At 48.5% G+C, this 71,405-nt stretch overlaps 4 protein-coding genes across 5 annotated transcripts in view; 2 read left to right on the top strand and 2 right to left on the bottom strand.

The window, feature by feature from the left end:
- LOC122369711 overlaps positions 1-8,363 on the bottom strand; it is an 11,860-nt gene extending 3,497 nt beyond the window's left edge. The window contains exons 1-2 of the mRNA XM_043344627.1: positions 8,186-8,363; positions 7,532-7,685 (exon numbers count right to left, since the gene is read on the bottom strand). Of these exons, the coding sequence (XP_043200562.1) occupies positions 7,532-7,685; positions 8,186-8,282 (251 nt within the window). The 5' untranslated portion in view covers positions 8,283-8,363. The remainder of the gene's footprint in view (positions 1-7,531; positions 7,686-8,185) is intronic.
- An 8,487-nt stretch (positions 8,364-16,850) lies between these two features.
- On the top strand, positions 16,851-58,664 carry LOC122369714 (tryptophan 2,3-dioxygenase-like). Of its 2 annotated transcripts, none has more exons than XM_043344633.1 (10): positions 16,851-17,344; positions 22,820-22,968; positions 30,001-30,068; positions 35,456-35,518; positions 51,259-51,396; positions 51,830-52,051; positions 52,396-52,565; positions 56,910-56,989; positions 57,343-57,449; positions 57,794-58,664. In XM_043344633.1, exons 1-10 carry the CDS (start codon positions 17,295-17,297, stop codon positions 58,025-58,027), a joined length of 1,281 nt encoding a protein of 426 aa, XP_043200568.1. In that variant the 5' UTR covers positions 16,851-17,294; the 3' UTR covers positions 58,028-58,664. The 2 variants fall into 2 exon arrangements, with proteins under 2 accessions (XP_043200568.1, XP_043200567.1); XM_043344632.1 differs by having other exon boundaries at positions 17,050-17,344; positions 35,453-35,518.
- An 85-nt stretch (positions 58,665-58,749) lies between these two features.
- On the bottom strand, positions 58,750-60,419 carry LOC122369715. The gene has a single exon (XM_043344634.1). The coding sequence runs from the start codon at positions 60,298-60,300 to the stop codon at positions 59,140-59,142; it is 1,161 nt and encodes a 386-aa protein (XP_043200569.1). The 5' UTR covers positions 60,301-60,419; the 3' UTR covers positions 58,750-59,139.
- Positions 60,420-67,949: 7,530 nt separating this feature from the next.
- On the top strand, positions 67,950-69,678 carry LOC122369713. The gene has a single exon (XM_043344631.1). The coding sequence runs from the start codon at positions 68,025-68,027 to the stop codon at positions 69,258-69,260; it is 1,236 nt and encodes a 411-aa protein (XP_043200566.1). The 5' UTR covers positions 67,950-68,024; the 3' UTR covers positions 69,261-69,678.
- The last annotated feature ends 1,727 nt before the right edge of the window (positions 69,679-71,405 follow it).

Here is a 71,405-nt window from a genome sequence, read left to right as displayed (position 1 = left end):
AGCACCCCGGAAAACCACATAGCAGCCACACTTTACGACTTTCTAACAGGTCCCGATTTTCCCGGTTTTCGGGTCATTGACCTGACCTGGAAGGTCACCCGATGACCTAGGACCTTAAAGTTGGGTATCATCGGCTTCCTCTCGTGATGGGCAACACGCCCGTTTTTTCCGCGAAGCTCTAGCTCGATCAGGGGCCAAACGCGAGGGGGGGGGGGGGGTCGTACCAACCCCCCCTTGTGCCGTCGAAGGACTCAAAATGGCCTGTGCCGGCGAGGGTTAACCCGCGCCCCACTGGGGGGGGGGGCTATTTATAGCCCCCCACCCGTTATTCTGCAATAACTTATCAACCGCTTGACGTATCGACGCCAAACTTTCATTACCTTCGGCTGCATCAATTTGACACCTTGTATCAAAATTTGAACTTCGTAGCTACCATAGGTCGGCCGGAAATTACGTCAGAATGACGTCATGTTCGGCCGATTTCGACGCAAAACATTGAACCACGGCAATCACTCCCAAGGGCTCAGTTTTTAAGCTAGATCCAATTTCTTTGCATGAGAGGACTTAGAATAGACTGCGCTATCAAACTGCTACGTCGGATTTTCGAAATTTTGAAAATTTCAAAAATTTTGTGTAATAAAATTCAAAATTTATATTTTTACATTTTTTTTTCAAAAAGTTTTTGACTTTTCGAAAGAACCGGAATATATGTGATAGAACGCGTTATTATTACTAACTCTAGCAAGTTTTAGCTAAATGTCTTCAAAAATGGCCAAGTTATGCGCATTATTGCAAAAAATTCACAATTATTAATTTTTCAAATCAATTTTTCAGCACGTATTTGACATCGTACGCCAATATAAAGACCACCATCGTGTTCCTGAGCTCAAACTGCATCCATAGACACCTTTTCTGTTGGAAAATTATAACTTAAAAATTTGACCTTTTTTACCTGAAAGTGACCTGACCTAAGCTAAATTCGACTCAAAATGACCTCAAATGACGCAGACGACATCAAATTCGAAATCTTCGGCCTAAATGGACCATAAAACATGTGTCACGTGACCGACGCATGATATAGGGGAGAGAGGTCATATTCCGCCATGTTCTTAAATGCGCCACACCTTCCTCCTGCCCAAAATTCGATTCGAACGAATACTCGAATGTGTGCATTTACTACACCACCAATAACTCGCTCTTATTCCGGTCCACGGGGGCAGGTGAGGTGTCTCAGCCAGTGGCGCAGCCAGGATTTCGTTTCGGGGGGGTCATCGCCTCCAAAGCGGGCCCCCTAGTGTGCGGGCCCCCACCCATTTTTTTAGAATCTTTCCATATTTCATGCGCATTCTGCTGAGCGGGCCCCCTTTACCTACACGATAACCCTGAGCGAGTTTGAATCGGAAAATTTTGATAGAACAATAGCTCGGTAATCACCGGGTGTTCAATTTCTACGCGAATTGACCATGACAGAAATATGTTACTATGACGTATGAATTCGTATCTTTCGAGGACGAAATGTGCCCTTTCCGCAATATGGATAGCATACCTATATGCAAACGGAGCTGTAGCCTGCTTCTATCGGACAAGATTTATGTAGTTCCATATGCCTGTTCTAAGTCATCTATTGGCTGCTGTAGAAGATTGTGCCTTTATCCTTCTTCATTACGTAAATTCGATCACAAGAAGTTTTAAACCTCGCCGGCACAGGGGGGAGGGGATGATGCAACCCCTTAAGGGTTTTCACGAATAACTTGCGTAAAAAGCGGCTGATCGCGACAACACTTTCAGTACCCTCGCGTTGATCAGTTTTACACCTACCCTAGAAATTGCATGACCCTGACTCAAATGACCTTTCACCTGTGACCTAATTTCCGAGACCATGTTTGGCCAGAATCGCGTTTCGGCGTATGCCGACTCGCATTAGCCGCGCGTTTGCAGTCTTTTCGTGGTTTCAAGCGTTCAAACATGTGAGTTGATGCTGCTCCCATGCATTAGAGTGGGTGTACAGGTCACCTGAAGGTCAGGTCAAGTCATTGACCTATGACCTCGGTACTTTTTCAAATTATACATGTTTCTAGGCTAGTTTATGGAGCTGAATTCGAATTTAGCAACCATTTGAACATTCACGAAGTAGTTTTGGTGCCTTCGTAACATGTTACGAAGCTGCTAGAGGCGGCTGACACGTAGGTACTACAAATACCCGGCAGGACTCCTACTGGTTGACCTGACCTGACCTGACCCGACCTGACCTGCATTTAGCATAAAGACATCATCTGTGATCAAAACTAACATGATAACTATTCGTGATCAGCACCCCGAAAAACCCTATAGCAGCCACACTTTACGACGTTCTAACAGGTCCCGATTTCCCCGATTTTTGGGTCATTGACCTGACCTGGAAGGTCAACCAATGACCAAGAACCTTAAAATTGAGTATCAACGGCTTACCCTCGTCACGGGCAACACGTTCCTTTTTTTCCGCGAAGCTCAAGCTCGATCATGGGCCAAACGCGGGGGGGGGGTCGTACCGTACCACCCTCCCCCTTGTGCCGTCGAAGGACGCAAAATGGCTGGAATGGCTTGTGCCGGCGAGGGTTAACGCGCTCATATGGGACATGTATTGCCTTGGGCCGGGTTTGGTTTGTTGTGGTGTGGTGATGTGGTGACGTAGATTCTGTCTGCTATCGAGATCCCGGCATGGTGTTACTTAGCGCGGAGTACAGGCCAGACCGTTGCGCCTAGTGCGCTGAAATTTTCGCGATTCATAGATCAAGGATGGGTAACGTGCCTTTGAGGGTCTCAGCTCGATCGGATCGATAGCGAGCACATGGCGCGTGCTTAAAAAGTGCAAATTCGCGTCATAGACTTTACAATACATGTATAAATCGGCTTGCAAAATCGTGCGAAAATGGCTAAATTTGCCCGAACTGGTCCGGTCCCCGTGCAGTATCTCGGTAACCGTGGGCCCGATCGGGGAACACAGTATCGTGTAGAGAATCGAACGGGCTATCGAATGGTGTGCGGTGCAGGGATGGCACGAGCCCCTTGCACCCGTGAGGGCACTTATGCTGGAAAATTGACGTTTCGGACAGATTTGGGACTTTATGCTATTTTCGGGCGACTGTTTGACGGAGCGGGTTCTAACAACGCCTGTTGGCAAAAGAAATGCACAGCCTCGCATGGAAAAATTGTGAAAAGCTAATTGATCAAAAACAAGGTGGAACAAATCGCTGGAGAAAATGGTATTTGTTAATGGCTTATTTAATTACACGGGTTTTACTGCATAACCTGGTACGTTTGACAGTTGAAAATGGCAGTTGGAAAGAGCATTCAATTTTGTCCAAAATCCAACCATCGCTTTTGCATGACGTGCAGCAGTATTCTTAAAAATATAAATGTTTCAAACCTCTACATAGTAACTCATCGATGGCTTTCATTTTTCAATGACCTACGTCAACCTTTGTTATAAACTACACATGACATGTTCTATAGTAGAACGCATGCTCATCAGACACCAGCACCTCGATGCGATGGATATTTTTTCCCAAACCAAAATGCTTAGCCGTCAAAAAACAATCGACCGAAATGGATACATAACCCACGGACACAAGACCAACCAAACGCCCACCGATCGAAAATGCCCCTTATTCGCGTTGCGGAGCAAGCGGGTCACCCTAGCGGGCCCCATTCAACCGGGGACCCGGGCCCTATCCACACGGGGACGCGGGCCCTATCCACATGGGGGCCCGGGCCACGTTCACCTGGGGCACCGGGCCCCGTCCACCCGGGGCTCCGGGCCCCGTCCACCAGGGGACCCGGGTCCCATCAATCCAGGGGCCCGGGCCCCGTTCTCCCGGAGGCCACCCGGGGGTCCGGGCCCCGTCCACCCGGGACCCGGGGCCCGTTCTCCCGGGAGCCCAGGCCCGTTCTCCGGGAGGCCCGGGCCCGTTCTCCTGGGGGCCCGGACAAATTCACGGGGGCCCGGGCCCCATCCAACCGGGGTTCCGGGCCCCATCCACCAGGGGCCCGTTCTCCCGGGGCCCCGGACCCATCCACGAGGGGCCCGGGCCCGTTCTCCCAGGGGCCCGGGCCAGTTCTCCTGGGGGCGCGGAGCCCATCCAACCGGAGGTCCGGGCCCCGTCCACCCGGGGCCCGTTCTCCCGGGGGATCCACGGGGCCCGGGCCCCATCCACCCAGGGGCCCGAGCCAGTTCTCCAGGGGCCCGGGCCCCATCCAACGGGGGTCCGGGCCCCGTCCATCCGGGGCCCGTTCTCCCGGGGCCCCGGACCCATCCACGGGGGGCCCGGGCCCCATTCACACAGGGGGCCCGGGCCCGTTCTCCCAGGGGCCCGGGCCAGTTCTCCCGGGGGCCCGGGTCCGTTCTCCGGGAGGCCCGGGCCCGTTCTCCCGGGGGCCCGGACCCATCCACGGGGGGCCGGGCCCCATCCACCCAGGGCCCGGGGCCCGTTCTCCCGGGGGCCCGGACCCATCCACGGGGGGCCCGGGCCCCATCCACCCAGGGGACCCGGGCCCCATCCACCCAGGGGGCCCGGGCCACTTCTCTCGTCCGGTTAGATTAGGGCCTCTCTCCTCCCTCCCTCTCCCTCTCTCTCTCTCTCTCTCTCTCTCTCTCTCTCTTTCTCTCTCTCTCTCTCGAGCGGGCCCCTGACAGAAATTTCGGGGGGGTCAGCTGACCCTCTGACCCCCCCCTGGCTGCGCCACTGGTCTCAGCTTTCTCGCAGACCATTTTTTTTTTGTGATTTCCTCTATTTGCTTACGCGAAACAGTCTATTTCGACCTTTGCTAGTGTCATGGTCTATCTTAGAGATAGTGATTCAACTAATAATCATTGTTTATTGCTCGTTTAATGGTAGTTTTGAAAGTTTATCACCACCGTGGCTTCGCTGTCGTCGCCATATTTGAAGCTCATGAAAAATGTGTTCCATTCGTAATTGCGCCCACCCTATTTGCGCCCTATTCTTCAACCCAGAGAAACAGCATCTGGTGGTTAGGAGACATTTTATTGAACACTTTGATCATTAGAGCGCTCACCTTACCATTACCTTAGCCTTCACAGCATAAATGGCTAATGGGCTGACACGTTCAAAAAGACTACTTAGTTAGGTGGCAAGCCGTTGTTTTTAATAGGGCGCTTTTACATGAGAGGCATGGGCGCTTTTTGATGGGGGAGTCCGTAAATGCGCCCTTTGCAGGTGTGTCGGAAAACTTTTCTTTTGTTAATTTTTATGGGTGTAATACAAATTTGGAGTTGTTATATGATGCCAAAATAACTGAGGTATAATTTGAGATAGCGTCAAGCATGACAGCTGGTCAACTTTAGCCGCAATAGGCCGATATCCTTAAAGGGACCCTCTCACCTTCAAAAAAGTTAATGAATTGGCATGAAAGTGATGTCGCTCGGTTCAGAAAGAGCAAAAACGAATATCTACCAAATTTCATCGAAAAATATTCACCGGTTTTCAAGATATTGGACTTTTCCTTTTGTTTACTTTTTGGGATCTCCGCTGTTCCTAGCGACTTTATTTGAAAGTGCGGCATTTGTTGCGCGCAAAGCAGCATATACCACCGCGTGCTACAAAACGTTTTAGTCAAACATTTAAAAATCGTTAGATATCTGCGTTGACGTCACACATTCAGAGGGGTATTCCTATGCATTAGCCCCTCTGAATCAGAATGCTGCAATTTTGAAATTCAATATTTCCGATTTATGGCATTTCTCGATGTTGTGAGTGCCGAAACCGGTAATTGTGAGCCAGGGACCCCATTTTGGCTATCTCAACTCAAATCTAATGTTAAGGTGGGAGGGTCCCTTTAAGGTGGCGCAATATGACCTCTCTCCCCTAATATTTTCGTGACCTGTGATGACCTGACCTTGACCTGAAAATCAAAGTACAAGTTTGGTACCCTCAGGGTATCTAGAGCATCTGTTCACGAGTGTGTGAACCAAAAATGAGCCTGATCTGACTTGTAAGACGGCGGCCAGAGCCCAAAACGTGAACAAGCCAAAATGCTAATAATTTTTACTTTGACCTGACCTGTGACGTCATCGGTGACCTCGAGGTCAATGAAATTAGGTTTCGTTCGACAGTTTTTCCGGGGCTATCAGACGCCGTTTGAATTTTGACGATCGGCGCAGTATTTTCGGAGTTAGGAGGGGGGGGGGCTATTTATAGCCCCCCTCCAGTAGGGCGTGTTATACGCAGACCCCAGTGGGGCGCGGGTTAACGCTGTGTTGTGAGTGTGACTTGTTAACAATTTGTCTAAGCAACATAGGGTAAGGGCGGGTAAGAGTACGCGGGCGATAAGAGTACGCATCAGCTGTTTCGGTTGCTTAGCAACGCGGGTTTGTCGAGTTCATGAAGTGACATGAAGCCGCCAGTGCGTGCTTGTCACCAACGGAACGTGGGCGTTCAGCGGCGACGCTGTTGAGTTTAAGGCGATGAATATTATTTTCGAGCGTTATGATATTATTATGGTATGGTACAATAATTTTGATACTTGGCAGTTGAGAGAAGGTACATTTCCGTGATTGTTGTGGGAAGCTTGTGAGGTTATCTGGGGAAATACTGTGCAGTGCAATACCTGTTTGCGAAGTTATGCACAACGTTTCGGGGTTGTTTTGTGCGCGAATTGCATGTACGGTAAGAGGACGCACTGTTCAGGAGGGTAAGAGTACGCAGAATTATACATTAAATCGAATATACAGAAATATAAAATTATTAATCTATCGCTCAATGACGTTTGTTTTGTAGGTATATCATCAATGGAGCACTGTGATGCAGATGCGTACCCGAAATTCTTCCAAATACGAGTTATTCTCCCTTTTGATTGTGCATTTTTTTAAAGAAACACACGACATGATTATTTCCTGATTTATAGACTTGAAAGATTTATTTTATGTTTTCTTTTTGGATACTAGAATTAACTTAAATGCCTTCTGAGTTTGAAGTTAAGCATTTGGACAGTACAAGCTGCATAGGTGTGTGTTCATATGCTTGCGTACTCCACCCGCCTGGCGTGCGTACTCTTACACACCCCATATGGTAAGAGTACGCAACTGCAGCGGTTCAGAAAATGTCAGTTTTAGACCACTTCCATTTACGCTGAAGGATCGTTGCCCCATGGGTTGATGGCTAATTCAATGACCTTTAATATTCCCTATTTGCGATTTCTTTCTTTCAAATATTAAACAAATGAGAGCAAGAAATCCACTAAGTGCGTACTCTTATACGACTTCACCCTAACACGTTTCATATTGCATCACTCTTTCTTCACTGGTAAGTACATGAAGCGTCCGTTAAAAAGTGCCTTTTATTATCCACAAAAAATGCTTAGGAGCATTTTGTTGAGGCATTTAAAATGTATTGGATGAATATCTGCTCCGTCAGCTACTTGATTTTCATACAGCATATCTTACTCTTGAGGACTAGCTTGTTACCTACATCGAAAGAGTGCATAGACCATGAGACGTAGAAGTCGTATTTTGCCTTTTCGTTATATACTTACTTACGTGTTTATTGTTATTTGTAGTTTGCCGGTAGATACATTTCTAATGCATTGATATTCTTTGCACTTGTCAGCAATATTTAAACTTTGGTTTACTAAAAGCAGAATGCCAACTGGCTGGTCCTTGAGCAAGAGGTCTGGACAGGCTTCTGTGCTCTCTGAAATAAAAACAAATGACTCGATGACTTATCTTTTATTTGGATTACAGTGAAACATCCCGACGTGTCTGGTGCTACCTAAACCTCAAATCATTATTATTATTGCTTTCAATTTAGGTAGACAAGTTTCGAATGAACGGATTGACGTAGCAAAAGCCAGTACCTATCTACTGAGCGGAGTTTATTGCGCCGACACTGTATCCTGTTACCATGATCCGAAATTTCCTGATAGGATCGGGTACATTTGTTATAAAAAAATAATTAGCGTGCGCACGTAGCCAAACGGGCGCATGGTTATCTTACTCTTCCAACGATAAGATAAATAAACGGAATTAAAAGCAATCAACCACCCTAAGGTTTGGTGGTCAGAGTCACACCAGCCACTTCTGTCAGTCCTCCGGATGCATTCAGCTTACAACATTTTGCCATTTTGACAGACATTTTGATGAATCAATGTGTCAAAGTGCGGTTCCATGTGTATAGGTTACACACATCCTTACCCTGAGCTAGCAGCGGCAGTGGCAGTAGCAGCAGCAGCACCACCAGCAGCGGGAGCAGCGGCAGCAGCAGCGGCCCGTCTCCCCGGCGCGAGTCCATTGGGTGCCGTTCGGACAGCCGAAGCGCTCGGACTCCGTTGGACTGACGTGCACCGCACTCCCAGGGTCACCGAAATGTCACTGAGATCCGCCGCCCCCTCCGCCGCACCCACCCGAGCCGGCCCGAGGTAACGTCACTGTGTGACACAGCTGCGACCGAAATCGCAGACCGGCCTCACTCAGCATAACTGGTTTTATAATGTTCTGCTAAACGACAAGGGTCATGGTCATCATTCAATAGTTTCAGCTAGGCTGTCGATAGGTGCAAAATGCCTCAAGTCATCAAAAAAAAAAAGAAAAAATAAACAGTCGTTTAGTGACAATCCGGAAAATTTCAAGGAAATGTAATTTAGTCGTAACTGAACAGCATCAGTGGCCATTGACAACGTGAATTTGATCTCATTCTTGCACTAATGAGCTACGGACAGTGGCGTAGACAGGGGGGGGGGGCATGGGGGCCATGGCCCCCCCTTTCCGCCCAGCCGCCCAGGTGGCGCCCCAATTATCGCCGACTAGGCTGATGCCGTTTTACAGAGGGAACATGAATTAAAAAGTGATGTGCAGGCAGGGATCGAACTCAATATCTCTTTGGGGGTGCCTGGACACCCCAATGTTCTCCAGGGCACCCCCAAATAGGACCTGAGCCCTCCAATGTTCAAGGGCGCCCCTCCGGAAACCAGAATATTCCGAACCCCCAGGTTCGATGGCGCCCCTGAAAGCCGCTGACACCCACCTGAACGGAACAGTCGCCCCATTGAAGGTTGATTGCGCCCCTCTGAAGTTCACAGCTGCCCCATTCGGCCCATCCAAGATCGATGGCGCCCCCTGAAACCACTGGCGCCCCTCTAAAGCACCCACATTCTTCTCAAGATCACAGTCGCCCTATCCGAGATCAATAGCGCCCTCAAGAGAGCCACTAGCGACCCCCTTGAGACTGAAGTCGTCCCGCTTGAGATTAAAGTCGTCCCATTCAAGCCCAATGACGTCCCTCCAGAGCGTCCGGTGCGTTTCTGAAGATCACAGTCGTCCTCATCCGAGGTCGCTGGCGCCCCTCAAAAGTCACTGGCGCCCATCTAAACGGAGATCACAGCTGCCCCATCTTAAGATCGATGGCAACCCTCTGAAACCAATGGCGCTCTTCTAGAGTACCCGGCGCCCCTCTGAAAATCATATTCGCCCCATCCGAGACAACGCCCCTTGAGACTACAGTCACCCCATCCAAGCTCAAGGCGCCCCTCTAGAGCGTCCAGCGTCCTGCTGAAGGCAACAGCGGCCCCATCCATGCCCAATGGCGCCCCTCAACGCCCTTCTAAAGATCACAGTCGCCATCAATCCAAGGTCGCTGGCGCCTATCAAGAGCCACTGGCGCCCACCTGAACCGGGACTTCAGTCGCCCCATCCTAAATCAATGGCGCCCCTCTGAAACCACTGGTGCCCCTCTGAAAATAACAGTCGAATCATCCGAGATAAATGGCGCCCCTTCAGAGCGTCCGACGCCCTAATGATGGCAGCAGTGACCCCATCTAAGCATTACACCCCTCTAGATCACCCGGTGCCCTTCTGAAGATCACATTCGCCCTATCCGAGTTGGTTGGCGCCCTCCAGTAGTCACTGACGCCCATCTGAATGGAGATTTCAGTCGCCCCGCCCCATTCAAGATCGATAGCGCCCCCCCCCCCCCCGAAACCACTGACGCTAGGTAGGTAATTATTTGATAATGGGGCTGTCTCATCGACACCAAGGACCCTTTTCAAGATGCAGCAGCCAGGCGGCGCCGAGCTGGGCTAGGATGTGCCAAGCGTTTCTTATAAGGCAGCCTCGTTAGTGCCACCCCTCGTTGCGATACCACCCCTCAATGCGACGCCGCCCCTTCACCGTACAATGCCACCCCTCAACGCAAGTGGTGCCCCCCAGCGCATTGCCGCCTATTTTTGCGATGCCGCCCTCGCCTAGCAGTGCGGTGCCGCCCCAGCGTACGCTACACCGACGGAACGATCACTTTTGAAACTTTCTGAGATTGATAAGACTAACAATATGTATAAAATGTTTATCTCGGACTTTTGATATCCATGACCAGGTCAATTTTACGACTTCTATTGGAGAAAATTGAAATGCGCCTCTTTTGGACGAATGTGGTTCAAAACCCTCTCAAACTCGGTTCATAGGTAGACATAACACACTGAATCGACAAAATGCACCTGTGGGCTGTGACCCTTCTGTGTGCCCCTGAGTTCATCTCAGGTCATGAACGGTCACCAGCATTTCTTTCGCTATACCTTTTGATAGAGACGTGCTAGAGCGGTGAAAACACGTCAGCTGTGTTCAGCTCGACGAAACGGATCGAGTGATATGCAGCATGACCCTTTCCGTCAAGGTCATGACCTTAACCTGAGGTCAAATTTTCAAAATGACCTTTCAAGGTCAACATTTGACGCGTTTCGACGAGAGGAGCACGTTGCTGGCAAAATAAATGTCGTCACTGTCTTGAGTCAAAAGTTATTGCAGAAAAAGATTTCAATAAAAACTGCTATTTTTGGAGTTGTTGCCTTGTTGCCCTCTGGAGGCTAGTGGCAGTCAGTCACTGGAGGCAGTCATGCATGTCCACAAGTAGGGGCTGCACGCACTGGACATCGAATTGTAAAGGTGATGTGTGGAGAAAAAATCCAGAACGTATGTCAGTGTTCGGTCGCCTCTGACTGCAGTCGCTGCTGGTATGACAATGAGTTGAGATCTCATGGTGGATCTCATGGTCTTAAATGTTCAAGTCTTTCCTTGATTCCAATTTAGGCAATGAGTCGCAGCGTGAATCCTACATACGTGCGCTCTGAGATTCTAAACACGGCAACCCCGGTCGACCACAGGCTGCAGCCCACAGGTCACTTCGGATCAGTGAAAGAGCCCGTATATTTTTCTTTTTTTGCAAAGAATAAAGATTGTGCCTATCGATCAACGTATAGTCATTTCATCGTTTCGAATTCGCATGGATGCGTTTGAGAATAAAATGTCCGTAGCCTGAGCTCGTTTCCTATATCATGCTAAAAATTCATCTAGATCAAGGTTTTTGATAAAAAAAAACACCAGGCTGGAAATTGCATTAATTGGATTTTATGAAAATCAGCGAAAGCTGGTTGTTATGTATTTTGCAACACCTAGTAAATCATGCATGAACATGACGTTACATTTTAGACTGACGCCCCTGTCACTAGCTGACAATGGCTTAAAGGAAAAGGGCCACCTTTAACATGGGGATTGAAACTGAGATAGCCATCTTGTAGCCCGTGTCCGAAAACCTTTCTGTCTACCTCCTTACGGCCGATTTCGGCCTCCATTCGTAGTTATCGGCAATTTTAAAAGAAAATACGCCAGGAATGCGTCCTTATCCCAGGAATGCGTTCTTATCCGACAATACAGCCACCCGCGGCGAGGCTTTGGTTTTTTACCAATCAGCTCCAACCAGCTCAGCTTTAACCAATCAGCTTATCTGACACATTCCGACGAGTCTGTCTTCTGAACGCTGATTGGCTTGAGTGTGACGTCATCGCTATGCCATCATACAGTAGGTGCCGTAGAGAGTATCAACATAGTACCAATATGTTAAATAGTTTTAAATACTTTTTAGCGAATTGTGCACTTCTGGCACCAGCTTTAAAAAGAAAATGAAAAATAATAATGTCAAAATGAAAAACAACGATATCTTCATATTTCACGAAGGTGGCCCTTTTCCTTTAAGGGAAAAAGTCGCCCCCTCGAGGACCATGGCCCCCCCCCCTTTCGCTGATCTCTGGCTACGCCACTGGCTACGGATACATGTCATCTTGATCTGAACAGTTGCGGGCCGCTTTGCTCGATCCCAGACGGATGATTCAAAACTGCTTTCAACATATAGTGGCCCAGAGTAATCATATAGGCGGCGGAACGGGGAGGGCACCGGAGCACCGTGCCCCCCTTTGATTTTGGCATTTTAACATTAGCCCTATGGGCGTTGCATGGAAAGAATGGGACCAAAGTCGGCAGCGCCCCCCCCCCCCCTTAGTTGAAGGTGTTCCGCCGCTAATGCCAGAGTTACACTTATGATGACCTTTTGACCTAAAACAATATTTCAAGACGACGAGCGAACTTGTTGCTTCAGGTCAGGTCAGCTCAGATTTTCAACAACTCAACACAATTTTCACAAGTTTTTCAACGCAAACTCAGTGAGTGTTCCTTAACCCTCGCCGGCACAGGCCATTTTGCGTCCTTCGACGGCACAAGGGGGGGGGGGGGGTTGGTACGACCCCCCCCCTCGCGTTTGGCCCCTGATCGAGCTAGAGCTTCGCGGAAAAAACGAGCGTGTTGCCCGTCACGAGAGTTAGCCGATGATACCCAATTTTAAGGTCCTAGGTCATCGGGTGACCTTCCAGGTCAGGTCAATGACCCGAAAACCGGGAAAATAGGGACCTGTTAGAAAGTCGTAAAGTGTGGCTGCTATGTGGTTTTCCGGGGTGCTGATCACGAATATCGTGTTAGTTTTGATCAGAGATGTCTTTAAGCATTTAGACCAGGTCGGGTCAGGTCAGGTCAGGTCAACCGGTAGGGGTTGTGACGGGTATTCGTAATACGTGTCAACCGCCTCTGACAGCTTCGTAACATGTTACGAAGGCACCAAAACTACTTCGTAAATGTTCAAATGGTTGCTAAATTCGAATTCAGCTCCAAAAACTAGCCTAGAAACATGTAAAACTCGAAAAAGTGAACCGAGGTCACCCGAGGTCACCAAAGGTCAATGACCTGACCTGACCTTCAGGTGACCTTGACACCCACCCGAATGCATGGGAGCAACATCAAATCACATGTTTGAACGTTTGAAACCACGAAAAGCTTGCAAACGCGCGGCTAATGCGAACCAACGTGCGCCGAACCGCGATTTCGGCCAAACATGGTCACAGAAAAGAGGTCACAGGTCAAAGGTCATTGGGGTAAGGGTCATGAAATTTTCAGGGTAGGTGTAAAATTGATCAATGCGAGGGTACTAAAAGTTGCGTCGCGATCGGCCGCTTTTTACGCGAGTTATTCGCGAAAAACCTTAGGGGGGGCTGCATCAACCCCCCCCCCTGTGCCGGCGAGGGTTAAAATTTGTTGCGCATATTCCGTGAATGAAAAATTGCCGGGTCATGTCAGTTCAAGCTGCCAGAGCAAGTTTGCTAGCTTCACACTTCAATTCAATCGATAGGTAGGTTATTGCTTAGCTGTCAAATCGCTACCAACTTAACCCTCGCCCCGTTCGGGAGGGGGCAATTTGGCCCCCTGTGGTTTTTCCTGAATAGCAAGAAAACGGCGGCGCGTAGCGCCGCCAATTTTTCAGTACCTTCCTGGGCATCAATTTGACACTTTCACACCGAATTTAAAGTCTTAGGTCACCTTAGGTCAGGAGTTATTGAGGTTAAACTGAGGTCATGTTCGAGCAAAAATGAGCAAAAAACATGCAATCTTGAAACGCTCACTAAATCTACAGTTACCAAGCAATTTCAAAGTTCTTTAAATTGTCTAGTAGACAAAAAGCGACGCTACAAAACTGCTATCTCGGATTTTCAATTTTCTTTGTTTTTGACCCCCAAAAATTCAAAAAAGTGAATTTTTTTAGCAAAACTAAAAAATCCAAAATTTTTACCAATTTCGAAAAAACCGGCACATATGTGATAGTCTCTGCGTTTTCTATATACATACTAAATTTCAGATCGATATCTCGTTTTTTGGCCAAGTTATAGCGAAAAAACTGTTCAAAAGTGATGACGTCAAATTTTTGAACTCAATTTTTTTTTTGCGATTCTAGACCACGTAGGGCAAAACAAAGACCACCATTGAACTCCCCGTGACGAGCTGCATCGAATCGACACTCATTTTATGCAAAAATATCAACTTTGAAATTTGACCTAATTTGACCTGACCTTGACCTGACCTTGACCTGACCTTGACCTGACCCTGACCAAAACGTGACCTAAGCTGGCCCTTAAGGCTGCCTGACCCACATAATCGCATTTGTCATGTAAAATGAACCATAAAACATGTATTACACGACACTTTCATATTGTGTTGTGACCCCCCAGTGACCTGACCTCTGTGACCTGACCTGGTATCAGTGACCTCAAATAGCAAAATATGTGTTTGAAGAACATTTCCCCATCGATGATTTTCAATGAAATGCATTTTACTCGATTTTACAACGCATTTCTTGAAATGCCTGTAAACGGTGAAAATCCGACCTTTGACCTGACCTGTGACGTCATCGGTTTGACCTAGGTCAATAAAATTGGGTTACAAGGTAGTTCCCTGATAGGCTATCCAACACCGTTTGCCGCTTGTCGCTAGGTTGCGTGGTTCTCGAGATCTTAGGGGGGCCAAATTGCCCCCCCCCCCCCCCAACAGGGCCCGCTGCTCGGCAGAGCCCAACGGGGCGCGGGTTAACAACGGGAAAGGAATTTCTAAAATCTAAAGGATCTTTACTATCGAAGGCTGGAATTTGACAGCCATCAATCATTTTAATGACCAATCCCGGTGGATTGGGGGGGGGGGGCTAATTTATCCCTCGCCCATGTAGAGGGGGGGGGGTTGGTGCAACCCCCCCCCCCCCTGAGGTTTTTCTTAGCTACACGCCGAACCATTTCAGATAGCCCGCTCAAATTTTCAGTACCCTTTGGGGCATCCTTTGCGCAACTTTTGGTAATTTTTTTGTTAAGGTCATGTCAGGTCACGTAGTTATGACGTCATAAAGGGAACAACCTCCGGCCAGATTTACACTAAATTGGAGATTGCTTCACATCGGTATAAATGCCGACTGACCTGACGCACTGATGGATTGTTTTAGAATCACAACTGGCTGATTTGACATTGGCACAATGTCCGTTGACATTTTGAAGGTCACTAAAGGTCAAGGTAAGGTCAGTAACCTCGGTTGACCTGTAATGACTTCTTGCACTTGTATGCCTTTACGGGGTATTTTGATGCCCTGAATTCGAATTTGCTATCCATTTCAGGCATCGTCGGTTGTTTCTTGTAGTTCATTTTGGGTAAGGGTCAGGTCAGTGACGTCACACGCCTGACGTGACCCAATGCACAAATGACCTTGCAGACTTCCGATGCTCCCAATGCATCATTTTTAGAGTTATGACATCGAAATACACACCAAACGATTGAGAATTGATCAAGGATCACGATAGTGAAGATTTCAAGTCGATATCTCTTACCGCTTCGCCGCAATCGGCGCGGAAATCTGAAAAAGTTAGATTTTTCCGAAAATTTGACCTTTGACCGGTCATAAGTATGTCAAATGTTGACCTAGGACCAAAAAATATACCACCAATCGCGAGATCTCGTTGAGAGCAATCCGTTGGTCTTTTCCGCTAAGCTCTACGACGCTTCGTTTTCAAACGCCAGGGGGGTCGCACCAGCCCCCCCCCCCCTGCATGGGCGAAGGTGGCAAAACACCGTTTACGGGCGAGGGTTATATTGCCACCCCTGTCGAGTTTCGAATGGGGGGGGGGGGGGCTTTAGCTCCTGCCGCTCCCCCCTGGATCCGCCAGTGGTTGGAACTGTGTTATGTAAACACCCGGCTGGCGGCTTGGTGAGACAGAATGCTTGCGATTTCATAGCACTAGCAGTGCGAGAATAACGTTACCTACGTTGGAGTGCTTTACAATCAGCAATCCTTATAGAGGGTTTTCGGAATTCCGGATATTCACCCGTTCCGTCGTTTCCATCCTCGACTCTTTCCATCTTCAGGACAGTCAAATCCTTATTCCTCCACGCCGCAACCTTTGGTCCGGGCAGGACAGGCAACTTTATCCCATACGGGCTGCTCCCATTGGAGCGCACCGCAGCTCCTAAGGGAGCATACCCGTAGCCGGGTGCAGTGAGTGCTTGGGGGGCTGGTCCGTGGTCGGCCTGTCATCTGGACGGACTCAGCCCCGGCGACTCACTAAGGTTGCTGAGTGCCCAGACCAATGTCTCCCCCTAATTCCTAACTATCATCGTCACGGCGCTGCAATGGTCTGAAATGAGTTTAAGGACCGAAAGGGCCTAACCCAACAAAACAGACAAACCAATTCCGGCTCTCCCCGTCACCCACCCAGCATAACTAATTCGTTGGCTAAAGGAAATATGCCTCTTAGCGACTCGAGTCCTAAAATTATTTGATCGTTTAGGCACTGATTTACTTGAAAGTCTACATAGTACATAGGCTAGATCGTGAGCTAGGCACTGCTGTGCAAATAGCGCTGAACGGAGTGATGTGATTGCAAACTGTCTATCACCGAGACAATTCGAACTGTAAATATCCCTGGTTGCCGACATTAGGTATGTATGTACCGCCCGCCCTGTACAGTCTGTCTTAAAAGTACCGCGCAAAGTAACAGTGGATCCATCAAGCCTGACCGAGGAAGGACTGCTGGATTTGAGTCACTGAAACAATGGATATCCAGGTCCATTCCCCAGGTCAATTGGTTCGGTGACTTTCAAATTATAGCAGGCCCTTCCTCGGTCAGGGTTGATGGATCCACCGTCACTTTGCGCGGTACTTTTAAGACAGACTGTACAGCGTTTGCCGTTTAGCACAGGATGACGGTTGCTGCTGCCGTGTCTTACTCGTAACTCTAGTGAGCACGTAACTTCCCGTTTCGTGACATAAGACCAAGCAGTTGTGGCTGACGCAATCGGCTCACGGGGCCGGGGGCACGGGCTCCTTGCCAGCGGCCGGCGGCGGTGACGGCTGGCCTGAGTGGCCCGAGATCAGACGGGGCCGCCGCGCGGCCCGCGGGCCCCTGAGTTCCGCCGCCGACGGCTGCTGGTGTTTCCAGCCGCGGCCGCAGCGCGGCGCCACTGTAGCGGCCGCCGGGGCCGGGGGCCGCCCTCTCCGCGCGGCGGCCGGCCTGGCAGAGGTCTCGCCACTGACCGCAGACGGGCCGAGCGCAGTCAGCAGTGGGCGCCGCGCGGGTCTGGGTCCCATCTGCCAGTGACCAGACGTGAGGCGAGGACCGTCGTCATGGCGTGCCCCATGGGCAACGGCGTCTGCAAGGCCGGCGCAGCAGCCAGGTAGGTACTAGGTCTCCTCTGGGAGTGGGTGCAGTCGTGAACTGCAGTCTGATCTTTCCGCAACGTGAACTGGTTGCGGAAAGATCAGACTGTTTTGGAGCTCGTGGGACCACATGGGTAACAAAAATAGCCTGGGCTCCGACACTTCCTGGACGGCTCGCGCTGATCGTCTCACGATGACCGGCTGGCGGCTGCTGCAGTGCCTTGACAGACCAGCAACATGCCTCATCAGATCCGGCTATTGTCTCAATAAGACCTCACCAGACCGGACGATAGTGCCTCAGCACACCGGCTATAATGTCTCACCGGAGGGTCATAGGTGTCTCACTAGGCCGGCTGATCCTGTCTCACCGAACTTGTGTCTCACCCTCAACAGACCGTCTGTTGTTGTCTCACTCTGCCGGATGCTATTGTTTCACTTCTCATCAAACCGGCTTCTAGGATTTTCTGAGTGCCACACATATTTGTGGCATTCGTGCGCCGAATCAAGAATCATCTCCCACAATGACATCATGTATCGGGCATTGTAAGATATTCATGCATGGAAGCCGGTTCCCTCAAGTGATGTTTTTATGATAGGTACCAACTTGTCTTCCGCTCATTTGCTATCATGTCAATATATCATGATGTTTACCTGGCAGCTTCAGGAAACCCGCCTCCATTTAACGAATGAAGAGGCACAGTTGCAAAGATTTACGGGATTGGAAGGACGCTGCATCACAGTGCTCTTTAACTTCGATGGACTTTAAGCCCTTACGTCCTAAAACCCAGAGCTAATAATAACACCATAGTTTTCCATTCGATACTGTCAATGCTACGCATTATGAATTCTAACTTCTAAGTCAGGCTAGCTCGGCAGCCAGCCTCTCAGGCATACCTATCATCAATCTAGCCTGGTCTAAATTTATACGCGATGTGGGCAACAATATGCATCACTTATACCGAATACGTAAATATGCCGATTCTGTGGCCGAATGTTTACCTTCTGCGTATCGTTTACTTTCCGGTGCCGCTAGTTTCATGGAACAATTTTATTATTCGCCGAGGGCTGAGCAGCGCTAGCTATGCTGCTTTTGTAGATATATTCCACCCGCTCCGTTATGCCTATCGTAGCATAGGTACGGTACCATCACATTCCCTTCGCATAGGTTGGCTGATTTAGTATTTATTCTATATGAGCGGACTACGCTACAGACGATCTAAGACGGACTGAACGAGGCTGCCGTTTACTTCGCCGGTGCCCTCACATGGTCGATATAGGGCCCCGAGTGACAGGTGCTACCGGCACTCCTCGACACTCGGCAGGGTGGCGACATGTCATCACCCCCCCCCCCCCCGACCGTACGCCCGTACGCCAGGTGCTACGTCTCGCACGTGTGTGCACGACATTGACACCGTCCTCCGTATGTGGCGTAGGTCGACAGCGTGCGCCGTACCGACTCTCAATCACCAGTCTCGGGTATACGGCCGATATGATAGGATGATGCGCATTAGTCCAGGCTGAATATAGGGTGCAGCTCTCTGGGAATGCGCATTTTCTTTTCTTATTTATTTGTGGTACTGACTAAATAGTGTCAACATCCGTTATATGACCCAGATAGGGTCAACAAATGACCTATTTCACAACAGCACTGGAATGAGGAATCAGATAGAGCATCGTAATCGTAAGACGTAATCGCTGTTATATGTCAGGGTGTGGTTTTTATTTGTTTGAAATTCGGCGTTTCTTATCTTCTAATCTACATGAGACGGAGAGTCAGAGTTACATAAACTTTTCATAAAGAAACGAAACATTGCCCCATGACACTTTCCAGAAATAGCGTCAGGATCATTATCTCGCGGAACAAAAGATAAGCTTCTTTGGGAAGGAGTAATTCTCGGGAGTGCAGTGCACCTGCACAGTCGGGAAACTTGCAGCATGCTGCTGAACATGCGCTTGGTTCGTAGCTCGTAAGTAAGGACGGCCCACTCATAGTCGTTCGACACTGATATACCCATAGGAATGTGTCTTTTTGGATGATTCTATTCTGGAAACGATTCCTATTCGCATACCTACAGTTACAGTGCAAAACTGTGCCTAATTGTTAATGAAAATGGCAATCCTTTTATGGAATTACATTTTTGATGGGAATTATGCTCTTTTGTCCAAATTATATGTCATCATATTATTTTATCTGACCCTCTGATCCTCATCCTGCCTTAATATTATAATTCCTGAAATTGCTTTAACCTGATGACGCTTCAATAATTGAAAGGCCCCATTTGAATCTATGACAATGAATGACTTGTACCTACCTGAGTGCGTAGTGCGTACCTTAATGGGGTAAAACTTGCTGCTGTTCTGATTTTCCAAAGCACACAGGCTCCCAGTTCCCTTCCAGCCAGCAACGCGCAAATTATGCCACCCATTCACACAGATCTGGCGCTGTGAAGGCTGCTTGGAAAGGTGCAGCGCAGATACAATATTTTTGTTATGTGGACATAGGCTGACGGTGTCGAGGTTCGTGATACCGATGCCTATGCCCTCCCCCTCACTCCCTCTCCCCCTCACCGTTGACATCGGCGAGACAGGCGCGCGGGTGACGCACGGTCCCGACCGGAGACCGTCAGCACCAGCTGCTTCAGCGTGCACGAGCTGTCTCAGCGCTGCCGCAGCTCGGCATAGACAAAGCCCAAAAATAGAGGGGCAGCTGCTATCCTGATCGAAGTGGGTGCAGCGTGTACGACGATTATTTTTTTTTGTATTGTTGTATCTGGCACCCATTAGCGGTCAATGCTCATGCCCGCTTACTCAAGCGATAAAACTGACGGTTTGCCGTTTTAGAATGTCGGCGAAGTTTTAGGCGGTGATGTTGCTGATAAGTTTGTTGATGAAAGTGTGTAAAACCTTGTAGCCGGTAGAGTGTAACTATGTAAATAATATGGGAAATTTGTAATGTTTAAGAGCCCAAGTCATGGTTCCCAAGCATCCGCTGTTTATTAGACGTTTCGCAGCGGGACATATGCTGCTCATTTTTCTTATTCAAGCCGTCCAGCTTATTCATGCTTATTCCAGCTTATTCATGAGGCCCTACACGCAGTTGTCAAGCACCATTACCTATTATTCATTCACAATTTATTTTGTAACTTATCGTCATAAACAGCCATGCGAATCATAATAAGCAATTTATCAGGGAAACATTAACACACACAGATGCGGACATAAATAGCGTTTATCTGACATTTCCTGATCGTTCACTTCTTAGGATCTTTATCAATATTTTTTTTTATCCTCGCAAAGACCACAGCCTCGCGCAGCGCAGAATGCAGATGCATAAGTTTTAAATAATGTATTATGTGACATGAATCACGATGCTGAAAATTACGGAGACGTTGCTGCAAATTACAGAGACTTATTATTTATTAACCACGGATGATTCCCAACGGTCCAGCTGTCGAAAAACCTGTGGCTCGCTACGGGGGCCTCCTGTCCCCGAGTGCAGTGCTGTGGGCTGGAGTCCTGGACCGTGTCAAAGCAGGCCAGGACCCTGTCCTGGCGCGCGCTGCCGACCTTTAGACCAATTACGTCGTTTGGAGTGGACGGGCAACTAGCCAGCGTTCCGGATAGACCTCCAGGCGACCCGCTGCTCTTCCCAATTTGTTACACGAAAACGGTGACTGGCGTTGATTGTGAATGCACAATGGTTCTCGAGCAGTTCCATACGAATGAGATATGGTAATTACCATTATCATTTTACTCCAGCAGGTGCATACAGTAGTAAGTATTTACACAATAAACAGCGTTGCATCACACGCTCACACATTCAATGCGTGTCATACAATAAGCAGTTAAGGCTGAAACAGTCTCTTTCCGCGTTCAGGAAATCGCATGCGAGAGCCTATTCAAATACATTAGTTTCCTCTCGCATCGATCGCACGCATCTCTCGCCCTACCCGCATCAGGAAATCGGATCTCCCTAGACGTCATGGTGAGATGTCACCCAGCCCAGTGAGTTGCTGTTGGGCTCAGAATCCTGGTAGGACAATCTCCTACTCTGGAGCACTCCTTTCTCGTTGCCTGAATGGGATAACCCTCATCCATCCAGGAGCAGGGGTGGGCGGTTCAGTGACCAAAGCTGAGGTTGGGCTAGTCCCGAAGAACAATATTTTGGTTCAATGTCGCTTCACCCATGGCGTTCTCGCGGGTGGCCGGTGGCGACGGCACGGATCATGTGACGCCGTGGCGCTGACGGTGGTCGGATCTGTCGGCCGACCGCAGCCGATCGTTCGTGGGAGACCGGACCACCGGTCATCAGACACCGGCGGAAACCGGAGGGTCCCGGTAACCGGAGACCCGGCCGGCGCCACCGCCGCCACCGAGAAGCCCCGCACGCAGTGGCGGATCCAGGGGGGGGGGGGCAAAATGGGCATTTGCCCCTCCCAAACGGCATAATATTAACATTACGCCTATGGACGAGGCATGGAAAGAATCGATAAATTGTTATGATTTGCCCCCCCCCCCCCAAAAAAAAACTCTGAGCTGGATCCGCCCCTGCGGTCGCACGGCCGCCCGGGCAGGCTCGGACCGGCAGACTCGGCATGTGGAATGAACCCCGACTCCTTTTGGCCCAAACGTCACATATGACGCTGGTTCTAGTGCATTGAATTGACCAGGCGGGATCGCTCGTATCCAGTTTTCTGATCAAATAGCGCTTATAGATTTGTGCAGCGGATATATCAAAGAGCATTGGCTTTGTCGAAGTCGTGGCTCATTTTCTGACAAATCGTGGCCCCGGACGTCAAGCCGTGGCTCACGACACCATTGTTGAGCAGGAACCGGGGCCGACGAACGTCCCATTATCTTATGTGTCTCAAAAGGGCTGCTCTGTCGCTTTGCGAACGGCTGTTTCCAGTATCATTCTTCATATAACACCTTTCTTAGTATGTGACTGAAGTTTTTCTTGTGTAGGTAGTATATGTATACATTCCTCGAAAACATCATGCACGAGTATGATGCTAATCACGAGACATGACACTTCCTTTAGACGTCGTTGAGACCTTTTTGTCGTCCGGGATGGCTTCGCTGACGGCGCTCGTTTAGTGTGTCCACGTTAGGTGTCTTATGGTGAAAGTTGCTGCATTCAATTATCATACAATATTGGCGAAAGGTCATGAAATTAATCTTGGGTGCTTGATCTTATCAGGTACAGGTGTTGTGCGAAACAAATGCTGTTATCTTGTAACATACATTGTACAATACGGTCGTCACTGTCGCATGGTCATGATGCCCTGGCGAGCGCTGAACTCGGACCAGTTGAAATGCCAAAGGATCTTTGTCAATCCCGACACAGTAATCTCTCAACACGATTTCTGAGTTCCTTGACTGCTGCTTACATACCGAATCAGATGCTGGTTGAGATGCACCTGCACCCGGCTTCAAAATAAGCCGTGTCTTCCTTCACTGTGTTGTCCTCATCACGTTCTCTTTTGTTTCAGCAACGGCACTTCGTCAGGCAGTACGGAGAAGGGTGAAAACTACTGGACCTACCTGCACCTGGACAAGATCCTCTCGGCGCAGGTGCTCAAGAGCGGCGCGGCCGGCGAGGTGGTTCACGACGAGCACCTGTTCATCATCGTCCACCAAGGTCAGACAGAGAGAGACACGTGCCGCGCTCAGTAGCACGGGGCGGGGCTTTCATCATCCGGGGCGGTCCCCATCGGCACCCCAGGCGCCGGGCGCGACTGACTACTCAAGGTGACGGAACGGATCTATTCGTGCCGGTGACTCATTGTTGTCGCTGCATTGGTAATCTCGGCATTTTGTGTACGTACAGCCCACCGCTAAAGTAATGTAGGGTTTTACCAATCTCAACGGTTGGCTTTGACTGGCGATTGTTTAATGCGGAGTGATCGAAAAGAAGATGTTAATAGCTAAAGTTGCAGCTGCAAGGGTGACGATACATATAAGCTACATTCGAAGTTTCATTGTAGTCTGGTTAATCGTTCCTAAGCTTCAGAAGCAGAACATACCCATGACTGAAACCCCACATTACTTCTGATGTGGACTGTACGTTGGTGTGCTCACGGGCTGCTATCTGCTGATGGTCAGGTCGGATGAATGAGCTGCCGTTGTTTTGATGCGTCAGCGGTGGCATGTTAGCCCGCGACCTGGTGGGGGGGGGGGGCTATTTTTTGCCCCCCCCCCTCCAGACTTTTCGATATATCTCCAGAACCGCTGCGCCGATCGTCACCAAACTTTCAGTACCCTCCCGGACATCAATTTTACACATTGTGACCCAAAATTTTTCCAAAGGCTATGATAGGTTGGCCGGAAATGACGTCAGAGTGACGTCATGTTCTGCCGTTTTCGACCCAAAAAAGGGTTTCGCGGGAAGAGCTGCCAGGCCTATAGCTTTGCAAATACAGAAAAATGATAAAGACATAAAAGGTGTAGAATCAACAGGGCTACAAAACTGCTATCTCGGATTTTTGAAACTTTTGGATTTTGACCCCCAAAAATCAAAAAATAAATTTTTTGGATATAATAATCGAAAAATCCAAAAAGTTTTTTGAATTTCGGAAAAACCGGAATATATGTGATAGTCCTTACCGCCTTCCATCCACATACCAAATTTGAGATTGATACCTCTTTTTTTGGCGAAGTTATAGCGAAAAAACTGCTCAAATTTGATGACGTCAAATTTTCAAACTCAATTTTTAGCAATTCTAGACCCCGTAGCGCAAAACAAAGACCACCATTAGACTCCCCGTGACGAGCTGCATCGAATCAATACCCATTTTATGCAAAACTAACAACTTTAGAATTTGACCTTTTTTGGCCTGACCTTGACCTGACCTTGACCTGAACCTCACCAGAAGGTGACCTAAGCCGTACCTGATAGTCTTATAATCAACACCATTGGGTTGGAAATGAAAAATTGGCCATAAAACATGCATCACACAACCTTAGTAAAGTTGGGCTCATGTGACCTGACCTGTGACCCTTGGTGACCTGACCTGTGACCTGACCTGGTATTGTCAGTGACCTCTAATAGCAACATATCTACTAGGCAACTGACGCCCTATCGCTGATTCTTGACAAAATGCGTTTTCCTCGGTGTTATAGCGCATTCCCTAGAAGACCCGTGAACGGTGAAACATTTCATTTTTGACCTGACCTGTGACGTCATCGGTGACCCCGAGGTCAATGAAATTTGGTTTCCTTCGACAAATTTGACAGGCCTTTCGAGCGCCGTTTGAATTTTGCGGATCCGTCCAGTAGTTTCGGAGATACGAGGGGGGGGGGGCAAAAAATAGCCCCCCCCCCACCACACTGTAAACCAAATCTACAAGTTACAAGTTGGCTCCTTGTTACAAGTTTGGTTCCAATTCGCATAGGCATCACCTTGTCGATACCTTGTCGATTTACCAACCCCAGGCTTGTTGGCCAACAAACTAACAGTTTGTCTACAAGTTTGGTTCCAATTCGCATAGGCGTCACCTTGTCGATGCCTTGTCGATTCACCAACCCCAGGCTTGTTGGCCAACAAACTAACAGTTTGTCTACAAGTTTGGTTCCAATTCGCATAGGCGTCACCTTGTTGAGTACTTGTTTGGGCCTTGTGGACCTACCAACTTCTGGATAGGCATAGTCGTTTCCTTGTCGGTTCACCAACCCCTGGTTTGTTGATGAACTAGCCTTTGACTGGGCATTGCTAGCTTACAAATTGTCAACAAGTAAGTGTACTAACGCTCTGTTCGAACTTGTTCTTCCTTACAATCGCTTTGTTTGCGTTGATAACCTTAAGAACTTACGATTCGCGTTCGTTTTCAATTGCCACGATACTGATTCAGGAAATATTTTCTATACGGTCAGGTCATTTTTTGGCTGGAAGTGTTGCATAAAGCCATGACTGGCATCAGTTATTGCTCAAAGGCTTGCGCTGACAAGAAACGAAATACCGATGGGTTATATAATCAACGAATGCATACACCACATCCATTCGGAAGTTTCTGGAATCATTAGTATTTATTACGGTCACGTAATTAATACTATTGACAGGAGACAATTCCGAGTGCATATTTTCGAATGGATGTGGTAAATGCATGAGGTAGGTATACCCATTACCCAGTAGGTATACCTATCGTGCACCGTCAGCATATAAGTCTTTGAAGCAAGAACTGCTGCGTATGTGGAAGAACATGGTTTTGTGCACCGCATCAAGCCAGAAGTATAACATGCCCGTATGACGAATACTTCCTGAACATTAAGCATAACAATCATGCAGTTGCACGATCACGCAGATAATTCGAATAAATCATGATCGCCAACCAGATTAGCTTTTACAGCCCATATATGTTCATCAGTTAAGTTAAAAATACAAAGAGTTAAATTAAAGGCAAATAAATGTATTTATATATAAGAAACACCGACCGCAAAACATCTGCTCACATGTGCATGCTGGCCCACTTACATTGCGCGCGCAGGGGAAGGGAGGCGTCTCGACCGCGGGTATAGGCACGATTAGTTCGTCCCGCAGGCCAGAGGGGGCCTCACTCACAGCACGAACACCACAGTTCACAGATTTCACTTTTTACTGCACAAATGCTGGAACAGCCCTCGTCGCTGCTCCAGGCTGCACGGCGGCCGCGCGACAACTGCTGGTTTGAAACCGCCGCGCCGGGGCCCGCTAACGGCGGGCGGCGACCGCTGATTGGTCCGCCAAGTCTGACGTCAGGCGCAGCTGACCATGTGTATGCTGACCAGCTGACCAGTACAAGCTAGGCGCCGGTTAAATAACCATGCGGCAACAAGTTTCCAAAACTGGTTAAGAAACAAACGTTGAAACAAATGTAGAGTTGGTCTGGATACTGAGAAGTTGGTGTGCATAATAACTATTGACTCGTACACTGAAAAAAAGTTCACAAAGGTTTTCCTTGCTTTGGCTTTGCCAAAATCAAGACAAACGCAGAACGTATACAAGCCTAAGTCACAGCCAGTGCATGAGAAGATCGTAGTTAGTTTTTACTTTGCTTCTAGATTTCGTCCATCTTGTAGTGCATTAGTGCCGAGTTTGTTTTCGGATACTTGCTAATGACTTAGTAAAGCAGCATTATTCAAGCATTCATTATGACCTCATTGCACGTGCAGTTCTGGCAGCTACCTTCGTCATACGGCGGCCGCGCGACTAGCGTCTCCCGTCAGTTCTGGAATTGAATTCCCCGCCGACGTGCGCGTGCGCAATATCCGCCATCGTCGTTTTTTGTCCTTTCGCTTCGCGGTCGCCGTGCGAGGTGCACGTGGGTTGGTGAGCAGGCTGGCGTTTGGCAATTTATAAGATTTACACGGATATCCGAGGCTGCGAGACCGGTGGGAGAACAACTATCAAGGTACGTTCGCATTCATTGCCCGTCCATCATGCGTAATCTGAAGTGACCTGTCTTTGAGGCCCCGATACACTGCCGGATTCAGCCACGACTTTGTCGCCGAGGCCCGAATCACATCGCAGCAAAATTCGGTGATAAGATCGCCATGCCTCCCCTTAGCTTCGTCTCATCCTCCGCCCCCTTTCAGCAACCAGCGTCCCCCTTTCTCGTTCTCCTCTCTGTCTCCCTTCTCTATCTCCGTCTCCATCTCCATCTCCACCAGCGTCTTTGTCTTCATCACCGTCCTTGTATCCGTCTCTCTCTCTCTCTCTCTCTCTCTCTCTCTCTCTCTCTCTCTCTCTCTCTCTCTCTCTCTCTCTCTCTCGTCTCTCTCTCTCTCTCGTCTCTCTCTCTCTCTCGTCTCTCTCTCTCTCTCGTCTCTCTCTGTCTCTCTCTCTTTCTCTCTGTCTCTCTCCTCTCTCTCTCTCTCTCTCTCTCTCTCTCTCTCTCTCTCTCTCTCTCTCTCTCTCTCTGTCTCTCTCTCTCTCTGTCTCTCTCTCTCTGTCTCTCTCTCTCTCTCTCTCTCTCTCTCTCTCTCTCTCTCTCTCTCTCTCTCCCTATCTCTCTCTTTTTCTCTCTTCTCTTTCTTTTATTTAGTTGTGATTTAACTGTCCTGTCTGTGTTCTTGAATTTGTGACAGTAGTCCCTACAATGTACATGTTTCCCCAATGTCATGTCACATTTGCTACATCATACATGAATTTGCATATATGCATAGGCGGGGGAACGGGGAGGGCACCGGGGTACCGTGCCCCCTTTGATTTTGGCATTTTAACATTATAATGTTAAAATGCAACTTTCCATTTCTTTCCATGCAACGCCCATAGGGCTATAGCCCTATGGGCGTTGCATGGAAAGAATGGGCCAAAGTCTGCAATGCCCCCCCCCCCCCTCTTAATTGAAGGTATTCCGCCGCTACTGCATATACGAGACTGCGTGGCCATCTTTCTTCTGTCAAAATCCTGAGCAAAGTCCTGGCTACGTGTCTGGACGTGGGGCACTCCACCGCTCCCCGTCCCGTGCCTTCCATGCCCGCCCCGGCCGTCCCACGTGCCCTTTCCATTTGCAGTTTTCCCTAAACATGTTTAATGCATGCCTCTTTTCAGATAACGTCCCGAAGCCCATCGCCTGGACACTGGGCGACGCCCTGGATATATTCCTCAACGATGGCGAGGGTCCTGGTGCTGTGGTGGCCGGCGGCACTGTCTTCATCGATGGAGTAGAGCCGTGACAGCGAGGGACACTCTCCTCGTATGGGCCGCGGCCCTCTTCGTCTGCTCTCTCAAATACCCCACGGGCTCTCGGTCCACCTGGCGCTATCTGTCGTATCATGTCTTGGGCGTCGAAGACGAGGCGCCCAAAGACAGAGTCAGGCAGCGCTTCCATGGTGAAGTCATGAAGCACATGCTGTTTCTCGCCGTGAGCGTGGCCCTGAAGGGTGGCGCCGGTGCCGGCGGCCCGGCAAAGTACGGGTAGCCGCCGGAGTGGCGTTGTTTGCAGCTAGTCCAGAGACCGCATTTCTTTCTTCTGGCATAGAGCCAGACCGCGTAACATGGAAGGCATGATGTGGAAAACTGGTGTGATAATATTTCCTGTCATTCGTGTGTAATGAGTTCATGGAAAAATTACGCCCGGAAATGTTATTTAGCGTTTTTTTTTTTTAAATAAATGATCTGGAAATCAAACTATCTTTTTTTAAGCTTTGGTCGAGAGGCGCAACGGAATATCGTACCTATGTGAAGTGGGTGGGAGGGGGGGGGGGGGGGTGAGGGAAGGGGGTTAGTACCAGGCTAGTGAATACCTGGTATTTGGGTTGGTAAGCTCGCTGTATTGACTTGGTACAGATATTGTACATCATAAGTATAAACCTTGCACAGACATGATAGTGGGTTAGTTGGAGAATGCGCAACTGTTAGTTGTACCTTTGGTGGCATTGCGAAGTGTATGCTAAGCATTGGTTATTCTATTGTTTTCCAGTTGTTTCCCTTTGGTTCCTGTAATGCCTAGCACTAGTATACGCTTTGTTGTCGCTTGGTTACTGAGTGCTCGCTGGTTGTGGGTTGGTTAAATGACAAATATTTTGGAACGCAAAGTTTTCCCTTGACATGACTTCGTTTATTAGGTCGTAGTTAGTCAATATTTTTTTCAGTGTAGTTGTCACCTGACAAGCAATGCACCAGACAACGGCTTGTTTAAAAAGTATCAGTTGGTAAACATACCAAGAGATGATTGGTTATATTACACAAGACTTGTCAATTTGGTTTACAGTGCATTTCTTAGCATATTGCTGCTCTTTTTTATCGCTAGAAAATAAGTTAAACTTTCCAATGACATCAACGGTTGAGCGATATGTGTAGAGCGTCACCAACAATCTTCAAATGAAGTTAGTCATTTTTAACGTTGTAAAGGAATGGAGTACCCCTTGCGAGCATCAGGGGTGACGTCACTCAGGATCTGTCTCTGATTGGTCGGCGGGGGAGTGACTGTACCTTCTATGGATGGCCTTGGGTGGGTGTTAAGGTTTTCTGAAGATCAGGTCAAGTCCTTGACCTTTGATCACCTTGGCCCTTTGTTTTTCGAGTTTTACGTGTTTCAGGGCTACTTTTTGGAGCTGAATTCGAATTAAGCAACCATTTGTACCTTCACGAAGTAGTTTTGGTGCCTTTGTAATATGCTAATAAGTTGTCAGAGGCGGTTGACACTTACTTCGAATACCCGGCAGGACTCCTAATGGTTGACCTGACCTGACCTGACCCGACCTGGCCTAATTACTTGAAGACATCATCTGTGATCAAAACTAACATGATGTTCGTGATCAGCACCCCGAAAAATCACACAGCAGCCACACTTCACGACTTTCTAACAGGTCCCGATTTTCTCGACTTTAGGTCATTGACCTGACCTGGAAGGTCAACCAATGACTTAGGACCTTAAAATTGGGTAGCATCGGCTTCCTCTCGTCATGGGCAGCACGCTCGTTTTTTCTGCGAAGCTCTACCTCGATCAGGTGCCAAACGGCAAGGTACGGTACGGACCCCCCCCCCCCCCTATATACACGAATGTACGTTTGCGGCTGGGAAAACAGCAATACGGTCGAGGGTTAAACCATAGGTAACATAATGTGCGGTGAACCGTGGCTGATACAGGTACATTTATACGTGCGGATCGTATCTTGTTTTGTTCGGGAATGCATGTAACACTTACATAATTTTTTTTTTCTGCTCTCACCTTTCAACTATGTTTTCTTTCAGCATATGAGCTATGGTTCAAACAAATAATCTATGAAGTCGACTCAGTTCGCCAGCTCTTCATGACAGAGGTAAGTGGTCACATCATCAGACCAGCGAGTCACGCTGACATCATGGTGGATCATGCTGAAGGCTAACGCTTAGGCACGACTTACGTAACGATCATCGACTTCGATTACGAAAGCAGAACAAAATAGTCAAATTGTCATGAAAATGTCCCCGCGAATGTCGAAGACTTGCAGGGCGAGCAAGCCCCAAACGGCGCATCGTTATCCATTGCTTACCTGTCTGTGTCCGCATGGTTACATGGGTCGTGAGACGGGCGACAGTTGTATTGTCTGCATTTGCAAGTGCATCACTACGTAATGTAAGGAACTGGGAATGTATGTAGCCACTGTGTCTAGTCGGCTATTGACTGTGACGTGCAGGAATGCTGAATCAGAGAAACCTGTTTTGTGTCCTCGATATCTTCGTCATGCATGTAGGCTGTCGCGCCGTATAATCATTGGCCACTTACGTAATGGACACTGGTAGTTGGTAGTTGCATAACGTGATTGGAAGGTCGCTATTGTTGACGAACACATTTTGCTGAAACCTTGGACGATGTAGAATTTTAATGATTGGATTAGATGCGGTGAAAACACTCTCCTTACATGGATATACAATGTAAAACTGAATCTAAAAGTTATGCGATGTTAAAACAAAATATTCAAGCTGCAGCACTGCGTTCGAAGTGATCAATTAAAATTTAAAGGTATATTATATTCAAAGTGTTTCAGCATAAACTGCCTCGAATCATCTGCAATTTTATCTTCATTTTGTGCATTTTTACTTTCTAACTTTGTTACTGTCACATCCTGGGAAAAGAACAGGAAGTCACTCACGAATTTCAGCCCTTCAAATTATAGCGCTTTAAAATTATCGGATATCTTTCGCGGTTCGAATGAGAGTGAAACAATATCTGGGTAATATTAACTGTAAATGATATTTTTGAACAATCTCATAGCCTTTTCTCTTTTTCAAAAACGTATTGTTGCGAAATGATATTGAGTGTTAACACACCGTATGTGTTCGTTCGATTGTTCCACTAAAAATTAACTCAATGTAATATAAGCATGACTAACATATTTTGGAAACAAGGAAAGATCATGAGAATATGCAAAAGTCTATTTACTTATGAAAAAATGATCCTCCAACAGGCATTGTAACAGATAAATTTCCGCGTGACGTCCCGAGGATGATAGGTAGGTAGGGGTAGGTACGCCTGTGTTGTTGGCTACAGACAATGTAAACCGTTATTGCTTAATGCTCGGCGTTAGCTGACCGTTTACATGTTTTCTTTTCATGTTGCTGTTCCACCCAAAAAGTGAGTCTGCTGCCACTGAGTGTTTTGTTTGAGCTTGCATGATGACCTCTGTATTTCCCTTTGTGTGCCTACGAGAGCTAGTTTCCCGCATGCATCTGCATAGTTAGATACAACTGTAGTGAGAGTATTCTTCACTTATATAATAGGTACAGAATGCTGATGAAAATTTCACCCAGCTATAATTTGTCTCCCATCACAGCTTTTAAGATAAATGCCTGACAAATTAGATAAGATTATGTTATAAGCACATAGAATCAGGGCTGCGGAGTCGATGGATTTTAGGGTGACTCCGACTCCGACTCCGACTCCGGCTCCGGCTCCGGCTTCAAAAATCGACTCCGACTCCGACTCCAACTCCGACTCCGACTCCGGACGTTTCTATTAAAATGCATATCATGATATTCGGAAGTTCATAATGGAAATGTTTTTACCTTGCCTGAAACGATCTCATGTGCTTTCCAAGGCGTTGCGTTGCAAATTTGCATTAAAAATAGCATGCAGAATTAAAAAGCAGGTTCTGGGGAATTGAGCGTCTTCTGCTTCCTTCGCTAAAACGTTCGTCCAAAACAGCAAAATGACCTTTTTCCGACAAAATCTAATTTCGAGCGCAGTATCGTCAATTAAACAGGTGCAGTGCATGACGCTGAGCTATGCAGCGTTAACTCGGACTCCGGAGTCGGAGTCAGTAAGATTTTGGCGACTCCGACTCCGACTCCGAATCCGACTCCGGGCAGAACTGTCGACTCCGACCGACTCCAACTCCAACTCCAACTCCGACTCCGACTCCGACTCCGCAGCCCTGCATAGAACATTTTTCAGGCAAATTGATCCCAAAATCTTGGAGGTGATGACATTTAATCAAGCATTTAAGTAACGTCACGGATTTTTTTGGTTAACTGTTTAACACATACAGTTAGCAAAACGTTGTTGATTTTGCCATGGCAAACTAAAAAAGATGCGCATTAATTCCCGAAAGTCAAGATTATGATAAACCTTTATTAACCTTTATTGATCTGATTTTCACCTGACCTCAACCTGGCCTCATTATATATCAGATCTAGCCTTGACTTGATTACATAAGCATATACCTATTATTGACGCTGCCTTAGCTCCTATGCCTAGTGCTTGCAGTGCTGGATGTTGTTCCTTGGTTTCTTCGGCCCGCGGGCTGCGGCATCTTCAAGGTGGCAGGGAGAGTGGAGTGGCCTGTATGTCAATTGCAGAATTGTATCTTTTTCTGCTTATCGGATGCTGTGAAATGTGAAAATAGTCTTCAAGCTCACAATTATTGTTCACTCTTTTCACTGTAGCATGAAACGCGTTTGCTGACGTTGCTGTTTAATCTCTCGCGTTTTTCGTCTATCGTCTGATGATTCTGTCCATCGCTTCTGTCGCTTCTGAGCTTTATATGGTGGCAGGTGTGAAGTGATGATGGACCAGCATGCTTGCTGCTCATTTTGTAAACGTGTTATGTGTGATTTGATTATTGCTTAATTTATCTGCTTATGATTTTGCTATATTTATCGTAAGCCGTACTTTCGAATCGTACTACCTATTTTTGCATCTTTTTCGTCAAGCATGCAGGAAGATGTATTTTTATCCTGTTAAAAGTACATATTCCTTAGCTTAGCTTTTGACATACCATTTGCTTCATATAGTTAAATGATAGAGTTAACAATCATCGTTAAAGAAATGTGCGCTCAACGTTAGGAATAAAGACGCTTTAATTAAAGGGACTGTCCCACCTTTGCATTAGTTCTGAGTTGAGATAGCCAAGTTGGCGGCCAGGTTCAGACACCACTATATATCCTGGTCGCAATGTCCTCAGCTTCGTGGTGTTAAAGAAATTCGTTCCCTTTATTTGAAAAGTGGGCCTTAGCTAAGGCCCTATCTCTTAACCCGGCAGGCGGTGGGCCTACCAGCCACCTTCCACGCGGTGGGGGGGGGGGGGGCACTTTTTTGCCCCCCCCCCCCGTATCTCCGAAACTACTGGACGGATCCGGAAAATTCAAACGGCGTTCGATAGCCCTGTCAAATTTGTGGAGGGAAACCAAATTTCATTGACCTCGGGGTCACCGATGACGTCACAGGTCAGGTCAAAGATAAAATGTTTCACCGTTCACAGGGCTTCTAGGGAAAGCGCTATAACACCGAGTAAAACGCATTTTGTCGAAAATCAGCGATAAGGCGTCAGTTGTCTAGTACATATGTTGCTATTAGAGGTCACTGGTCATACCAGGTCAGGTCACAGGTCAGGTCACCAAAGGTCACCAAGGGTCACCACATGAGCCCAACTTTACTAAGGTTATGTGATGCATGTTTTATGGCCAGTTTTTCATTTCCAACTCAATGGTGTTGGTTATAAGACCATCAGGTACGGTTTAGGTCACTTTCTGGTGGAGGTCAGGTCAAGGTCAGGTCAAAAAAGGTCAAATTTCAAAGTTGATATTTTTGCATAAAATGGGTATCGATTCGATGCAGCTCGTCACGGGGAGTCTAATGGTGGTCTTTGTTTTGCGCTACGAGGTCTAGAATTGCTAAAAATTGAGTTTGAAAATTTGACGTCATCAATTTTGAACAGTTTTTTCGCTATAACTTGGCCAAAAAACGAGGTATCGATCTCAAATTTGGTATGTAGATAGAAGGCGGTAGGGACTATCACATATATTCTGGTTTTTTCGAAATTCAAAAAACTTTTTGGATTTTTTGGCTATTATATTCAAAAAATCTATTTTTTGATTTTTGGGGGTCAAAATCCAAAAATTCGAAAAAACGAAATAGTTGTTTTGTAGCCCTCTTGATTCCACACCTCTTATATCTGAAACATTTTTCTGTATCTCTAAAGCTGTAGGCCTGACAGCTCTTCCCGCGAAACCTTTTTTTGGGTCGAAAATGGCAAAAATGACGTCACTCTTACGTCATTAGCGGCCAACCTATCATAGCCTTTGGAAAAAATTTTTGATCACCATGTGCGCTAGCTGCTCCCGGGAGGGTACTGAAAGTTTGGTGACGATCGGCGCAGCGGTTCTCGAGATATATCGAAAAAAGTAAATTCCCACCGCCTGGAAGGTTAACCATTAACGGCGCTTTGATGACGTCATCAGGCGTTTGAACGCCAGAACCTGTTTTACTAATAAGTTGGAAGAACTACAAAATGCCTAATCAGAGACACTTTTGTTATTGTATGAGCCGCGTCATATTTGAAAGCAAATATATTTGCTGCCAAATTTCCCCCCTCATTGGCATGAAGTGAATCCTTCATTACGTCACAGATCCGATCTAAATGACGTCACGATGAAATATAAAAATCGCAATATCTCAAAAAGCATAGTATGAAAACGCGTAATAACTTGCAGAACTCGTCACAATACCCTGAGTAACATTTCCGAATCCTAAACGGGACTTTTTTGAAGGTGGGATAATCCCTTTAAATCCGTGCCGTGCTGGTGGCAGGCGCTAACCATAAACAGGCAGGCTGGGCTAATATACCGCTCCATTCAAAACTTGACCTATATAGGCGATGTATTGCGGAAGGCAATTTATGAGATGCCTTTTATATATATTTATATAATGCGTAAGACTAACTACTATATAGCGAATTAGACGAAGCTGACGTTCATATTAGCTCGAGTGAACTACTTCGCGAGGTTCATTGTCTACATTGCCTTTTTTGCTGATACAGGTGATACGCTACCCGAATTAGAAGATGACAAACTACGTTTTACACTTCAAAAGGCCTAATCAATTTTTTGTATTTCAAGGTTATGTAGCATTACCACCAATACTTTCAACAGCTTGGCGACATGGACTGTTTAATGTTTTCCTACCGAAAATATGTGGTTAACTTCTAATGAGAGCCATTACAGGGTTCACCTGAAGGCTCATCATTAGTGCTGGCTTCTCAATTTACATTTCTGTTTTAATTCACGCAAGCATTCGTGAAAAAAGGAAAAGACAAGTCATTACTTGCCTGTCCCAGCACGGTACGGGATTTTGCTGCTGTTACAGAATTGATTATAATTCCTTTTTAGCTTCTTCAATGAAGGCTATAATGTGTTTAACTGACATTTTTAATATGCTTTTTTTCAGAAGCTCAATGAGCGCCGAATGCTGGACATAATCAAACAAGTGAACCGTGTCGTCCTAATATTGAGGGTAAGACTGCGTGTTACTCGGTGTTCCCCGAGGCCGGTAGGGCATCACGCCCGGTAAGTAATCTGTATATGTGCTCCACTTGTGCGTCATGCAGCGTTGGTATGTCATATTTGCAGAATTGTGTTTAATTGTTAGTGCATTTTAAGATTACCGAGATACAAATATGACTATGTCTAAGAAATCTGATGACCAAGAGTTGTAAACCAAAATTAAAATTTCAATCTAAATCTTTTTGTATTTAGACGTTTCGACAACAATGTGCCATCGTCAGTAATGGATACAAAATATACCTTAAGTCAAAAATCACATTTTAAGAACATTGATAAATCACTCATGGAAATGACATTTCGATGTTTTACATTCGATCACGTACTATGTTTATTGTGGCTTCTGGCTTGCCATCATGCTGCCTAGTATCTTAACCGGATAACTATCTAAATTTCAGGGATGAGATGAGCTTAGGCATACATTATATACAATCGACCATAGAGATCTTATAATATAGAGATGCCCATACAATGTTAAAACACTCAATTTCGTATCGTTTCTTGGGCGTTTTTTAAGTAACTTTTTTGAGCGCAGGTAGCTCGTGAGGGTCTTAAACACAGACTGCTTCGAGAAGAAAGTAAAAACATAGATTGATGACATCATGCAGATATATTGAACGAGTGTACCTACTACCGAGAGTAAGTAGTAAATGAATATATTAAAAGAGACATTTATATAAAACCGGACCGCTTTCGTCTAAAAAAACTTCTACAGCGCTTTTTTAACCGCTGAAGAAGTCGTTTTAGACAATAACGGTCAGCTGTTATATAATTGTCTTTTTTAATATATTCATTTATTATTTGCTCTCTTACGGATGACATCTTGGTTATTAAGGCACTAGGCATAGATGACCGAAGTGTCGCAAGAAAATATTTTCAAAAGTATTATGATGTGAATAGCCGTTTTCACGATGGGCTATCTGGCGCATGCACATCTTAGGCCAAATCTGCACCTAATCTCTTTAATGATTAATTTTTGTGGTACCTGGACTGGAAAGTACCAAGCCTTAGAATCCTTGCAACTAAAGTATTTTGCCTTTAAAATATTTTTAAACGTTGTAATCCAGGCGATTTACACTATCAAATCGCTTATTTGCTTACAAACAAATCAATTTTCAGTTCTAGTAGCCCCATTTTCGACTATGAGGGATCAAATCAGCCTGGCAACTAAATACCTGGCAGCCGGCTTCTGGTTCACCGGCTCGACGCTGCGCACCCGCCGCCGCCTTAGCAATGACCTTGACCTTCGCCGTCTGCTGCGGCTCCAAAGCCAAGCCAGCGTGGAATTGAGAGAGCTCGGTCACCCGCAGCTGGCAGCTCAGCATATTGTCTAACACGCGCAGTGGAAGGGGGGGCGGATTTCGCCCACCCCTCCTATTTTTCGCCAATAACTCGCGCCGTAAACATAATATTAATGTGAAATTTCGGCTACCTGTCCAAAATTGAATTGCAGATCTTCTCGTGCAAGAAATAAGAAAATCGGTTCACAACTTTTCTAGTAATAGCGGTGTAAAGTCAAACAACCTGCCGCCGCGGCGGCGCGGCGGCGCGGCGGCCGGCGCTAGCCGTTACGCGCCGCCTGAATTGTAGACTGTGCCGGGGCGGGACGGTTCCGTCTTTACATCGAGCTGAGAGCTCCTCACGGGCGTAGGAACGTCATGAAAAGTGGGTGGGCCACCCTGTTGAGGGGCCTCCTTTTCCAGGGGGCCTCCTATTTTCAGGGGCCTCCAATTTTTTCATCGTACTGCTTTCAAGTATGACCTCCAAATCTAGCTTCTGAGATCGGGCAGATGTACCCAGGGGCCAGGGGCGTAACTGCTTAAGCGAACAGCGCGGAAAGTCCGCACTATTTTTTAAAGTTGTTCCCCTCTCCGATTTTTTTCTTAGAATCTGAATCTTTTTGTCGTAAACGGCGCATGACCCCTGAAAACCCTTATACAAATCTCTCTTTGCCATGGCGGCGCACCTGTTTCGTATGAATGCACCCCTATGGCATTGATAGGCGCCCCTCTATTGCATGTGGACGCCCATATACGTAGGCCTCGGAGGCGCCCCTCTACTGGTAGGCGCCCTTACTGCCTCAGAGCCGCTCCTCTTTAGCATGTAGACGCCCGTCTTTCGTACGGAGGAGCCGCTATGGCATTGATAATCGCCCCTCAATTGCATGTCGACACCCCAGTAGGCATCATATGATACCGTCTTTCGCAATCAGACACCCCTATGAGCATCACAGGCGGCCGTATGGCCATCGCAGGCGCCATGGGCGTCGAAAACGAAGGGACAGGGAGACGCGTCCCCCCGGTTGAGGAATCCGAGGGGCAAATCCCCCAAAATAAACACCTGAGGATGCTTAAAAATGACTATTTGCAGAATAGACAACTCCGACCGTCTCCGGCTTCAACCCCGCAGTTGTGCAGACTTGCACTAAATTTCCAACTTCAAGGAAACAAGCTGCACGGTTGATGCAGGGTCACAAAACTTATGTAGAGGCTGCTTGACTCGGTGACCCGACCTTAGGTGTTCTGACCTCTTACATGCTACAAGGCTTGCAGTGTTTTGGGGCTGTATTTTGACAAATGTTTTTGCCATTTTTCGCGACGCTTCGCGCCGCCGATTCTTACAGCAGCCAAAAAGAGAGATTGTGGCTGTAATATCTCCCCTCCTCCTACACGGGCATGAATGCATTATGTATCAGATTCAGATTGGTGGCATGCGTCAGCAATTGGTACACCCTAAAAGAAGAGCAGCGGCTTTGCCCCTAATTGTGTCAAATTGAATCGGACTTCAGATGTGTACTGTAAAAAAACCGACTTGTACGGCCTTTAACACAGATAGTGTATTGGGCTAAGAGTACGACGACAATACCTTCTTTTGGGTTTTAAGTCTGCCGATATGCCCCCCTCCCAGTGGCGGATCCAGGGGGGCAAAATGGGCATTTGCCCCCCCCCCCCAAACGGCATAATTTTAACATTACGCCTATGGACGATGCATGGAAAGAATCGATAAATTGTTATGGTTTGCCCCCCCCCCCCCCAAAAAAAAACTCTGAGCTGGATCCGCCTCTGCCCCCTCCCCCAGTCAAAAATCCATGGCGACGACCCTAGCAGGCGCCCTTCTCTTGCACACAGGCGGGCGCCCCTTTTCCTATGAATTCATTTTATCAACTCTCTTTCGCATGTAGGCGCCCTTATCACCTAAGCGCCGGCGTTGGACTCTTGTATGCAGAGGGCGGCATGAGACTTATCAGAGCTAAAGCGATAGCGCTTGCCAGGCGCCTTCAGAAGCCCTGTGTGGTTCTTAGAGACCGCATGATGCTCTCAGACGCAGGTGGGGCCCTCGGAGTCGACAGTGTCAGTGTGGGACCTTCAGAGTCGCCGATGGGTGCCAGACAGATGTGGACCCTCAGTGACGCCGGTATGGGACATAAGAGCTCAGTGAGAGCTTGTGTGGTGCCTTCAGTGGCCTTTGAAGCCGTTAAACATCAACATGGTGCTCTCAGGCGCCGGTGAGTCCTCAGAGTCACCGGTGAAGGGCCTTAAGAGCTCAGAGATACCGGTGTGGGGCCCTCAGAGGTGTCGGTGTGGGTCCTTCTGATGCACCTATAGAGCCTTGAGATGCATAGGTGTGTGGCCCATAGAGGCGCCGGTGTGGGACCCCCAGAGCCACCGATATACGGCCTTAAGAGACACTGGTATGACCCTCAAAGGCGCCGGTGTGTGGCGTTCATAAACACTGGTGTGGAGCCATCACGGGCGGGTGGAGCCGTTAGAGGCCGGAACGGGCCCTTAGATGCCTACAAGGAGCCTTCAGAAGCCGGCGTGGCACCCTCATGCAGATAAGCGTGTCTACTTAGGAGCCCTTGAGGTGCTCTCATGAGCTCTGTGGGGCCATAACAAGCCGAAATATGGCCCGAGTTTTTTTTTTCAACGGCCAGTTGCCGCCACATGGCTCTTCGGGCTATTATTCTCAGGCGCATCCTCTGCCTGGTTTGAATAGAAGGGCCTCTCAGACCATCAGTCTCGGAGGCCTATTCTGGCCACCATCAGTCTCAGGGGCCTCCTTTGGCAAGTATTGATAGAAGGGCCTCTCAGATCACCAACCTCAAGGGCTTGCTCTGGCTAGTATAAACAGAAGAGCCTCTCAGATCATTAATTTCAGGATCGTCTCTTGGCTCCTTATGAATAGGAGGGGCTCAGACCCTCAATTTCAGGGACCTCCTCTGCCGATTATGAATAGTAGGGCTTCTCAAACCACCAGTCTCAGGTGCCTCCTCTGGCCAGTATGGAAAAAATGCCTCTCAGACCATCAGTCTCATGGGCCTCCTCTGGCTAGTATAAATAGAAGGGCCTGTTAGACCATCAATCCCAGGGGCCTCCACTGGTTAGTATAAATAGAAGAGCCTCTCAGACCATTAATTTCAGGAGGCTTTTGTGGCCAGTATAAATAAAAGGGCCTCTCAGACCATCAGTCTCGGGGGCCTCCTTAGAACAGTGTGGATAGAGGGGCCTCCTCAGATTCACTATAGGACCTCTATGACCACCAGTCTCAGGGGCCTCCTGTGGCCAGTATGAATATAAGAGCCTCTCTGACCATCAGTCTCAGGGGACAGGGGCCTCTTCTGACTAGTGTGGATAGAGGACCCTCCCAGACCACCGGTTTCAGGGGCCTCCTGTGGCCAGTATGAACAGAAGGGCCTCACAGCCCATCAGTCTCAGGGGCCTCTTCTGCCTGGTGTGAATATGAGGGCCTCTCAGACCATCAGTCTCAGGGGCCTCCTCTGCCTAGTGTGAATATAAGGGCTTCACAGGCCATCAGTCTCAGGTGACTCTTCTAACTAGTGTGGATAGAGGGACCTCCCAGACCACAAGCCTCAGGGGCCTCCTGTGGTCAGTATGAATAGAAGGGCCTCTCAGTTTATCAGTCTCATGGGCTTCCTCTGCCTGGTGTGATTATAAGGGCCTCTCAGACCATCAGTCTCAGGGGCCTCCTCTGACTACAGTGTAGATGGAGGGGCCTCCCAGACCATCAGTCTCAGGGGCCTCTTCTGACTATTGAGGATGGAGGGGCCTCCTCTGACTAGTGATTGTAGGGACTAGGGGGCTTCCTAGACCGCCAGTGTCAGGGGCCCATTCTGACTAGTATGGATAGAGGGGCCTCCCAGACCGCCAGTGTCAGGGGCCTCCCCAGACCAGTGTGGATATTGGGGCCTCCTCAGATCCACTAGGGTCCCTCAGGCCATAAGTCTCAGAGGCCTCCGCTGACAAGTATGGATAGAGGGCCTCCTTGGACCCACTAGGGTCTCTTGGAGTCCGTGCGTGGGGATTCGTGGAACTTATTTTACCGAGTTTGTTTATTCTGGAAGGTGACGACGTCCTCTCAACTCGAGACGGGAGGGCCTCGAGTAAAAAGTGGGGGGGGCCAAAACACATGGTTGGCCCCCCCACCTCAAAAAGTGGGTGGGCACTTGCCCACCTGGCCCCCCCGGTTCCTACGCCTATGGAGCTCCTTACCGCTGATTATATTAGATTCGCGTCAAATTCGGTGAGAAGACTGAGAAATGTACAGGCAATCATATGGTCAAAGAATTTTGAAAATCGGCCGGTAACAACTTGAGTTATGAGTGTGTAAACACAAAAATTGTGATTGCCGCGTTTCCCGCGTCGGCCGATCCCGCTTCAGGAGGCGACATTTTACCCTTAGTAGGCTTCTAACTGCCATATTTATTGTTGGATTATCTAGGAATTCACCATACATACTCACAAATGTTTGTTCTTTTGTATAGTGAAAGAAAAAAGAAAATCGGCCGGTAACTTTTGAGTTATCGGCGTGTAAACGCAAAAAAGTCGCTCATTTGGCAGATTTGACCACATTTAACCTCATTTGACCTTGAAGATATTGACCTAGGGTCATAAAGTTCACACACAACAGAGTTCCCCATGGCCCCCACCTATGTATGTATATGTATGTATGTATGTATTGACACCAAAAGCCTTCCACATATGGCGTGGCGATTACGGCTTACCTACCCTCCAAATTTCGTCTTTCTAGCTCCAGTGGGAGCTGAGATCTTAGGGGGGGGGGCGACATCCGCCCCCCCCCTTCCACTGGGCGTAGTACTCGCAACCCTTCCACTGCGCGTGCTAATCCAGGGGTCGGTAAATGGTAGGGCATGCCCCCTTTGGGGGTAATGGAGCCCCTCGGCAGGGGGGGGGGGTAATGGGGGCCTCTGGGCTCTGAGAAAGCCTCATCATAGAATTACTGGCTCCCTTGATGGAACAGACATCATGACCGTTTGGTCCCGGGATTCAAAGATAAGTCCGAACGCTAACCGTTGCCACTCTATTGGCGTTTTCATAGCAGCTAACGTAAACGGGGAGGGGCCGATCGGACCCCAGCCTCTCGGCCTCTGAACTGGAGCTTTGCGGTACAAAAACGAGCGTGCTACCCGTGACAGTAGGAAGTCGCTGCTACCCAATTTTAACCCTCGCAGGTGTAGGGGGGGGGGGGGGTCGGATGGACCCCCATGGTTTTTCGCGAATAACTCGCGTAAAAAGCGGCCGGTTGCGACGAAGCTTTCAGTACCCTCGAGTTGATCTATTTTACACCTACTCTAAAAATTTCATGACCCTGACCCAAGTGACCTTTGACCTGTAACCTATTTCTCGAACCCATGTTTGGCCGGAATCGCGATTCGGCGTATGTCGGGTCACATTAGCCGCGCGTTTGCAAGCTTCTCGTGGTTTCAAAGTTCAAACATGTGATTTGATGTTGCTCCCATGCATTTGGGTGGATGTCAAGGTCACCTGAAGGTCAGGTCAGGTCATTGACCTTTGGTGACCTCGGGTCACTTTTTCGAGCTTTACATGTTTCCAGGCTAGTTTTTGGAGCTGAATTCGAATTTAGAAACTATTTGAACATTTACGAAGTAGTTTTGGTGCCTTCGTAGCATGTTACGAAGCTGCCAGAGGCGGTTGACACGTACTACGAATACCCGTCACGACCCCTACTGGTTGACCTGACCTGACCTGACCTGACCCGACCTGGTCTAAATGCCTAAAGACATCATCTGTGATCAAAACTAACACGATATTCGTGATCAGCACCCCGAAAAAAACCTTAGCAGGACTTTTGGGTCATTGACCTGACCTGGAAGGTCAACCAATGACCTAGGACCTTAAAATTGGGTATCATCGGCTTCCTCTCGTCACGGGCAGCACGCTCGGTTTTCCGCGAAGTTCTAGCTCAATCAGGGGCCAAACGGTAAGGGGGAGGCCAACCGACCCATTGTGAAGCTGGCAAACGCCGCACACATGCGAGGGTTACCCTTCGCACTTATAGGGGACCCCCTTTTCCTCGTTTTTTTTCTTCTCGCGAATAACTCGCGCAAAGAGCGGCCGATAGCGACGAAATTTTCAGTAGAGCTGATGAATTTTATACATTTGATTTGATTTCGAATTTCGCAACCATATGAGCAGTTACGAAGCAATTTCAGTGCATTCGTAACATGTTACGAAGCTGTCAGTGGTGGATGATGCCTACTATAAATACCCTTATACCCCGCAGAACGCCTATTAGTTGACCTGACCTGACACTACCTGGCCTAAATGGACGAAGAGCGCATCTGTGATCAAAACTTAGATGAAATTCGTGATCAGTACCCCGAAAAACACAACAACCTCACTTTACAAAGTTCTGACATGTCTCTCGATTTTCCCGACTGAGAAAAGTTTGAAAAGCGCACGAATATTACAACTTTGCGCTTTTATCAAACATGAATGCAGGTACAGTGTTGTCATCTATAGTACACGAGGGGCGGCATGATACACATATTTTCATATTTGCCTTGAGCTCGTGCAGTCACTTGTTTTCCCATAAACTGCTGAAAACGAAATGCCCCATGCACGAAAGTGCCCCACTCTCCCCTACAATCAATACATTCAGCTACAGACCGACAATGGCAAACATCTCTGCAAATTTGGCTCTGTATTGTCCAATTGCATCGACTAAAACGTCATTTCTTCTTTTCAGTACTGTATAGTCTGGTAGGGCATACGTGTGGTCATCTTCCGATAATGCTTGGTCACCTTGCATCCTTGCATGGTCACTGAAGTACGCCGCTTTTCTTGGCGCAGCACATTTCAATAATCGAACGCTGGAGCCATACTTTCTTATCACGGCAGGGTCGAAATGAGAGGAGCATACCCTGTCACAATCCGTTGGAAGCCATTCTGCAGGTTTTCCGAGCACTTCCGTCCATTTCCTGTCCAAGACTTAGAATTTGTGGAAGCTGTTCGGCGACTGCTCAACGCATCCTTCAACACAACACTTATTAACCCGGCCGGGCCCGGGGGGTAATCCCAACCACCGCAGCCCGGGGGGGGGCGTTTTTCGCCCCCCCTGTCTAACTCCGTAAATAAGGGAGCTACGGAAACAAAAGCGATACCAAACGAAAGGTCCTTACGAGAAGATTCTAAAGCACCTAAAATTTTTGACCTCAGGTCAGTTTTCAAGATCAGAGGTCAAGGTCAAAGGCAAAAACCGGCACATGTGTAGTGATCTCAAAGTAAGCCTTCTAGAGGACCGCAAGCTGCATCAAACCAGCAAAATGGGGTGTCAAAAGAAAGAAGAGGATCTGAGGATTCCGAACATGTGCTCAAAATCAAAGGTCAAGGTCAAGGTCACGCTCAAAATTGACCTCAAACTTGGCACTTTTTCGCACATCTTGCGTGCTAACTTCCAAGATGTTTTGAAATGTTTTGAGGCTTATCAGTTCCCTATTTGTGGTTCATCTTACGATATACGAGTAAGGCTGCTCAAAGACAATATTGCCATCCAGAAGCTCTAAATGAAGGCTTAGAGGAAAATAGATGCCAGTTTCGTGATCAGCGGGTACAAATCCATCATAAACGACCTTTCATGTGTCAAGGTCAACCAGAGGTCATTCGAGGTCACATGAGGTCAACATAAAACCTTCTCCGAACAAAATATAAATCATTCGACGCGGCTTGACAAGGCGAATGCGATGGTACCACTGCCGTAGCTCTAGGACCATTTTTGTTGAAGTTATTTGCGAAAAACTAAAACCACATTTCGGGGTCGTTGACCTGACCTCTGACCTCAGGTCACCAAAACTATTTTTTTATTTTTCTCTAGGTCAACCGCTACACCATGGGCGCCGCCACCGGGGGGGACGGGGGGGACGCGTCCCCCCCACTCTCAGAATGGAAGGGGGACGTCCCCCCCAAACTTATCACGGAGCGAGCGAAGCGAGCGTAGTCTTTCGTAGGTTAACGGAAATTTCTGAGTATGCCGTGGTCACGCTTTTGCTAGGCTTATATCTCAGCAACCACTTGACCGATTTACATGCGGTAATTTCTGTATAGGGTAGCACTAGATTCATTCCTTCTAACGAGCATCGGACTATTCCCGATGCATTTGAGTGACCCCATATGCACGTGCCACGTGAAAAATGAAGAGGTGTCAGTTTTGTAACAATTTCAATATCTCGGTAACTACTGGGCCGATTGCGCTGAAAGTTGGCATGTATGCAGGTAGGCACCCACTAGGCAATGCATATCCGTGTGCCACAGTTGGGGTGCTGCTGCACGTGCGCACATGCAGGGGTCGATTCCAGATCTCGAGAACGGCTGAACCGATTGTGCTGAAATCTGATACATGGTTAGGGACCGGTTGGTAGGGTGCCGTGCAAAAGTCAGTTGGGACCCATTTTGCACGTGCGCACTTGCAGGGTACCGCTTCCAGATCTCGAGAACGGCTAGGCCGATTGCGCTCAAATTTGGCACATCGTTAGGGACCGGTTAGAAGGGTGCAGTGCACAAGGTAGTTGGAGGTATCCCCTCGCAATTTCGCACGTGCAAGGCCCACCCCACCCTCTCGCTCGCTCCGTTGGTCGCCCCAAAAGGCGTTTTACTGGTTGTTATTCTACTCGAAATTTGATTAGGCCCTTCGGTCCAATGAGACCATTTCAGAGCCGCAAGTATGAAAGAATTAGTGGGAGACATTGGTCGGGGCAGCCACCCCAGTGAGCCACTTGGGATGAACCCGACCAATTGAACAGGCAGCCCAGCCCACTGGCACTCACTGCACCCGGCAAAGGACTATAGCTCCAGTGCACTGGAGCTATAGCTCTATAGCTCCATACAACTATAGCTCCACGTGGAGCCATTCCCGCATGGGATAGAGTTGCCCGCCCAGCCCGGAGCAGGGGTTTGCGGCGTGGAGGAGAAGGATTTGACTGTCCTGAGGATGGAAGAGATGGAACGGCCGGTGCCGAATCTGAGAGGGTCTAGGATTGTTTGTTTTGTTGGGTTAGGCCCTTTCGGTCTGACGAGACCATTTCAGGGCCGGAAGGATGATAGGAATTAGGGGGAGACATTGGTCTGGGTAGACGCCCTAGAGAGTCGCCGGGGCTGAGCCCGTCCGAAAGGACAGGCCGACCAGCCCCCCAAGCACTCTCTGCACCCGGCTACGGGGTGCGCTCCCTCGGGAGCAGCGGTGCCGCTCCAAGGGAGCAGCCCGCATGAGATAAAGGTGCCTGTCCAGCCCGGAGTGGGGGTTGCGGCGTGGAGAAGAAGGATTTATGTATCCTGAGGATGGAAGCGATGGAACGGAGGTGGGTCCAGGAGGTTTAGATACTCAGTATATGGGGCGTGGGCCTACATGCATTGGTCTGACCCCTGCCACCTCGGCCAACAAAATCTCCAGCTCTTATCCGACCTGTCATCGCGGAACTGCCGATTTTTTATATCGTGATCGACGTGTGTCGTATAACACGACTGGCCGAACACGGGCCTAATATATTTCGTCTAACCAGCCAAGAGCATGACTTTACACCAATCCGACCTCGGAGTCAAAATCCGAACATTTTCGAACAGTGGCGGCGGATTCGATTTTGGCGTGGGGGGGCAAGGTCCCAGTCGAGATGATGTCATAGGCGGATCCAGAAAGGCGTTTTCGACATTGTAGTGGACATACCCCCCCCCCCCCAAAGTGTCCCAAATCCAAAAACTCCTCGGATTTCGATTCCTTATGGGGAGGAGCCTTTTGCATGCTCCTTTTTTTGCTTTTTACTGCTGAACAGTAAGAAGCAAAAAAAAAATCCTGATAAAAGTGTTATTATTAGGAAACATAAGGTACGTTTTGTCTATTTCGGGCGATGCAGGGGCCAGGGGGAGGGGGAGTAAATATTTGCTCTAAATGCCCGCTCCCTGGATCCGCCAGTGGACGATGTAACGCTTTTCGTATTGCTGTACCTATTAGAAAAAAGCTCCCATGGGAAAAATTGTGCCATAACCCGATCGCATATCAGATGCTGAAGAACGGCGCCAACCCTTTTGAAGTAGGCGAGCGCTATTCTTCAATGAGGTAACTCGTTACCATTTCCTCTGTTCATTTTACGTTCGATTTCCGTTTAACCTTCCTCTATATTTCTGAGACAGATGAGGGAGCGCGGCGGCGGGCTGGAGTGAAGGAACGGTAGCCTGGAACGAGAATCCAGAAGCTCTGGGTGGGGCGTTTCTTTATTAGGGCTTTAGGGTGCGCTGACTGCGGTAAGGTTCAAATTATTACATCAAATTTTGCCACGACATCTACCGGTTCAGGCACTCGAGAATCAGCGGCCAGTGATATCTGCAAAGACGAAGCATTTCCAACCCAGCTTCAGCAGCCTGGTGTCAGGGCGTCTCAGGTGGCTTTAATTACAGTTGCACATACCAAGCGACCTCAGTGCAGCCAGTCTGTGGCCGAAACCATTCGGAACAGACTTCAACGAAAAGTGAGACAAGGTTAGTGCTATCGTTAAGTGCCATTATAGACTTGGGCCCCGTTGGCTTGACCCACTGGAAGGTGGTAGTTATCAGACGCTGCAGGGCACACTCATTTTTTCCCAAATGCCTTAGATTTTGCTTTCGTGCTCCTAGGCGGCGGAACGGGGAGGGCACCGGGGCACCGTGCCCCCTTTGATTTTGGCATTTTAACGTTAGCGCTATGGGTGTTGCATGGAAAGAATGGGACCAAAAGTCGGCAGTGCCCCCCCCCCCCTTAATTGAAGGTGTTCCGCCGCTACTGTTCGTGTTTGATGCTCTTTATTCTATAGCCAGCTTTTAGACAGATGGGGCCCACTTATGAGCAGTGCCCTAACCCTCAAAAGTTTCCAACATTAATTTTTACTTTTTTAATAGTGAAATTGAAATAAAGCGGATACTGAACTGTGAATATCCAGTGTTTACACTGGCCCCACACCAGCCTCCGAATGCCCAAAGCAGATCTCTGATGACTGGCCTTTGGGTGTCATACCATACCGTGCATTGGTCAATGTGGTAAATGTGTACGACCTCGGCGTTTACCATTTTATGCGCTGGAAACTGTTGCGCTCGAAAAAAAAAAATCCGGGGAGTGGCTTATTATGAGCGCTCATTAGTCCTAACTACCCGCAAGCGAATGGCTAGCCCTTCCGTCTCCGCTCGCTTGCGATTTGGCATTTATGTAGGTACAAAATAGCGGCAAACAGCCACTGAAGGTATGAGTTGCGTCTCTTGCACACTTAAAATATCTCTAAATCGAATCTTAACCCTAGAACGCCTGGGGGGGGGTTGTATCAACCCCCCCCCCCTGAGGTTTTTCAAAGTGCACGCTAAACGGCTTGTCGTAGCGGGCTGAAATTTTCCATACCCTCTGGGGCAACCTTTGCGCATCTTTTTCCGAAAAAAAATTTGATCGGGTCATGTCAGGTCACGGAGTTATGACGTCATAAGAGGTACAGCCTCCGGCCGGATTTTCACAAACTGAGTGCCAACGCCCGAGGTTTCCTGCCGGTGGTACGGACATCGGTTGATGGATCGTGATGAAACTTCCCATGCATGTTGGGGCAAGTATTGGCTATCATATGGTATAAGAAATTTGACCGGGTCAGGTCAGGTCACGGAGCTATGACGTCACAAGAGGAACAGCGTCCGGTACTATTTTTGAAAAGCGCCCGAACCACTATTTTGCTAATTCTTGTCACCTCAATGGGAATATGCAGCAATATTAGCTTCTATAGGGAGCAAATGGACCTACCAAATCCAAAAATACAATCAGATTTCAAAAATTTAAATTTTGATTTTTCGAATTTCTGCCGCCGACTGTGACCTTGCCGACTTCCGGCGCTCCCAACGCGCCATTTTTAGAGCTAGGGAAACGAAATACCAAACGATAGAAAATTGATCAAGGAACACGATAGTGAAGGTTTCAAGTCGATATTTCCCACCGTTTTGCCGCAATCGCCGCCGAAAGTTGAAAAAAGTCTATTTTTCCGAAAATTTGACCTTTGACCGGTCAAAAGTAGGTCAAATGTTGACCTAGGACCAAAAAATATACCACCAATCGCGAGATCTCGTTGAGAGCAATCCGTTGGTTTTTTCCGCTAAGCTCTACGACCTTCCGTTTCGAAACGCCAGGGGGGGTCGTAACAACCCCCCCCCCCCTGGTCGTTCGTGTTATGAGAAATGGCCTGGTCGTGCGAGGGTTAAAAGACAAAAAAAAATGATATAAAGTGGAAATGGTTAGCATTTACACATATTCAAAAGGCACCGTTGGACAAACTGTAGGAGCGCATAGCTGCAATATCAGGTTATGGAAATTTTCCTCATGTTTAGGGCACAAATTATGGAGGGGCAAGAATATACGTTTGCCCCTCCTCCAAAAGTTTCTTAGGGGACGATGCCTCCTCTGCCACCCCGTATCCGTCGCCCCTGTAAGCGATCACTGAAGGCCTGGGTTGCCGCTGCGTCACGTTGACGCTTATAATGCCTCTAAAACTAGGTTGAAGAGAGGAAAACTTCAATTGAACGCAAACGCTTGCCATTTAAGAAAGGCAACGTATGATAAAGTATATGGGCATCTGGTTACATCTTCAGATGATCGATTCGAACAGCATAATCAGGTATATGGTTTTTTGTCTAAGCTTTGTCACAAATTATGGGGGGGCAAAAAGATACTTTTGCCCCCCCACGAGTTTGCCAGGGGGGGCAGCTGCCCCCCCTGCCCCCCCGAATCCGCCGCCCCTGTTTTCGAAGACTTCAACTCCGACTCTGGCCAAAACTGGCCAAAACAGTCAACTCCGACTGATTCCGGCTCCGACCCCACACTTCTGCAGTCACGCTACACTAAATTTCCAGCTTCTAAGAAATAAGCTATACGGTTGACAGGACCACAAAACTTTGAGGCGACTTGACTATTTGACTTGGTTTTCCTGACCTAAGGTTTTCTGGTATCAAGCTTGTTACACGGGCTGCAAAATTCGTATTTTGGAGCAGTTTTGCCTAATGTTTTTTTGCCAATTTTCGCGGCGCTTCGCGCCGATTCGTGCACCAACCAAAAAGAGAGATTTGTGACTATACAACGCCCCCTCCCCCACGCGGGTATGCAATATGCATTACCTATGAAATATGCATTATCGATCATATTAGTGGCATACATCAGCAATAATACCGTGATAGAACACGAGGCTTTGCCGTGTCAAACTGAATCGGACATCAGATGTGTATATAGGTAGGTATAACTCGGTGGGAATGCGGTCTATAGCCATTACTTTAAGGAAATACCTAACCTAAACTACTTTCCTCAAACCAGTTGTTTTGCCACAGTTTTATGAGTTTTTAAACTTAAAATGGTCAGGAAATAATGAATATTTGCAAAAGGATTTTATATTTATTTTTACATCACTATTTTCCATCTTTCGTACAGGCTACTTAGTACCTACTTACCTACCTATATTGCAGCGGAAGCTGATTACGCGTTGACCAAGCATAGTACGTAGTTCAGAGTTAAACCAGCTGAATACTGATTGGCTAGCATTTTTCCGTAAGGGAATGGATTCCTCGGTAAGAGAATGACAAAGTATAATCTATGGGAATGACTTCAGTCTTCAAACCTAAAATCGATACCGATATTTTTGGCTAGGGTGATCGTTGGGCCATAAAAGCTCCTGATTTGTTCTCGTCTCAGCTCAAGCTACAAAATTGTTACTTCAGTTCAAAACCCTATGCTAAAAGTGGCATATTTGCTTTAAACGTTGAATGCATCCGACCGAAAAAGCCACGGTAAGAATGTCTACTTTTGGGTTTTCAGCCGGTCAGTCCGTCCCCCCCAGTCAAAAATCCGTGGCGGCGCCCCTGCGCTACACAACCGTGCTCGTAATTTATCTTTATCTCTAAAACTCCATTTTTAGCAGCTATTTGAAATTTGCGTCTGTGACGCCGAAGTTTGCCGTGCAGGGGTCTAGAAAAATGGACCTTGTGACGTCATCAAGGGGGCTAGGTCCAAATTTTTACTTCAGAAGATGTCAAATTGATGAGAAGAAATTGATGAGATGTCAAACAGAAGATGTCCAGGGGGGGGGGGCGAAAAACGCCCCCCGGGGCCCGGGCCCGCGAGGGTTAACCCATCACTGAAGAACTAAATAATACGGTGTAAAAAAGTTGACAAACAATCGACACTAAAATATTCATGATGACCTCACCGCACAACCAATGATATCTCTTATTGAAAAGTTCATCGCACACATGCTAATTAACATTTAAGCTATCATTTTCAACGGTATGTTTCACCTGAGGGAAATTAAATTCGTCTGTTTATTTAGGAACTCCCGGTAGTTAGCCTTGTTGAGCGGTCACCCCTCTATTCGTCGTGCAGTTGCTGGTGGGCCAGATAGAGATTCTGGAGACGATGACGCCACTGGACTTTCTCGATTTCCGCGACCACCTCAGCACCGCCTCCGGCTTCCAGAGCCTGCAGTTCAGGCTGCTGGAGAACAAGCTGGGCCTAAAGAAGGTGAGACGAATAGTTGATTGTTTATTGGCTAAACATAGACGGCAAAGTCAGATAACTGAGAGAATGTGTTACCACTTGTCTTTACCTTATGTTGTCAGACATTGTTCTTTGGTATGAGGTATAAGGTATATGGTACAAGGTTATTTTCATCAGGCATGGCATGATCGCACCGGTGGAGACTTGTTAGTTATTTGTATTCGCTTTATTCTATCTGAGTGCACAAAAAAAGAACTGCGGCATAATAGCAACTCTTACAATCTCAAGGTCGACATGTTAAGACTCAACATTACGGGTTCCATTTCTCCTGGTGAGACCGGTGACACCCATCCTTCACTGAACTGAACAGTTCCCACTGTAAGCCAGATGTCTGCCTCTGCACGCACGTACACCTTTACCCACTGACTCAACTCGCACGCGACTCTGTGTCGCACAGGAGTGCCGCGTCAAGACCAAGTCGGACTACGCGGCACCGTACGGCGACCACCCGGAGCTGCTGGCGCAGATCCGCGACTCGGAGGAGCAGCCTTCGCTGGCGCAGCTGGTCGAGCGCTGGCTCGAGCGCACCCCCGGCATCGGCTCCAGGGGCTTCAACTTCTGGGAACGCTTCCAGGGAGCCGTCAAAACGATGCTCAGTGATGAACGCAAAGCTGCGGAGGTGAGGATAGGTTGAGTGTTGAGTGTGTTGTAGCTGTGTAACTGTTTGAACACTGGAGTTCAGTGGTGCATTGTTGTTTTTGAATGCTTGCGACTGGATATAATGGTGAAATAGGGTAATGGGCGCTGAGCATCGGTCACAGTGTTTCTTTAACCGTTTTTAACTACGCACTGTTCCCATTTCGGTGTCGTCGGTAAACGACTTATCCGGTGCAGCATAGAAGTGGTCTAATAACTGTTCCCGAATCTTTCCTGTCTGTGTCCTCCCTCGTTCCACTAGTAAATGACCGACCCGGTGCCACAGGAGTGCCCTAATTATCACTGTGCTCTCTCCCATTCTACCAGGAGATGACCGACCCGGTGCAGCAGAAGGAGGAGGTCGAAATGGTCAGCCGACGCTCAGCACTATTCGACTCCATCTTTGACGTGAAGGTGCACGAGGCACTGCGGGCCCGTGGGGAGCGTCGCTGGTCGCACCGTGCCTTCCAGGGCGCGCTCATGGTCTCCTTCTACCGGTTAGTATCTGAGTTATATGGCAACGCTACCCGGCGGAGAGCAGTAACATATCTGACCTTAGTACCCCAGTTGACCTAAGCGCTTCAGCTGACCAACCTGATAAGAGCACCAGCTGACTAGCTGACTGAGAGCCACTCCGTAGCCACCAACAATGACAAGAGGGTGTTTTTGAGTGACCGGCTTGCGGCTAGAGTTGTAATCAATCAGGGGCGTCGCCGACGGGGGGGTCGGGGGGGTCGTGACCCCCCCACTCTTGAGAACTGGGGGTGTCGACCCCCCCCACTTTTTGCGATGCTGAGTATGCTTTTTTAGCTTTTATGTCAGTGAAGCAGGCGTCAGCAACACCAACAAATACATCAGATTCAGAATCGCTTCAAGAGCTCCATAAAGCCAATTAGCCAATTACCTAAAGTTCAATTAGCTGTGGGCGGGGAACACCAGCACAACAATATTTTTAAGTAGCCACCATTCTAGTACCTTTTTATCCCTCAAAGGATTGGACGCGCCAAAACTGCCCCGAGCGTTCGTCTGATCGTTAAAAAAATGGTCGCAGTCGATTCGTCGGATCAGTAGGTACCTAACTACAAAACTACAAACTAGCCTCAGCCCCATGGCTACCGTCACAACCACAGTGTATATGTCACAACTAGCTGTACAGTGCACATGTAGGGGAAAGGGAGTCAGGTGAGATCGTCTCGGGCTTTCGCAAAGAAGTCGCGCAAAAAGGAGCCGATTGCAACGAAACTTCCGGTGCGCTCGAGTTAATAACCTACTTAAAAATAAATCGATATCCCTGATTCAAATAAAGATGACCTTGGTTCACTTTTTCATAACATGCTTTTAATTTAGGTATAGGATAGTTTTTGGAGCTGATTTTGAACTTAGCGCCCATCTGAACATTTAAGAAGTAGTTGTGTTGCTTATACATATGTATAACATGTTAGAAAGCAATCAGTGGTGGTCATCCACTATTAGGTACTGGTTGATCTGACCTGACCTGATCTACCCCAAATGCATGGAGTCATCATCTTCGTTCAAAACTAAGATAACATTCGTAATCAGAACCTCGAAAAACCATCACAAATTACATTCGCAAAGTTCTAGCAGGTCCCGAGTTTCTACTTATTGGCGATGACCTGTCCTGAGATGACCCGAAACCTTGTAAATGGGTATCATCGGCTTTCTCTCGTCACGGGCAGCATGCTCTTTTTCCGCAAACCTCTAGATCGATCAGGGGTCGAAAGCATACCTCAGCGTTAGTTTAGTATACGTTATACGTTAGCGACAGGGAACCCACCAATAGAAGGGCTACAGTGAAGCAGAAAACATATTCGATACTCGATAGCTCTTTCAACGCTCTTTCGCTAGCTTCGCGTCAGATTTCATCTCAGGTCTATGTTTTGCCCATAGAAGGCAAACAGCGAACTGGACAGATTCTGCCGAAACATTTGCTTTGCAATAACTTTAGATTCCGTGAATTTGTGTGGTATTTACATATCGACACCTTTTTTAAACCCCACAATTGTTCTCCGGTGAATTTCAGACAAGTTGGTTAGAGACCTTCAAAAAAGGTACAATCACTCGATTTTTCTCTAGTTTGTCTGTCTTGGCAGACAAAGCAATACCAGAACAGGCATACGAACACACATATTTGATCAGGATCGGACGATTGGACACATTTAAAAGGAGATCTTTCGTGCCTCCCGGAAATTCACGGGAGAGCAGATGTGGGGTTTAAAAAAAAAAAGGTGTCGATATGTTGTCTCACCACCGTGTTTATCTCTTTGAGACGCGTCACATGAGTTAAAATTTGACCATTCAGAATTAACGTTAAAACGACCTCAGGTCAACGTTATGTCCTGATCGAAAAAGGACGTCCTGCTGCATATGAATGGGTCCGTGTTGTTGAGCTGAACAGTGAACACCTTTCAGGTGCTGTCATCGCTCTACCGCGTCTTCGTCAAAAGTTGTAGAAAAAAATGCTGGTGGCCACCGATGGACATTTCCACTAATGACCTTTCGAGTCATCACTCGCCATAAGTTGCACCCTGTCCCTGGCAATGATGAGCTGATTTGTCATGGCTCCAAAGATATTTTGCGTTTCTGACGAACTTTTTCAAAGCAGGAGGCATTCGTGCTTTTTCTAATTTCGCATTATTTTCTCATGATGAGGTCACGTATTTGACCTGCCTCCAGATCATAGATGTAAATCCTAAGAATCATGAATTGCTGACACGTATAACCCCATACATTAGGTATACCTACAGTGTACCAAATTTCGAAGTTATGGGAGAAAAGCTACAAGAATGGCGAGAGGGGAAAGTTTGATAGAGGTAGGTATACCGTATAACTGAACTTGACATGGCGACCTAACCTTAAGTGACCAGTGATAATTTTTACGCAAGTGATGTAGGTACTAGGTAGGTATACCTACCTAATAGGTTATACCAAATTTCGCGGCGCTGCGCGCCGATTTGTTACACGCGCACACACACACATACGCACGCACAAAACTGGGAAGTGTGGCAAAAAAACACCCCTACCCATCGGGTGAAGACTAGAAACCCGACCCCCCCACTCAAAAATCCGTGGCGACGCCCCTGTAATCAATCCAACTCTGCTTTAGATACTAAGTCTGCGCTATGTTTAGAAATAATGCCTTCACTTGCAACCACTGCCTGGCAATCTATCATAACGCTCTATTCAATATTTAGATCATATTCACGAATATTTTCTTGATATCTGGGTCTATCTAAACCTGCTATAAGCAAGGTCATAAATCTTCCACTTCTCATTGCTTCAACAAAGTTGCGTCGTGATGAATTTTAAAGAAGCTTGAAACGTGTTCGATCGGGGGTTGCCTATTATTACGCATATTCTTACCGCTTCCGATATGCAAAATAGTGTCCCAGCTACTATCTTATGCGCATCAACGGCCGCAATTCGTATTCTTATTGCTGTCTTCTTGAAGCGACCATCAGTTTTAGCAGTTCGGATGAAATAGAAAATACATCCTGGCTTCCCCGAGGATACAGTTACTTTAATTACACCGTTACCGTTCCCACCAAACTGCTCAAAATATTCCATCGCTGCGTGCGTATAGTCGAATCCAGCTTATTCTATGCAGGTTTTCACGAGCAGCAATATATGTGAATGTTGGAACAACGCATGCACCTAATGCACTCCTTATAACCGTGAAGTGAACGTAAGACCGGCTCCCGAGCACGAAAGAGCGGCGGCGGCTGTCCATCATGTTCAGATTGTGTCGTGACTGCTGTCGATCGTTCAGCTTATTGCGCAACTGAGCCGGCGGCTGGCCGGGGTCCGGCAGCAGCCAAAGACTGCGCTCCTGCCGGGGGCGGCTGGTCGTTCGGCGGTCTCGCGCGGTGAACACGGACCAATGGCAGCGCGTGACGCGGAGGCGAGGCAGCCGAGCCCCCGCGAATGGCAACATAGTGGTAAACAGAGGCTGGTGAGGCCGCCCTGCCCGCGCAGCGACGCAGAAAGAGCGACACACGACGGTCTCAGAGTACCGTCACAGATGCACGTCACAGCAGATGGCGCAAGGCGCAAAAAGCCGGCAGCTAAAAGTACAAACATACCTAGTTACTTAAGACTCCTACTCGCATTACTTTTGCCTCCGCTTCCTTCCCGTGTACCTAATTTTTGCTGTATCCCCATGCTCTGAATGCTCGCCATAATTGTTCGTTAGCGGCTGTTTCTGTTTGTGGTCATTTTTGGCAACATCGGAAACAAATGTTTCTCATTATCTTTGAACTTATCACCATTCATCATTTTGAACTTTGACGGTGAAAAATTCTGACGAATCTGGTGTTCCACATTATAAAACTGACGACGGTGTTTGTAGCATTAGTTAACGGCAGGTTTCGGCGGCTGCATTGGTCTGTCATAGATGGTCTATCTCAGGTCTTGGTCTCGGCCACAGTGGCCTGCCACGGGTCTGGCCAGTAATAAGGCATCTGGCGTCGGCCGCCCGGCCGCCCGGCCCGCCAGGCCCGGCGCGTTTGTTAATGTTACAAACAGGTTATGCCCTCCTATCTCCGATATTTTACGGCACGACGGCCGACTGTAGCTTTCCACTGGTTCTGTTCATTGGGACGCCCACTGACTGCAATTTTATTTTCGATGTCAGTTGTGGCACTTACTGAGCGATATCGTTTACTTTCGCTGCTATGCTGATCGTTGAGCTTCGAGGACTGTCGAAAAATAGAAAATAAGGGTACGGTTTTGTATTTGAGTGTACATATTATCGTTCATTTCTTGTCGGTTAGCCCCATTGAGTCACTGAGAGTTAGTTTCTAAGAGTTTCTTGCTGTCCACAGGATGGAGCCGCGCTTCAACCAGCCGTACCAGCTGATTAATCTTCTGATGGATATTGACGAGCTGCTCATCAAGTGGCGCAGTGAGTGCAGGACGGTCACACTAGCGCTTTTACTGAATTCACTTAGTGAGCAGATGTGCCGATGGGGAAAACTCATGTTGCTAAATACCCTTTGTATCAAATCAGTTATAATGCAACCATTTTGTATCATATTTCCTTTGGGTTTTTGAGTGTTGTTCGTGTGACGTAAATGCTGTGGAAAGTGGGAATGATCAGTTATCTTTTTCCTTTAGTAGATGAGCTTACTTTAGATGAGTGTCGGTAAAATTGTCCCGTTTTAAGTTGAACATTTTACATCAGGCACACGAGAAACCTCCAATGCTGGCCGTAATACGAACGCACCTTTCACCGACCGCGCACTTATCTGTCCACAGATAACCACGTGCAGATTGTGCAGCGTATGATTGGCTCCCAGCAGCTGGGTACCGGCGGATCCACGGGCTACCAGTACCTGAGGGCCACCGTCAGCGACCGGTACAAGGTGAGGCCCATCCCTGACAGCCGTTCGTGGGAATAAACCAGAGAGCCTGAGTTGGTCTGGCGGAGATGGTGGAACTAATAGTTCGTGATGGCGTCGCGACTGTGGCAGCACCTGCTGGGGTGGTATCTCTCCATAGCTGGTTGAGGTGCCGTTGGCTGCCTACAGCCTACTGTTTGGCTGCCCGTGGCTTTGCCCTAGCCACGATGTAAATTTTCGTCACTACAGCCACGTCAATAACGATACAACTTGATGTACCTGTCATTTTGTAGACTGGGGTTTTCTTGGCTCCTTGTTCGTAACCACTGCCTTTGCCGCTGTTCTAACCGGTCCTGTTCCGTTGGCAGGTGTTCCTGGACCTGTTCAACCTGTCGACGTTCCTGATCCCGCGCCAGTACGTGCCGCCGCTGAGCCGAGCCATGCAGTTCCGCCTGTCTCACTCCATCTCTCTGGGTGCCGGAGAGGCCCACGAGCTGCTGTACGACTCGAGTCACAGCGAGGGCGAGGGAGAGGGCGGCGAGCTGGCCGAGGAGACCGCCTCCGCGCCCGGAGAGGTAGAGGGCGCCGCGGCCTCGTCCTAACGAGCGGGGCTAGGCGTCCTAGCCAGAGGGGCGATGGCGGGGCGGTACCTCCGATGAGGACAGGCTATCGGATCCAGCAGGTAGTCCCAGTGTGGCGAGCTCCATCTGAGACACTGGGGCGCTGCAGCCGGCCTTTGGATACATCAGAAGACACGCGGCAGTCTGGAGCAATGAGTGCGCCATATACCGACAAAGGGCGACGTACAAAGACCCGTCGTCGGGTGCAGCATTTCGCGGTGTGTCGAAGTACTACTGGTCTGGTGGGTCGTTGGGTGCCTTGCCATTTGTATCCCCGTGCGCTTAGCATGTTCTTGTACCCTACCGATATGTTGCTGTTTCTGTTCAGCTTTCATCTCGCCTCGATCATACGCTGCTGAAGTTCGTTTTGCATTAGTAACGTCTGCGGTGGTGGCAGGCGCGTGCATGCTATTGTTCCCACGGGATAGATATAGGTGTGGTATTGGTTTGTATTTCCCCCAGATATTGCCCACGTTTTGGATGTTTATATTTCCACCCCTTTTGGCGTTAGGACTAAATACAATGAAAATGTCAATTCAGGTTCAGAAGTCATTTCCTAACATTTTGTACCGATACATTTTAATACATGAGTTGATTCCAATATATTATTTCAGTTTACTCAGCTGCAAAGTGCAAGTGTGCAGCTAGTAGTATTGGGATATCCCCAAGCTATTGCTCCGTTGGAGTACCGTCAAGATAATTACCATCGATGTAAAAAATCAAAGTGAATAGTAGTAGATAACCATCGCTTGTATAAGTGCCAGTCCCTCCGAGGCATCCCGTCTTGAAACCACCACGCTAAGCTCACGCAGCATTCGTTTATTACGCACACACCAACAGCAAACATTACCCACTTCACAGACAATGACGCGCTTCTTGGATCACAGAATGTGCACTTAAGACAGTTCGACAATATGGTCCACGCGACCGCTTCCTGGAAATGAAATGAGCATCACGGTGCTTAAAATACAAAGAATAACCACCACATGATGACAGGTCGTTTAGCAAATTGACGTGGCCAGGTCGGCACCTTCAACCGGTCACGTAATGCAAATCACAGGTCAGGCGTCAGTCAGAACCTAAGGTAAGTCGCATCACGCGCCGGGCGCCGGGGTGACGGGCGCCTCGAGCAGCAGCTGACCGGCCCGGGTCAGCCGGCACGTGACCAGGTCCGGGTCGACGTGTGTCGGCAGCGGCAGCCGGCGCGCCATCCGCAGCTGGCAGCTGCCGCCGTCCCCAGCCGTCTCCTCGTGCACGGCCTCGATGACCAGTTGGCGGCCGCTGACGCGCACCTCCACCTCCTCCGGAAGGAAGCTGCTCACATCCACCGAGGCCAGCACGCTGCTCTGGCCGCACTCGGAGGCCGGCGACCCGGACCGCACCGCCACCGGCACGGTCTCCTCCTGCCGGGCGGCCGCCTCGGCCTCCAGGTCAACGACCTCGGCCGGCTTGTCGGCAACAGCGACGGAGGAAGCGGGCTCGACAGGCGCTGCCTCAGCTGGCTCGGAGACATCGTCCTGAGACTTCTCTGTGAGGTCCTCCACGCTCTCTGAGCTCTTCTCCGGGGCCTCATCAGCAGCTGCTTCTACATCTACAGCGACGTCCTGTCCGTCAGACTGTTCAGCTTCCCCTTCGTGCGTCATCTCCTCTTGGACCTCCTCCTGATCGGTGCTGGTCTTCTCAGTATGGCTCTCCTCAGTCTTCTCACCCTCCTCAGCGGTCTTGTCCTGTCCTTCTTTGACGGCCGGAGTATCGTAGGTGACGGGCACCACCATGACCTTCCGCTGGTCACGAGGGCACCGACCGCACCTTTCGTTGAGCTCGGCGGCCGGCGCCTCCAGCACCAGCTGGCCGGCCGGCGTCCAGCGCGAGCTGAGCTGGTCGGCCCGCACGTGCTGCGGCAGGCTCAGCCGGCGCACCATCCTGCTGTGGTTGAAGCCGGTGTCGGAGCGCTCGCGATGGCAGGCGGACACGGTGACCTGGCCGTCGGCCGACAGCCGGACGCGCACCTCGTCCGGACGGTAGCCGGCCACGTCGACCACCTGCCGGTAGCCGTCCGACTCTGCGGCGGGTCGGCAGCACACCCGCTTACCGCCCGGTCCCTGCAGCTGCAGCGGCAGCTCGGGACCCCTCTTCAGAGCGGGCCGCCGCAGCCAGAGACAGCGCGGCTCCCGGCGGGCTCCAGACTCGAGCCACTCGCTCCAGGGGCTCCACGACGGCAGCCGACTGGGCTCGACGAAAAACGTGACGGGCATCGTTCCTCAGCGTCAGAATCAGAGTATCGCTCCAACCTCCAACTTTGTCGGTAACTGATACCAATGCTTCTCACGCCGCGGTTTTATGTGGCTGGCTGGTGGCTAACTCGAATGTTCGGTAACAGTCCGGACGTTGCGAAAGTCATGCTTTCGGGTATGTAGTAGCCTTATCCACCACACTCTAGAAAACTCCTACGTCATCAAACACCAATGAATGCTCGCCAGCTGTGTGACGTCAGCTAAGATCCACCAATAGGATTGCTGTATGGAATGGGTAGCAGACGGTCCAGCGATCAATGAGTTGGGGACGTCTTGAGAAATAGATCAAAAGTTGCGAAGCAGCAAACCATCCCATAAAATTCACATACTTTTTGCTTAATAAAATATGTTAGATAAATCCTGAGATAAATATATCCAATTACTTTATCTACGGAACATGTTTTATAGATTTTCCGCTATCAGTTGATCTCGCCTCGCAAAGGTTTTATTCTTCTCATAAGAAATTATTCCGATCCTAAACATAAAACTTGTATTTTTATAGGGTAGTTATCGGGGCTAGGCATAAATATGCAAACAATGCTGAGAATAAAAGGCGTCGTGGTGGAAATTGCATAATCCATATTCCATCGGCTTGGAATTAACCCGCGACCTGGTGGGGGGGGGGGCTATTTTTGCCCCCCCCCCCCCGTCCAGACTTTTCGATATATCTCCAGAACCGCTGCGCCGATCGTCACCAAACTTTCAGTACCCTCTCGGACATCAATTTTACACATTGTGACCAAAAATTTTCCAAAGGCTATGATAGGTTGGCCGGAAATGATGTCAGAGTGACGTCATGTTCTGCCGTTTTCGACCCAAAAAAGGGTTTTGCGGGAAGAGCTGTCAGGCCTATAGCTTTGCAAATAAAGAAAAAATGATAAGACATAAAAGCTGTAGAATTGACAGGGCTACAAAACTGCTCTCTCGGATTTTTGAAATTTTGTGGTTTTGACCCCCAAAAATCAAAAAATATTTTTTTTGGATATAATAATCGAAAAATCCAAAAAGTTTTTTGAATTTCGGAAAAACCGGAATATATGTGATAGTCCTTACCGCCTTCCATCCACATACCAAATCTGAGATCGATACCTCTTTTTTTGGCGAAGTTATAGCGAAAAAACTGTTCAAAATTGATGACGTCAAATTTTCAAACTCAATTTTTAGCAATTCTAGACCCCGTAGCGCAAAACAAAGACCACCATTAGACTCCTCGTGACGAGCTGCATCGAATCAATACCCATTTTATGCAAAACTATCAACTTCAAAATTTGACCTTTTTTGGCCTGACCCTGACCTGACCTTGACCTGAACTTCACCAGAAAGTGACCTAAGCCGTACCTGATAGTCTTATAACCAACACCATTGAGTTGGAAATGAAAAATTGGCCATAATACATGCATCACACAACCTTAGTAAAGTTGGGCTCATGTGACCTGACCTGTGACCCTTGGTGACCTGACCTGTGACCTGACCTGGTATTGTCAGTGACCTCCAATTGCAACATATCTACTAGGCAACTGACGCCCTATCGCTGATTTTCGACAAAATGCGTTTTCCTCGGTGTTATAGTGCATTCCCTAGAAGACCCGTGAACGGTGAAACATTTCATCTTTGACCTGACCTGCAGTGACGTACCCAAGGGGGGGGGGCCACGGGGGCCAAGGCCCCCCCTGAGCGCGTTCGGCGCTCAGGGGGCCCCTCAGGCCCCAGGATATTTTTTTAAACACTGGATAAAACGTCTTTTACTCGGAAGAAAAATTGATATTAAAGTTTCATTTATGTGCCCTGGGTACCCGAGGGGCCCCTGCAGTCATCCAAGGGCCCCCAGTTTCCTGGGCCCCTGGTCGCCTAGGGGGCCTCTGGTAGCCGGGGGCCTGGTCTCATGGGGGTCCCTGATAGCCTGTGGCCCCTAGTCGCCTAGGGGGCCCTGGTCGCATGGGGGGCCTCTGGTCGCATGAAGCCCCTGATCGACTGGGGCCCCTAGTTGCCTAGGGGGCCCTGATAGCCCGGGGCCTGGTCGTATGGGCCCCTGATAGTCTGTGGCCCCTAGTCGCCTAGGGGGCCCTAGTCGCATGGGGGCCTCTGGTTGCATGATATTGAGGCCCCTGATCGCCTGGGGGTACCTAGTCGCCCAGGGGGCCCCTGGTAGCCGGGGGGCCTGGTCGCATGGAGCCCCTGGTTGCCTGGGGCCCCCGGTCGCCCCTAGTCGCCTGGGGGACCCTGGTCGCCTTGGGCCCCTTGTAGCCTGGGATCCCCTGGTCGCCTGGGGGCCCCTGATCGCCTGAGGGCCGCTGGTCACCTAGAGGGCCCCTGGTCGCCTGGGGCCTCTGGTAGCTGGGGGCCTGGTCGCATGGGGCCCCCTGGTCGCACGGGGCCCCCTGGTCGCCTGGGGGCCCCTGATCGCTTTGGGGACCTGATCGTATTGGCCCTTGGTCGCCTGGAGGGCCCTGGTCGCCTGGGGCAGTGGGGCCCCTAGTCATCTGGAGGACCTGGTCGCCTGGGAACCCCTGGTCGACTGTGGGCCCCTGGTCGTCTGAAAGTACGCTTATCACCTGATTGATCCTAAATCATCTGAGTGGCTACTGGCTACTGGATATAAGTAGTGACTGGAGTAGGCACTCATCTGAATGAGCCAATATCTTTCACGGTGCCGGAGATATCACAGAAAAACAAAAAGGCTAAACTGAATACCCCCCAACCTTGGCCCCAAAGGCGTCATTGGCTAACACAGGGATGTGGGTCGATTTGCAATCGCATTTCCTCATAAGTCCTATTCCTCCAATTAATACGGAGTGTCCCAGAATTACCCAAACATTTATTTTCTGGCTAAAAGTACAATTGCGCTCGATTCCTAGTGAAACATATAATAGCCGCGTTTACATTGGGCTAGTTGCCAGATTGTGGAATTACGATAACGAGACATTTATTCCCCACTATTATATTATATACCTACATATCCGGAATTGGAGGATGTTCAGTAATTGAGGCGCTCGCTTATAAAATGCCGTGCGTTTCATGCACACTCCTCAAGCAAAAATATTTTTACTTTCCAATTTTCCACATTTTCTCAAGGCTTAGACCGTTACAGAGACCGTTTTAATTGACTTTGATGAAGTTGAACGCGAGAAATCACAACCAAATGCTACATTAGGTTGTAAAGAACTGAATTGCGTTTTCCCACACACGTGGCGTTTTCTCACCTACGTCTGCAGGAGAGACCGGACCCACTATGCCCCCCCCCCCACCATCGAAAGGTTCTTCATGACTCCCGGGGGCCCCCGGGGAACCTGGGGGGCCCTACACACTGTGGGGGGCCCCTTCGAAAGCAGGTGGCCCCCTCCTGGGCGAAATCCTGGGTACGTGCCTGCTGACCTGTGACGTCATCGGTGACCCCGAGGTCAATGAAATTTGGTTTTCCTCGACAAATTTGACAGGCCTTTCGAACGCCGTTTGAATTTTGCGGATCCGTCCAGTAGTTTCGGAGATACGAGGGGGGGGCAAAAAATAGCCCCCCCCCCCCACCACCAGGTCGCGTTATAAACAGACCCCACCAGGGCGCGGGTTAACCCTCGCCTGACAGGGCATTTTTCATAACGAGGCCTCGGGCCTGGCATCCGGCGTTTTGAAATAAGCGCCGTACCTATAGCGCTTCGCAACAAAGGCCAGTCGATTGCTTTGAACGAGCACTCGCGATTGGTGGTATATTTTTTACCCTAGGTCAACATTTGACCCAGTTATGGCAGGTCTAAAGTCAAATTTCGGGGAAAAGCTATAATTTTCTGAATTACTCAGCCAACAGGCATTGGCGAATCTATATGAAAGATAAAGACTTGCAACTGTGAATAGCGTATTCCACAGTCAATTAGCTGTAAAATGATATATTGTTGACTGAACTTGCTTTTTGTAGGAAGTATCATTAGAATATATGACCTTCTCCTCGGAAAATGACCAAATGAATGAAAATGATTATTTATTGATGAATTGATGATATTTCGGTCACAGACCTTCGTCTAAATCGAATTCGTTAACCCTATTAGTGGCAGGGGGGTTGTTTTTATCCACCCCTCAGGTTTTTCGGGAATATCTCCGAAACCGCTGAAGCTACGATGCTGAAATTTTCTGACTTTTCCTAAAACTAAATTGGGCACATTCCCTGAAAATTTTAAGTTCATAACTTTACCAGGGGCGGCTCCAGAGCACTGGGAATTGGGGGGTCCTATTCGTGAAGCGAGTCATTTGGGCGAAGATCACGATGCTGCACCAGTTTTACGAACAGTGAATGAAAGGTATCATGTGATAACATATACAAAGTTATTGTGCATCCTCTTTTGACACGTTTTTGCTATAATAGGCGGATCCAGGCGTCCAAAAAGGGGGTTATTTTTTACCTCCCAACATAGGTGCCCTGACACCGCCTATGCATGACCAATACAATTTTAGTCGTTCTCTCATAAGAAAATTGTAACATAACAAGACCATTGCCACCCTTTTTAGAAACAGTACCGACAAAAACCTTATTTACTATACTTTTTGTGTACCCCCAATCTCAATGATCTGTATCCGCCTATGATTTTTGAAAATGCATATTTTTAGGATCCATGTGAATTCCTGGTTCATTCTCTATCGATCGGCAAAAGTTGCGTTAAGATTGGTTCAGAAACCTGGCCGTGATAAACAGTCTAAAATGTATCTGCAATTTGCCCGTTTTTACCCCCCTCTACCCCCTATTGACATTTTTTAATTTTATTTTTTTTTAGAAATGTAGATCTCGTTGAGCGAAATCGAATGCCGTTTGAATTTTGAAAATCGGCCAGTTAGATCTCGAGATATCAAGGGGGGGTCGTAAACAGCCCCCCCCCCCCCCTGCCACTAATAGGGGTAGCCAGGAGCCTGCCACTAATAGGGTTCGTACAAGGCAAAAGTAGCGAGTGAAATGCGCAACAATTGTCGACTGCTTGTAGGGGAAGCGGGGGGAACACAGCCACTGTGGGAAACACCGCCACCCCATGTGGCGGCGAAAGTATGAAATGTGAAGTGTAAAAATCCGTTATTTCCTATTAACTGCACGAAGGTAAGCGTCTTCTGATTTGTGTTCCGGTGTTTCAGTGTATTCGAAGCTCAATGTGGGCATTTAAAGAAAAATGCACATTCTCTTATAAAAATGCCATGAGTTGGGAGCACTTTTGAATGTCTTTAAGCCTAGAGACTCATTTTGATTTACTTGATTACATCGAAAAATAACTGATCGGCTTTGTCCAGTAAGATAGGTTTGCTTGAACCGTGTAGTACATTCTTGCCGCTGGCGATTTTTGCTTGTGATCACTTATTGGGGAACACCGCCACCCCGTGGCGGTGTTACCCCAATTGAGGTTGCGGTGTTTCCTGTTTGTAGCGTGATAAGTGATGAAACTCCAAAGACACGCGTTTATTTATGTTCGTAGATGTTCCTAAGTCGGGAATAAGCAGCTTATTTGATTTTTTTTTACTTTATATTTTTCATGCATCCCGACCAAGCACTTGCCAGCTGTATATAACTGGCAAACAGCTGATGAACCTATACCTATTTAGGGTGTCCATTACTGATTATTTGCGAAAATTACCACTTACCGACAGGAAACTCATCGCACGCGATCTCTGAACAATTAAAAGCTTTCGTAGGAATGGGTTGGGTTAACATCAACACCGGTGGCGGGGTTACTCACACAATTTGTAGGCGGCAAATATGCAAGGTATTTTTTAAAGTCGTGATGCATGAAAACCTTTAAGGAGCATGCAAAATAAGTACCTAAAACACGTGAGAAAATGATTCTCACATTTTGGCGAAAAGCTTAGGGGGGCGGTGTTACCCCCGCTTCCCCTAAAAAGTGAAAAATTCAAAATTCGTTTGTCTCGTGGTCATCATGCAGGGCTACCTAACATCACATTTCGAGGTTCGCATCGCTTTCGATCGTATAAACGTATCGATATCAAATCGTACAACAATATCGAACAACAAAACATCAACACAGGGCTGGTAAAAAAGCAAATTGCGTCCCCGACCAAAAAATGAGAGCGTAAAATGACCCCGACCTTTTTACGATTCATATTGCAGGCTGCATGCAACTACGATGCACGTTTCCTTAGGTTTCATTTCTATATTATTTGTTTACGAGCAGTCATATGTAAAATTGCTTTACTAAATTGCTTATCAGACTCGCGCTTCGAAATTTCCAGTTTGTTAATTAAATGTCACGGCATCACTCGGTCAGCGGGTAGCGTAACAGACGAAGAACCCGGAAAGGGTAGGGGGCGCTACGATCGTCGAACAGATGCAATAGGTGTCGCTATTGTATCGGTAGCTCACAACGACGACGGCTAGAAACTATCGACCCCGCATGAATTTACCATGTCCAACCGGTCCGACCCCGGTTCCGAATCTAGTCGTTTGTCTAGTCGTATAGCTGGCTACAACTGGTCGTCAATCAACCCCGCTTGAAATAGCACAGCCGACAGCGGGGTCGGTGTCTAAGCGTCTGTTAGTATGTGTTTGATCATCTAGTTTGATCTAGTTTTCGTTAGCAACTGTCGACGGTAGTTTGCTGTTAACGGAAGTGAGTTGTGGCTACTAATTGTTCATAACCATGTTGTAGGTATGCATTAGGTATAGGGGCTTTTTATGTCCTTGTTAAAGGGGATATACGTTGTGGATTCAATGATATCTTTTACTTGCGTTTAGTTTCTGCTTTATTTGAAAGTTATTTATTACTGTAAAAGTTTACTAAATGTGGTAATTTTGACCCCGGGTACTTGAACTTTTACTGGTACTGTGTCCCCGACGACGTCAATAGGACATAACACTTTACCAGCCCTGCATCAACAAAACATCTGATCATACACCCTAAAGATATCATGCACTTAAAAAGCAAAAATTTAGCTACGCCCTAAAAGATACACATGAGCAGAAGTTCGGTACAAACAGATTGGCAAAAGCATATTCATCTAAATACATGATTGCTGGCAAGACGGCGAAGCGCCGGCAAGACGGTGCCAACGCCTAGACCCACAGCGGGCCTCACATGATGGATAGGTCAGGCGGCTGGCGGGGAGGGGGGCGGCCGTCGCCGAGCAAAAGGTGTGCGTCATATATAGGTACACTGTACAACGTACGTACATACGTAGCATGTTGCATGGAATGAAAAAAACATGAGTCACCTGCAATAATTATGAGATCACGGTGGTCGCTCCTTTTCCTGAGGCTCAAACTTCAAATGAAAGTCACTGGTGACTTCAGTTTCAAAAATTTATCGCATAGCTGTGTGCTGCTATCTGACACCGGCTTCGGCCATACCCAAGACCAGTTACCTTGCATTATCATTCATCGCTATACCTACTTTGTAAATGTTGGACAATGAGTTACGCCACGAGTCCATAGACCGCATACCGCCACTCATCGCCTATGATCTGCCGCGCGAACTGGCTCCTACCTCTGTCGCGTAACACAACGAGTCTCTCGGCGCTCATTGGCTGCGGTCTTAGTATGACGTCATGACGGCAACGGGCCAACCTATCAGAGCATCGAGAGTTTTCCCGACTGTGATCGTCAGTTCCCGGCCATGAATGACTAGTACGGTGGCGTGACGTAACCCGTGCTCCCGATCTTTCTCAGCCACTCCAGGCACTAACGCGTCGGCTGATATAACCGGCGGATGAAAGCGATCTGCAGCAGAACTTACCGTGTTGGAGGACTGGAGGGGTCTATTGTAGCGATACAAGCGAACATGCCTGTTACTTTTTTCGTCGAGCCCAGTCGGCTGCCGTCGTGGAGCCCCTGGAGCGAGTGGCTCGAGTCTGGAGCCCGCCGGGAGCCGCGCTGTCTATGGCTGCGGCGGCCCGCTCTGAAGAGGGGTCCCGAGCTGCCGCTGCAGCTGCAGGGACCGGGCGGTAAGCGGGTGTGCTGCCGGCCCGCCGCAGAGTCTGACGGCTACCGGCAGGTGGTCGACGTGGCCGGCTACCGTCCGGACGAGGTGCGCGTCCGGCTGTCGGCCGACGGCCAGGTCACCGTGTCCGCCTGCCACCGCGAGCGCTCCGACACCGGCTTCAGCCACAGCAGGATGGTGCGCCGGCTGAGCCTGCCGCAGCACGTGCGGGCCGACCAGCTCAGCTCGCGCTGGACGCCGGCCGGCCAGCTGGTGATGGAGGCGCCGGCCGCCGAGCCCAGCGAGAGGTGCGGTCGGTGCCCTCGTGACCAGCGGAAGGTCATCGTGGTGCCCGTCACCTACGATACTCCGGCCTTCAAAGAAGGGGAGGAAAAGACCGCTGAGGAGGGTGAGGAGACTGAGGAGAGCCGTACTGAGAAGACCTGCACCGACCAGGAGGAGGTCCAAGGGGAGCAGGCGCACGAAGGGGAAGCTGAACAGTCTGACGGACCGGACGTGGCTGTAGATGTTGAAGCGGCTGCTGAAGATAAAGAGAATCCGGAGATGAGCTCAGAGAGCGCGGAGAACCCCACAGAGAAGTCTCAGGACGATGTCTTCGAGCCAGCTGAGGCTGCGCCTGTCGAGCCCGCTCCCTCCGTTGCTGCTGCCGATGAGCCAGCCGAGGTCGTTGACCTGGAGGCCGAGGCGGCCGCCCGGCAGGAGGACGTGCCGGTGGCGGTGCGGTCCGGGTCGCCGGCCTCCGAGTGCGGCCAGAGTAGCGTGCTGGCCTCGGTGGATGTGAGCAGCTTCCTTCCGGAGGAGGTGGAGGTGCGCGTCAGCGGCCGCCACCTGGTCATCGAGGCCGTGCACGAGGAGACGGCCGGGGACGGCGGCAGCTGCCAGCTGCGGCTGGCGCGCCGGCTGCCGCTGCCGACACACGTCGACCCGGACCTGGTTACGTGCCGGCTGACCCGGGCCGGTCAGCTGCTGCTCGAGGCGCCCGTCACCCCGGCGCCCGGCGCGTGATGCCAAGCGAATCTTTGGTGACGAAAGGTGTTAGTTCTGAATGAATTTTGCGTGATATTTATCAGCGGTGTTCGTGTGTGCTATTGCTCATTGTGTGCACGGTGGTATCTGAAAAAGCTGTGTGGTGTTAGACTGCACAATGGATGAGATAACACCATGGATGGATGGACCATGGTGAGGGTATTATTTCATCCATGACTGCACATTCCAAGACCGCCAAGACGTAACATGTGGCTGTAAACTGAACGATGTCCAGTGAACATTCCATTACATATTTCACACGGGCATTGTAACATTAACGGGTGTGTCTTACAGCTGCACTCTGGTATATTCCGCGAATCTTAAATGCTTTGCTTTGCATTTATAAATTGTAGAGATGTCACGACTTTCGGGTTATATAAAGAAAAAATACAGGCCTGAATGACATTTTTTGGCTTGGTTTTGTTTTTACTGTGTAATGACTGGAGATCTGCAGTTTACACTGACAGTGAGCTCCTTGTCAGTTGTCGTTCATACAGGCAGGGCCTTCACTAAATCTTAGCATTCCTCGGGGATGCTTGCTGCAGTGGGGACTTCAAAGCTTACAAACAACCATTAAGATTCCGCAGGTTATGGTGAGAAAATATGTATGTACACACACAGGAAATACGCATCAGCAGTGGCGTAGCCAGAAATCGGCGAAAGGGGGGCCATGGTGCTCGAGGGGGCGACTTTGTCCCTTGAGAGGGGCGCCATTGTGAGCTAGTGTCAGGGGCGTCAGTCTAAAATGTAACGTCATATATTCAGGTATGATTTACTAGGTGTTGCAAAATACGAGGATAAGAACCAGGTTTCGCTGTTTTTTCCATAAAATCCGATTAATGCAATTTGCAGCCCGGTGTTTATTTTATCAAAAACCTTGATCTTTATGCATATTTAGCGCGATATAGGAAACGAGCTCAGGCTACGGACATTTTATACTCAAAATACGCACCCATGCGAATTCGAAAAGGTAAAATACACGTTGATCGATAGGCACAATTTTTATTCTTTGAAAAAAAAAAATACAGGTTCACTCACTGATCCAAAGTGACCTGTGAACTGTAGCCTCTGGTCAACCGGAGTGGCCGTGCTTAGAATCTCAGACCGCACGTATGTAGGATTCACGCTGCGACTAATTGCCTAAATTGAGTCAAGGAAAGACTTGAACATTTACGACTATGATATCCACCATGAGATCCAAACTCATTATCATATACCAGCAGCGACTGCAGTCAGAGGCGACCGAACGCTGACACGTTCTGGATTTTTTTTTTCTCCACAAATCACCTTTACCATTCGATGTCTAGTGCGCGAAGCCCCTACTTGTGGACATGCATGACTGCATGAGTGCCATATGGGTGAGGCGTGAGACTTTCCCATATAGTGACACGAAGTTTTATGATGTCTTCGGTCGACGTAGTCAATAGAAGATGACTTTTGATGATGAGTGTGCATGATCGACTTTGAATAAGCGCCATAGAGACTTGCTGATCTCGTTCACACGCGGTAAGGGGCAATCGAAAGAGCGTAAAAAAATAATGACGGAAAGACTTCGTTCAAGTTTTAGGTCAGGTCAAAGGTCAGGTCACCAGAGGTCACCAGGGGTGTCGTTTTCCGAAAATGATTGGTAGTGCCCAAAGGCGGCGGCTGGCCATATATGACGGGGCTTACAAGGTAGGGTACCCCCAAATCTGCCTTTCTCATCGGATTTCGGCCACTTATTTTTCGCCCTGGTCATTGACAAGACTAACCGAAATCTAAAAAAAAGCACAAAAAAAAACTTTGGAAATCTGGGTCCACACCGGACGCCATGCACAAAACGTGCAGTTATATAGGCAATAGTGTCGGAGGAATGCACGCCATTCTGAAAGAGGTCCACATCGACTTAAAAGGACGGCTGTGCTGAAAGGGGACAGGAACAGCTTTGAGGGCCCAAGCCGACTAAAAAAGACGGCTGCGGGGCCAGGAACGGTTTTGAAGACCCACGCCAATTGAAGGGTTCGACAATTAACGAGGACTGGAAACACAACGATAGTTAGAAAGACCTGCTTGCCAAAATAAAAGGATGACAGTACGAGGGGCGTTCAGAAAGCTACGGGCCCGACCATGAAGGAGCAGAGAGAT

The sequence above is a fragment of the Amphibalanus amphitrite genome, unplaced genomic scaffold (assembly GCF_019059575.1).
Source record: "Amphibalanus amphitrite isolate SeventyFive unplaced genomic scaffold, NRLGWU_Aamphi_draft 001065F_arrow, whole genome shotgun sequence".
In the NCBI taxonomy this organism is placed as follows: Eukaryota; Metazoa; Arthropoda; class Thecostraca; order Balanomorpha; family Balanidae; genus Amphibalanus; species Amphibalanus amphitrite.
The sequence above is the reverse complement of the archived record's forward strand: the minus strand, read 5'-3'. Positions and strand labels throughout refer to the sequence as shown.

Excerpts from the sequence above, each read along its gene's own strand:
- LOC122369713 (XM_043344631.1), top strand. The coding sequence starts at position 68,025 with ATGAAAGCGATCTGCAGCAGAACTTACCGTGTTGGAGGACTGGAGGGG.
- LOC122369715 (XM_043344634.1), bottom strand. The coding sequence starts at position 60,300 with ATGCCCGTCACGTTTTTCGTCGAGCCCAGTCGGCTGCCGTCGTGGAGC.
- LOC122369714 (XM_043344632.1), top strand. The coding sequence starts at position 17,295 with ATGGCGTGCCCCATGGGCAACGGCGTCTGCAAGGCCGGCGCAGCAGCC. Across the intron at positions 35,519-51,258 it reads GTGTCGTCCTAATATTGAGG|TTGCTGGTGGGCCAGATAGA; the intron begins GTAAGACTGCGT and ends TTCGTCGTGCAG. Across the intron at positions 52,052-52,395 it reads ATGAACGCAAAGCTGCGGAG|GAGATGACCGACCCGGTGCA; the intron begins GTGAGGATAGGT and ends CCATTCTACCAG.